General features: G+C 37.8%; 1 protein-coding gene and 1 pseudogene across 1 annotated transcript; both read right to left on the bottom strand.

The window, feature by feature from the left end:
* Window positions 1-41,749: 41,749 nt before the first annotated feature.
* Window positions 41,750-47,162, bottom strand: LOC112727575 (uncharacterized). Its single transcript, XM_025777372.3, has 3 exons — window positions 46,488-47,162; window positions 44,356-44,585; window positions 41,750-42,253 (listed from the first exon to the last, which is right to left on the bottom strand). Exons 1-3 carry the CDS (start codon window positions 46,825-46,827, stop codon window positions 41,975-41,977), a joined length of 849 nt encoding a protein of 282 aa, XP_025633157.1. The 5' UTR covers window positions 46,828-47,162; the 3' UTR covers window positions 41,750-41,974.
* Window positions 47,163-49,583: 2,421 nt separating this feature from the next.
* LOC112727573 (uncharacterized) lies at window positions 49,584-56,558 on the bottom strand (annotated as a pseudogene).
* Between the last annotated feature and the right edge of the window lie 15,531 nt (window positions 56,559-72,089).

Raw genomic sequence — 72,089 nt, 5'->3', positions numbered from 1 at the left:
CTAGGTCGCTGGGGAGGAGACACGGTTGATCGATCTGGGTACACGTCAAGGTAGAGGTTGCAACGTCGTCGGCGATTGCTGCGATGGTGGAGGAAGCCGTGATGGGAGCAGTTTGCGGAGGTGGCTGCGGTGCGGGAGGACGATGCCCGCGCTGTTGGACGGTGGTTGCCGGTGGCGTTCCTTCCAGAGTTATTTTTGATTTCCTTCACGACGGAGGAAAGGAAGCTATGGGGTGTTGCTAATAAACCACAATTTTGTGGTTTATCTTGTGTTGAATTTAGGGATTTTATCAACTTATTTCACATTTATTCAATGAAATAGCATGGTTTTGTGAATTTCTCCTAATTTGTGCTTAAGAGTGAAAACAAGCTTTTTAGGCCTTAAAATTGCTAAATTTAATTCACTTTAATTCCATTCGATGCCTTGATAGGTTTGTTAAGTGATTTTAGGTTTAGAAGGCAAAGATTAGGTTGAAGAAAAGAAGAAAAAGCATGCAAAAATAGAGAATTCATGATGAAATGAGAATTTGGTAATCTGCCAGTGACGCGTGTACGTGGCCTACGCGTGCGCGTGGAAAGGAAATATGCCAGCAATGCGTGTACGTGGCCCACGCGTGCACATGGAAAGAAAATCTGTCCGGCAATGCGTACGCGTGACCCATGCGTACGTGTGACAAGCAACACGTGACCAACTTAAAGGCAATATGCTGGGGGCGATTTCTGAGCTCAAGGAGGCCCAAATCCAACTCATTTCTGATGCTTTTAAACCCAAGAATTGCAAGGGAATGGGGGTAGTAGTCATAGTTTAGTTTTCATCATGTCTTAGGTTAGAATTCTAAAGAGAGAAGCTCTCCCTTCTCTCTAGAATTTAGGGTAGTTTAGGTCAAATTTTCTTAGATCCAACTTTTAATTCTTATTTTTAGATCAACTATCTTTATATTTTATTGTTCTATTGTCTCAATCTTCTTAGCTTTTGTAACAGCCCAGATCACCCGCTAGCATGATATTGTCCGCTTTGGCACACAAGGCCTCACGGTTTTGTCTTTGACGATAGGGATGATAGCCTAAGCCCCCCACACTCACTCGTCAAAACGCGTCATGTTAGGGAGAGGTATCCACACCCTTATAAGGCATGCTTCGTTCCCCTCTCCAACCGATGTGGGCCTTACAATCCACCCCCTAAGGGAGTCCAGCGCCCTCGCTGGCACATCGATCCGGGTTCTGGCTCTGATACCATCTGTAACAGCCCAGATCACCCGCTAGCATGATATTGTCCGCTTTGGCACACAAGGCCTCACGGTTTTGTCTTTGACGATAGGGATGATAGCCTAAGCCCCCCACACTCACTCGTCAAAACGCGTCATGTTAGGGAGAGGTATCCACACCCTTATAAGGCATGCTTCGTTCCCCTCTCCAACCGATGTGGGCCTTACAGCTTTTCTTGTTAATTTCCTTATTTTGCCATTTTTACTTTCATGAACCCTTGTTGGATTTTTATTTTCTTTTAATACAATTTTATATTTTCATGTCTTTTTATTTTTATCTTAATTGCTATTGTTGATTTCTTATTTGTGTTAGTTATGGGTTTCATCAATTCTTGCAATTTGTGATGTTTACTTTTATTGCACTCTAGGTATTTGATAAAATATTTTCACTAGTTACAGAGTAGTGTTCTTTACTCTTGGCCTAGGCTAAGGGAATTGAGTGACCTTGAGTCATTGGGTCTAATTGAATTGGTGATTTGAGAATCCTTAGTGGTCAATTTGATACCCATTAACACTAGCCTACTACTAAGTCAATTAGTAGCTAGGTTAGGACTTATGGGTTGATGTTGATCAAGCCTATTTGATATACTTCAAGCATAGGAGTATACTTGATGGGTTGGTCCCTCATAATTGTCAATATATGGTTTGTAGACAAGGATGGTGATCTCAATTTCCATGCCTTAGCCAAGAGTTATTTTTCTTTCCTTTATTAGTTAATTGTCATTTACTTTCTTGTTATTTACTTTTCTTGTCAATCACCAAATGAAACCCCCTTGTTCCTTCATAGCCAATAATTGAGCACTTTATTGCAATTCCTTGTGAGATGACCCGAGGTTTAAATACTTTGGTTTATTTTTATTGGATTTTGTACTTGTGACAAACAAAAATTAAACTTTGATGTAGAATTATTAGTTGGTTTGGAACTATGCTTACAACGAAGTTCTTTTTCTATTGAGAAAATTATAGACCAACGATAATTCTCACATCAAGTTTTTGGCGCCGTTGTCGGAGAGTTGCAATGGTGTTATATTATTGGATATTGTTAATATGTCCATATTGTGAATATTCCTCTTTTGGTTATTTCTTGGTTTTGCTAGTAGTTAAGAGTTTGTTTTCTTTATTTTTGATTAGTTTTATCTTTATTTTCTCTTGTCACCATGAATTCTCATAACTTTGGCTGAGTTTGGTTCTAACTATGTTGTAAGAGATGGAAATTATAATGACAATATGAATCAAGGATGGAACAATCAAAGATAGGAGGAGCCTCAAGAATTTGATCACCCTTCTTGGCAACAACCTTCCCAAATATATTATGAGCAAGAACCATACCATGATGCATACCAATCCAATAGCTATGGTGGACCTCCTTATGGTTATCAACCACAACCACCATGTGTCTATGAGCCCCCTCTACAATATAGCCCTCAACCATCATACTCACAAGTCTCATATCACCAAACACCTTCCTATGACCCACCTCCATCATATTGCCAACCTTGTACACCTCAACCATAAGAGCCATATATGGAGCCACCACAATTCCAACACAATTACTTCCAAGAACCAACTCCATATGCACCACCTCACTATTCTTACCAAGATGAACCACCCCCCATGTATGAGAACTTTCAACCACAAAATGAATTCCCTTTTCCACCACAACCCTCCATGGAAGAATATCCATATCTATCAATCCAAGAGCAATATTATCCTACCTATGTTAGTCAAGCGGAACAAGAGCTAATGGATCGTCTCAAGAAAGCAATGGATCGGCTTCAAGCAATCATACATCAAAAGGAGCAAGAAGAAGCCCAAAAGAGACATGAAGAGATCATGGCTAACCTTGCCAAAATTAAAGCCAACTTAGACTTATGGGACTCATGAAATAAACAAAGCAATTCCACGGATAAATGTGGAGAATCAACCAAAAAGCGGAGCATGAAGGAGATCTTAGAATCTCAACGTGATAGCAAGAAAATGGAGTGTGTTTTGCAACAAGTGGAAGGGATGGAGATTATTGAAGAAGAAGAAGTGGTTGAAGACCTAGGTGAAGTTGAACAAAAGGTGGATTTCAAGCTTGAGAACACTTCCACACCAAGTAATGTTGTTGATGATTTTGTGGAAGTTGTTGAACATTCTTCCATTGAGCATGAATTTGATGTTGAAGAGGATAATGTGCAGCCTCCTAGGCATATTGGGGGAGATGGAAGATTAGAAGAGTGGTGCACAGAAATTGTGATTCACACTTTTCACATCTCCGCACAACTAACCAGCAAGTGCACTGGGTCGTCCAAGTAATAAACCTTACGTGAGTAAGGGTCGATCCCACGGAGATTGTCGGCTTGAAGCAAGCTATGGTCATCTTGTAAATCTCAGTCAGGCGGATTCAAATGGTTATGGGGTTTTGATAATTAAAATATAAATAAAACATAAAATAAAATAAAGTTACTTATGTAATTCATTGGTGGGAATTTTAGATAAGCGTCTGGAGATGCTTTGTTGCTTCTGAATCTCTGCTTTCCTATTGCCTTCTTCCAACCATGCGTTACGTCCTTTCATGGCAAGCTGTAAGATCCTCTCAGTGAAAATGGTCCTCAACAGTTTCTGCACGGCTAATCAACTGTCGGACTTTCTCGTCTCAGATGAAAAATACCAGGTACAGCTACCGCATGGCTAATCATCTGTCGGTTCCCGCTAGCATCGGAATACAATCCATTGATCCCTTTATACAATGTCACTTGTGCCCAACATTTGCAGGTTTGAAGCTCGTCACAGTCATTCCTTCCCAGATCCTACTCGGAATACCACAGACAAGGTTTAGACTTTTCGGATCCCAGGAATGACTGCCACTAATTCTAGCCTATACCACGAAGACACTAATCTCACAGACTCGGTCCGTGTATTAGATGTCCAAGAGAATATACTCCAGCTGTCGTCCAATGACTACGTTGAACATCATGTAGACCGCTTTGTGGTTGTCAGGCACGCGGATCTTTGCTAAGCAAGTAACGAAGATTGGGTGATTGTCACGGGTCACCCCTTTATTCTGATTTAACTGAATTAAGAACGAGAGTATATCTTGGAGAAGAAGTAGGTGTGAGTTGAAAGAGAAACAATAGTACTTGCATTAATTCATGAAGAACAGCAGAGCTCCACACCTTAATCTATGGGGTGTAGAAACTCCACCGTAGAAAATACATAAGTGAAAAAGGTCTAGGCATGGCCGAATGGCCAGCCCCCAAACGTGAACAATGATCTCTAAGATCAAAAGTGATCAAAAGGTTTCAAAGATAAAAATTGTAAAATAAATCTCTAAAAATAGTTTTTATACTAAACTAGTAACCTAGAGTTACAGAAAATGAATAACTAAGTGCAGATAGTGCAGAAATCTACTTACGGGGCCCACTAGGTGTGTGCTTCGGCTGAGCATTGAAGTTTTTTCGTGAATAGGCTATTCCTGGAGTTAAACACCAGCTTTGGTGCCAGTTTGGGCGTTTAACTCCAATTCTGGTGCCAGTTTGGTCGTTTTACGCCAAGATGTTTTAGGCTGGATTTGGACACCAGTTTGGGCCATCAAATCTCGGGAAAAGTATAGACTATTATATATTGATAGAAAGCACAGGATGTCTACTTTCCAACGCAATTGAGAGCGCATCAATTGGGCTTTTGTAGCTCCAGAAAATCCATTTCGAGTGTAGCAGGGTCAGAATTCAACAGCATCTGCAGTCCTTTTTCAGCCTCTGAATAAGATTTTTGCTCAGGTCCCTCAATTTCAGCCAGAAAATACCTGAAATTATAGAAAAATATACAAACTCATAGTAAAGTCTAGAAATATGATTTTTGAATAAAAACTAATAAAAATATAATAAAAAGTAACTAAAACATACTAAAAACTACGTAAAAATAATGCCAAAAAGGGTATAAATTATCCGCTCATCAAAGAGGTTGAGCAAGCGACAAGCCATACCGTTGAAGATAATTCCACACCAACTAATATTCTATTTGAGATTGTTGAACCTTCCTCATTGTGTTGTGAAATTGATGCTGAGGAGGCTAGAGCACAACCTCTAACACATGGCTTGAGCAATGAAGGATGTATAGAAGAAGTTGGTGAACAAGGAATTGACATTGAAGATGCTTTCCAAGACGTGGAGGTATTCAAAGAAGAGCAAAAGGAAGTGGAACTTGCAAGATCATTGGGACCATCCCTTCCTAAGTCACCATCCAACACAACACTCAAGTGGGTAAAATTTTTTATCCCTAAATTTTACTTTCCCACTTGAATATGGGTTGCTTGAGATGGATGGGTGATAAACCACTATTTTATGGTTTATCTTGTGCTCAATTGAGTAGTTTTTATCAACTCTTTACCCACTTATTCATACTATTTGCATGGGTTTACATTTGCCTTCCTAATTATGTGCTTTGATTGAAAACATGCTCCTTTGATCTTATATTTGCTCATTATTAGTCCTCCCTTATTACCATTAGATGCCTTGATATGTGTGTTCAGTGATTTCAGAGATTACAGGGCAGGAATGGCTCAGAGGATGGAAAGGAAGCATGCAAAAGTGGAAGGAATACAAGAAGTTGGAGAAATTGCTAAGCTGTCCAGCCTGACCTCTCCGCACTCAAATGGCTATAACTTTAGCTACAGAGGTCCAAACGATGCGGTTCCAGTTGCGTTGAAAAGCTAACGTCCAGGGCTTCAATTTGATATATAATATGCCATAGTTTCCCTGACGCTAGGTGATGCGACTGCTTGCTCCATGCGGCCGCGTTGCAGTGACGAAAATCAGCGTGTTTGAATTCTTCTCCAGCGATTTCCGGGCCGTTTTCGACCCAGTTCGCGGCCCAGAAAACACAGATTAGAGGCTATAAAGTGGGAGATTGCATCCATTCATAAAAAGGCTTTCACATTCACAATTTTAGGAGTAGATGTAGTTTTTAGAGAGAGAGGTTCTCTCCTCTCTCTTAGGATTAGGATTTAGGACTTCTCTTAGTTTTAGGAGTGACTCTCAATCCCAGGTTCTTTATTTTTATTTATTTTCCCAATTTAGTTTATGAACTGTTCCAGATTACTTGAATTAATATTATTTGAGGTATTTCAGTTATTATTGCTCTCTTTTATTTACATGATTATTGCTTCCCATCTGAAGGCATTCTTATTCCAGTAGATTTACTTTTCCCCTTTTGGTCTTGGTTAAGAAATCAGTAACTCAGGAATTATCCAACTCAACAGCATAATTGATAACTGTTATCTTTGCTAATTTAATTGAGCTTCAATAATCCCAACCTTTTATTAGGAAATAAATAGGATTCGAAGATCAAACTAATTAGTCCCTTGACTTTCCTTTATTTTAGTAAAGGTTGACCAAGTGGAATTAAGATTCGACTTTCATTGTTATTGATAAGGATAACTAAGTTTGGACTTCCAATTTCTTATACCTTGCCAAGAGATTTTATTATTATTGTTTTATTTTACTTGTCATATAACATATTCCCACCTTACTTCCAAAACCCCCAATTTACAATCTTCATAACCAATAATAAGAACATACCTCCCTGCAATTCCTTGAGAAGACGACCCGAGGTTTAAATACTCGGTTATTAATTTTAAGGGGTTTGTTACTTGTGACAACCAAAACGTTTGTATGAAAGGACTTTTGAAGGTTTAGAAACTATACTTGCAACGAGGATTTATCCGCAAATTTCTAGACCACGCAAAAGTTCTCTCATCAATGGGTAACTTAGAGCTCTTTGTGGAGTTAAGAGCAAGAGAGAATTGATTAGTGGATAAAAATGCCAATCAAGGTTCCTTATGGTTGGAAACTCAAAGTCTAAGTGCAATGGTTGGTATAGTTCTCAATTAAATGGTTATAGGAAGATGCTTTGGTGTTTACTTGAGAATTCGGATCACTTGCCACCCAAATGGAATTGTCTTGATCAACTTGAAGATGGGTGTAGAAACAAGATTTGGGATCCTGGAATATATGAAGATCAATTTTGGGAGCCCTTAGCTTGTGTGGAACTTCATCAAAGCTTGTTGCTATTGATTTTGAATTTTGGAGCTTATTGGAAGTCCAAGCATTGGTGGAAGTTCAAGGAAGAATACAAGCACAAGCCACCTTAACAAGGAGCCTCCCAATTGTCCAACTTAAGGACAATAAATAAAAGTGCTAGGTAGGAGACACCCCACCATGGTAAACTCTTTCCATTCTCTTGTATATATAATCAATGAATGAATTGAGTTGCCATTGTTAGGTAGTTTTCTTCTTTGCCAATTCTTGTTTTAGTGTTTTGGTTGTTAGTTTGCTTGATTAAATCTATACATTAAGTTGTAGGTTAGTTGTTTGAATTGCATTCTTGTTGAATTGCAAGTTTATTCGAATAATCATTAGAAAAGCTTTTTCAAAAACTTAAAGATTTTTGGTTAAGTTTAGGTTTTGTTTGGTTTAGAATGTATACAATGGGTGGGAATGCCCTGTTTCTGTTTTATGCTTCTTTAAAAAAAAAGGGCGCTCCACGCGTGAGCGTGGACGACGCGAACATGTCGTATGATAATGTTGGAGCTCCTAGTACAAAAACTAGAGAGTTGTGCTGGAGTTGTGTGGCTTTTGTGCGAAGAGCATGATTTACATCCACGAATACGCGTGACTGACGCGTACGCGTCACCTTCTCTTTTCTGCATCTCACGCGTACGCGTGGTCGATGCTTACGCGTCGTTTGCCCTTCCTACTTTTCGCGCGCACGCGTGGCCCATGCGTGCGCGTCACCTTCGCGCCTTAGTTGCCCTTTATTTTTGTTCCCTTCTTCTTCTTTCTTCTCTCCTTTCTTCTTTCTTTCTTCTTCCTTTCTTATTTTCTTCCTCTCCCTCTCTTCAAAATTTCACTTCTCATTTTTCTTATCTTTCATTTTCTCTTATCCATTGCATTTGCATGCTTTTATTCGTTGCATTTTGATTTTATTTTTGTAGCTTGTTTTTATTTTCTTTTCTAAGTTTGCTATTTTTTATCATTGGTGTTAGATTTTTTCTACTCAACTATTGAATATTTCTTGGATCATTTAGGTACTTCTTGACTTATTTGATATTGATTGGGTGATGAAATTTTTAGATTAATGCTTAATCTTTGATGACTCTTGCATCCTTTGTGCATTGATATGAACTCATATTGTCTTTCATGACCCACTATTTTCTATTCGAACTTGATACTTCCAAGTGTTCTCTTCACGTCATTTACTTGTGCCTTGATTTTACTCTTGCATCAAGTGTTAGTTGATATGCTCTTTGCTTATATTTCTCTCTCGCTTACATATTGTAGCTACCATGTAGTTGAGAACCTTACTCTTGTTTGGCATTAACCCCCCGCCTATGTTCTATTTGCTTTGATATCTTTGTTGTGGGGTTAATTTTCTTTCTTTTTCTCCCCTTTTAGGCTGGCCACCGAGAGGGAAAAGGATAAGCTTCTAAATGGGGCAACAAACAAGTCTTCTGCACAATCGTTTGTAGAAGCTCATCAGTTGTGAAAACCCACCTTAGAGGAGTCTGACTTTTCGTACCCACCCTTTGCTCATCTTTGAATGCACCGAGGACGGTGCAATCTTTAAGTGTGGGGAGGTCGAGGACCGACCTCCGTGGGTAACTACTTCCTTTTTCAACACAAATTCTTAATCGTCTTTGTTAGTTAGTCCTTGCATTGCATGATAGATTACATGATAGTTAGAATTTGCACATATTCTACCCATTTTTATGTTAGGACTACTTGCTTGAAGTGATGATTTCTTTTTCAAGAAAATTATTTTAGGACACCCTACCAATTTGAATAAAAAAAATTTGTTGAACTTGCTTGAAGGAATTAATTTTGGAACATGGTTTTTGAGCTAAGAACACATAAGCATGTGAGTTTTGAATGTGGTTACATCATATAACCACTTATTTCCATTCTTGTGTGCATTATTCTCTTTCTATGATTGTAATCTTTGATTTGTTTGATTTTTTATGTCCATTATTTTGTGTATGAATGCATTTATATGATTGAGGCTATCGTTTCAAATAGCTCACTTACCCAAATAGCCTACCTTTTGTCTACCATTGTTAGCCAATTTTGAGCCTATTTTAATCCCTTTTGTTCTTTAATTTAGAACATTACTAGTCTTAAAGCGAAAAACAATAAATATCCTCTAATTTGGATATTTGATTAGCTTAGGCTAGTGAGAGTGTGTATCATTTAAGTGTGAGAAACCTGGAAACATTGGTTGAGGTAAAAGAGTGTTTTTGTATTTTCATTGAAAATATTGGGAATTAGGTACATACTCATACATTAAATATTTAAACCATATGTATTGATGCTCTTGTATATATTTTAGTTTGAAAAAAATATATAATTAAAAAAAGAAAAAAATAGAGAAAGAAAAATATATAGAAAAAAAGCAATAAAAAGGGGACAAAAATGCCCCAAAGCAAAGTAATAATAACAACGCATATGGAATATGAATTGAAGAGAATGCATGAGTATGTGAAAAAAGTGGGAATCATGGGTAGCTAGGTGGTGTATTAGAATTGTATAGGTTGTTATATGTGTTTGGTGAGAGTTTAGGCTAATCAAAGATGCAAATTTCAAGCTTACTTAGCCATATATATATCATTACCTTTACCCTAACCCTATTACAACCTATGAATAAGTCCTCATGATAAATGTATGCATACATTGAATAATTGTTGATTGTTAGATAAAAAACAAATCTTGAAAAGCATGATTAGAGGAGAATTGAGTGAATCAACCCTATACACTTGAGAGACTAGAGCGGATACACTTCCGGTGAGGGTTCGATGCTCAATTCCTTGTTCCCTGCTTTCACGAGCTTTCTTCTTGCAAGTTTGTTTATGCTTCATTTTGATATTTGAATTAGTGGAATTCATAAATCATCATATTATCTTAGCCCTACTTGTTCATATATGTTCTTGAAGATTGATTTACTTTTAACCAAGTAGGTAGAATCATTTTGCATTTAGTTGCATGTATGTAGATAGGTGCATATAGTTTATTTGCATTAAATAAATGTTCATACCCCCTTTCTTGTATTTCTTGGTTTAGCATGAGGACATGCTTAGTTTAAGTGTGGGGAGGTTTGATAAACCCCAATTTTGTGGTTTATCTTGTGTTGAATTTAGGGGATTTTAACTTATCTCACATTTATTCAATGAAATAGCATGATTTTGTGAATTTCTCCTAATTTGTGTTTAAGAGTGAAAATCTGCTTTTTAGGCCTTAAAATTGCTAAATTTAATTCACTTTAATTTCATTCGATGCCTTGATATGTTTGTTAAATGATTTCAGGTTTAGAAGGCAAAGATTGGGTTGAAGAAATGAAGAAAAAGCATGCAAAAATGGAGAACTCATGATGAAATGAGATTTTGGTAACCTGCCATCGACGCGTGTACGTGGCCCACGCGTACGCGTGGAAAGGAAATCTCCCAGCGATGTGTGCGCGTGACTCATACATACGCGTGATAAGTAGCACATGACCAACTTAAAGGTAATACGCTGGGGGCAATTTCTGAGCTCAAGGAGGCCCAAATCCAACTCATTTCTGATACTTTTGAACCCAAAAATTGCAAGGGAATGGGAGGGGGAGTAGTCATAGTTTAGTTTTCCTCATGTTTTAGGGTAGAATTCTAGAGAGAGAAGCTCTCTCTTCTCTCTAGAATTTAGGGTAGTTTAGGTCAAATTTTCTTAGATCCAACTTTTAATTCTTGTTTTTAGTTCAACTATATTTATATTTTATTGCTCTATTATCTCAATATTCTTAGCTTTCCTCGTTAATTTCCTTATTTTGCATTTTTACTTTCATGAACCCTTGTTGGATTTTTATTTTCTTTTACTGCAATTTTATGTTTTCATGTCTTTTTATGTTTATCTTAATTGCTATTGTTGATTTCTTGCTTGTTTTAGTTATGAGTTTCATTAATTCTTGCAATTTGTGATGTTTACTTTTATTGCACTCTAGGTGTTTGATAAAATTTTTCACTAGTTATAGAGTAGTTTTCTTTACTCTTGGCCTAGGCTAAGGGAATTTGGTGACCTTTAGTCATTGGGTCTAATTGAATTGGTGATTTGAGAACCCATAGTGGTCAATTTGATACCCATTAACACTAGCCTACTACTAAGTCAATTAGTAGCTAGGTTAGGACTTATGGGTTGATGTTGATCAAGCCTATTTGACATACTTCAAGCATAGGAGTAGACTTGATGGGTTGGTCCCTCATAATTGTCAATATATGGTTTGTAGACAAGGATGGTAATCTCAATTTCCATGCCTTAGCCAAGAGTTAGTTTCCTTTCCTTTATTAGTTAATTGTCATTTACTTTCTTGTTATTTACTTTTCTTGTCAATCACCAAATCAAACTCCCTTGTTCCTTCATAGCCAATAATTGAGCACTTCATTACAATTCCTTGTAAGATGACTCGAGGTTTAAATACTTCGGTTTATTTTTTTTGGAGTTTGTACTTGTGACAAATAAAAATTAAACTTTGATGGAGAATTATTAGTTAGTTTGTGTAAGACCCGGTTATTTAATAAATAATTAACTCATAAATTAAAATTTATTCTAGAAAATTTAAAATGTGATTTCCGTGGTTTATTATGATAGAAAAATTAAAATAAGAATTTTGACCCCAATTTTAAAGAAATCAGCCCAAAATTGGGTCGAACGGGTCAACTGGGCCCATATTGGGCCCTTGGCCCAACCCATACTCATTAAAACAAAGAACCCAGCTCCCATTTCTTCCCGAAAGTGAAACACACGCTGCAAAGGAAGCAAGAGGGAAGAAGAGAGTTCCAAAATTCCCAAACCCTCATTCAATCTTCAAATCCACCTAACTTTTGATCTGGAGTTCCGATTGACGCACCGTTTGCAGCCACGCGACCATAGCGTTGAGCTCTACAATCCCATAACTTTGTTTCAAAGGTAAGCCACGAATTGATTTCAGTTTTCCAGCCCTTAATTTCAAAATTATTGGGCAAAAGTGTTGAGATTTTGAACTCTTTGGTGTTATAGGATCTAATTAGCTTGAAGAGAAGGCTCAATCTCACCCTCTTTGATCCTTGGATATGGTAAGATCCTTAACCCTAAGTGAAACACTTAAGATTTTGTGATTAGTGATTGAGTTGGTATGTGTGGGTGTGTGTTTTATGTATTAGGATATGTATGTATAAATGTTGGAGCTTGATTGAGGTCTTGAAAAGTTTGGAAGTCGATTGGCAAGCTGAAAATCTGACCTTGGAGGTGTTGGAGCCTTGAAAATTAAGGAAAAGTTGAATTGGAAGTGTTCCGGGTTAAGCGGGAAATCGGCCAAGGTATGGTTTCGATTTCCTGTATCTAAAATATAATGTAATGTAAAAACTTAGGCTAGTGACCCTAGGATAGGGATTGAATTATTGATGTGTGTAATGGTTGAGATGGATTGCATTATTATGTATGTGGTTTGTGATTTTTGGAGGTTTTGATGAGATTTTGTACGCAAGATATGTATGCCTTGGTGTATGTTTGATGGTTAGTGAAATGGAGTTGTTGTTGGTACCATGTTGATGGTAAAATTGATGATAAAATTGTCATAAGAAATTGATGAAGTGTTTTGTATGTTGTGAAAATTCGAGATATTAAATGTTGTTGAAACTATAATGTTGAATGTGTGTTAAGATTGAATTATTGAGTTGTGATTGATGAAGGATGAGAATTGGTAAGTTTGGATTGGTTTAGAAAGGATTTGGAATTTGTGTATGTTTGAGAATTGGGGCTTTGGTTGGTTCAAAAAGGATTTGAAAGTTGTATGTTGCAAAAATTGAGGCTTGTTGGTTTTGGTTGAAAATTGTGGCAAGTTGAGAATTTAGTGAACTTTTGTGAAAATGAATTTTTGATGAACTTCAATGGATCACATCTTGAACTACTGTTTTCGAAATTTCAAGCATTTCATATCAAATCGAAGATAATTTAAAGACCTTTAAATCGGTATAAATTTTATAAAAATCTGAACTCTCTAGAGAGAGATATGACCTTTGGAATTTTGGGTCAGAAATTTGAATTTTGTAAATGCTGCAGAATTTGTGATTTCTGGTATGTGTGCGCACGCACAGTGATGCACCACTCTTTCGTGGTACATTTTATGCTGAATTGAGTGGATATTATCCATTATTCTCACACTTATTCATAGAATTCGCATGTTTTACATTTTTCTTCCTAATTTTGTGCTGTGATTGAAAACATGCTTCTTTGGCCTTAAATTACTAATTTTTAATCCTCTCTTATTACCATTCGATGCCGTGATACGTGTGTTAAGTGATTTCAGGTTTTCCAGGGTATGAATGGCTCAGAGGATGGAAAAGAGGCATGCAAAAGTGGAAGAAACACAAGAAATCATTTTTTCAGAATCTGGTAGCGATGCGCACGCATGGGTGACGCCTACGCGTGACCAGTGCAGCAGACAAGCGACGCGCACGCGTGGATGACACGTACGCGTGACAAGGAATTTGTTCAATCGACGCCTACGCGTAGCTGACGCATACGCGTGACGAGCGTCACGTGCTGCAGATATCAGAATTCGCTGGGGACGATTTCTGGGCATCTTTGGACCCAGTTTCAGGCCCGAAAATACTGATTAGAGGCTGCAGAGTGGAGCTGGATGAGGAAAAATCATTCATTCATACTTTTCACATACAATATTAGGTTTATATGTAGTTTTCTAGAGAGAGAGGCTCTCTCCTCTCTCTAAGTTTTAGGTTTTTTAGGTTTAACTTTTCTCAATTTCAGATTTCTATCTTGCTTTTATTTAGTTTTCTTCTACTTTCATTTGTTCTAGTACTTTAGTTTGTTTACTTCTATCATTGATTCCCTTATGTTGCCAATTTAGTTTATAAACTCTTATGTTTCCTTTGATCCAAATTAATGCAATTTATGTTTCCATATTTATGATTGCTTTCTTTAATTTGTATTATTGATGCTTGCAATTGGTTGTTTAAATTTAATATTCCTTGTTACTTTTCTATGTTTTTATGTTATGCCTTCCAAGTGTTTGATAAAATGCTTGGTTGGATTTTAAATTAGATTTTTACATTCTTAGCTTGGATTGATCAATTAGAGACTCTTGAGTTATCAAAATTCCTTTGTTGATTGGTGATTGAGACTTGCTAGTTGGCTTAGGCTTTACTAAATCTAGTCTTTGATTAGGACTTGTGAACTTAAGTTGATTTTACTCACTTGACTTTCCTTCATTGTTAGAGGTTGACTAAGTGAAAGCAAAAGGCAATTACCATCACAATTGATGATGATAATGAGGATAGGAATTCCAATTCTTAATCCTTGCTAGGACTTTTCTTAGTTTTTATTTTATTTCCTTGTTATTTACATTACTTGTTCCTTATTTCAAAATCCAAAAATATACTTTCCCATAACCAATAATAACTACACTTCCCTGCAATTCTTTGAGAGACAACCCGAGGTTTAAATACTTCGGTTAATTTTATTGGGTTTGCTTAAGAGACAAACAATTTAAATATTAATTGAGGTTTAATTGTCGGTTTAGACTATACTTGCAACGCGATATTTTTGTGAAAATCTTTACCGACATTTTTCCTCCGTCACACAGCCTTGTGCACACGCACACCCTGTGAATTTTTGAAACTGTTCGCATGCACAGCCTTGTGCATAAGCACACACAGGGATATGGCTACTGTTGGGAGCATTAGCACGCTCAGTGCGCGACACAACCAACGAAGTTTTGTGCGCTGTGCGTATGCACAGCCTTGTGCGCACGCACACGCTGGGAAGGGCATTCTGTTGGGGGCATTCGCATGATCTGTTCGTGCACTCAACAATGGTAATTTTTTCTTTCTATGCGTGCACACAATAAGATTGTGCACACGCACACTTTCTGAAAATCCTTCTGGCGTGCGCACGTAGACCCCTGTGCGTACGCACACTGCCCTGTTTTCTTACAAAAACCTTGTTTTTGAATGTTTCACCTTCTCGGCGAGCTTGTAATCTTCCGTGACCCAGTTTTCAGCAAATATGACTTTTGTGTTTATTAAAACCGAATTTCAAACTTCTAAGCCTCCATTTTCATCCGTTTAGTCCTAGATCCTTATAGTATGCCTAGTAATTTAAGAATAGGCTAGGAAGGGTGGTAGCTCGAGGGTGAAGTAAGGGGAGAGTTAATGATGAATTGTGACTAATGATGATTGTATGAGTTGCTGAGGGTGACGATAGAAGGGCGGTGTATGCCGTGAGCCTAAGGGCTGTATTTGGTAATAACTTATGGCTGGTTATTGATTATGCTATGAGCCAGATGGCTGTGATAAGTATTGATTATTGGCTGGAAATAAAAGTATGAATTTGAATGGTTGTTTTATCTTGTGTCCTCTTTCTCGAAAGTGCGACCCCAGAGAGATGGTGGAAGGTGAGGATCCCCTTCCTTGTTCCTCCTGGTATTGTAAAATCGCCCCCAATGAGATGGTGGGAGGTTAGGATCCCCTCCATAGTTCCTCCTGGGCATATGAGAACGTACCTCCTGGGTGGAAGCAAGGGTTGTGGCTTCGCCCCACTTGCTCCAGATTGGTTACTATAAAGGCTCCCCGGGCGGACGCAAGGGTTGTGGTTTCGTCCCAGTTGCCCCGGGTTATGATGAGTGATGATATGGTCATAAGGAATGATTATGGAATGTGTATGAATGGATGTAAAATGATTATCTGAGACACGAGTTTTCCTAGATGAAAGCAGTGACTAGCCACCACGTGCTCCAAGTTGAGACTCGATACTCTGCTGACCCTATGTCGTAAGTGTGGCCGGACACTGTGAAAGGTCTAGATGAGCTCGCCCCCGTGATAAACACCAGTGTGGGTGTTGTATGATTATGTTTATGATTGAGAATTACTCGAGTTGGGGATGCTGATAAACCACTATTTTATGGTTTATCTTGTGCTCAATTGAGTGGATTTTATCAACTCTTTACCCACTTATTCATACTATTTGCATGGTTTTACATTTACCTTCCTAGTTATGTGCTTTGATTGAAAACATGCTTCTTTGGCCTTAAGTTCCCTATGTTTAATCCTCTCTTATTACCATTAGATACCTTGATATGTGTGTCAAGTGATTTCAGAAATTACAGGGCAGGAATGGCTCAGAAGATGGAAAGGAAGCATGCAAAAGTGGAAGGAATACAAGAAGTTGGAGAAATTGCTAAGCTGTCTAGCCTGACCTCTTTGCACTCAAACGGCTATAACTTTAGCTACAGAGATCCAAACGACGCGGTTTTAGTTGCGTTGGAAAGCTAACGTCCGAGGCTTCGATTTGATATATAATATGCTATCGTTTCCCTAACGCTAGGTGACGCGAACGCGTGCTCCACGCGGCCGTGTCGCAGTGACGAAAAATCAGCGTGTTTGAATTCGCAACCAGCGAATTGTGGGCTGTTTCTGACCCAGTTTATGGCCCAGAAAACACAGATTAGAGGCTATAAAGTGGGGGAATGCATCCATTCATAAACAAGCTTTTACATTCACAATTTTAGGAGTAGATGTAGTTTTAGAGAGAGAGGTTCTCTCCTCTCTCTTAGGATTTAGTTTTAGGATTTAGGATTATTTCATCTTCTTCAATCAGGTTCAATGTTCCTTTATTTATTTTTTTAATTTAATTTATGAATTTTCATGTTAGATTTGATTTCTATTATTAATGCAATTGAGGTATTTTCAGATTTAATTCTGCTTTACTTTATTTATATGAATGCTTTTAATTTAATCTAGATATTTTCCTTTTTGGCTTTGGTTAAATAATTGGTGACTCTTGAGTTATCCAACTCGAGGTGTTGATTGAAAATTGGAATTCTTCAACAATTAATTCGAGATCTAATAACTCTAGCCTTTCCCAAGGAAAGACTAGGACTTGAGGATTCAAAATTAATTCATCCGCTCAACTTACCTTCATAGTTAGAGGTTAATAAGGTGGGGGAAGAATCCAATTCTCATTACAATTGATAAGGATAATTAGGATAGGACTTCCAGTTCTTCATACCTTGCCAAGAGATTTTATTATTGTTAATTTATTTTACTTGTCATTTAAATATACATGTGCCCATTGCCCAAACTCCAAAACCCCAATTTACAAACTCATAACCAATAATAAGAACACCTCCCTGCAATTCCTTGAGAAGACGACTCGAGGTTTAAATACTCGGTTATCAATTTTAAAAGGGGTTTGTTACTTGTGACAACCAAAACATTTGTACGAAGGGATTTCTGTTGGTTTAGAATCTATATCTAAAACGCAACTATTTTTATAAAATTCTTTACTGGCGAAAATCCTAACGTCAAAATGGCGCCGTTGCCGGGGAATTGCAAACGTGTGCCTTATTATTGGTTATTGTAAATATTTGCTTTTTGCTTGTTTATTTGTTTTTATTTTTGTTTTTAATTTTTGCTTTTTCATAAATTAAGAAGTTATTGGTTTTTATTTAGTTATTAAAAACTTTTCAAAAAATTTTTTCTTGGTGTTCATCTTGATCTTCAAGTTGTTCTTCGTGTTCGTCTTGACCTTCAAGTTGTTCTTAATTGGTTTCTTCGTTTTGATCTAAAAATTTTTAAGTTTGGTGTCATTTTGTTGTTTTTCTCTTTCCTCATTAAATTCAAAAATATTTTTTCTCTTTATCTTAATTGAATTTTCGAAATTTGCATAAAAAAAAATTTCAGATTTTTATTTTAAAATTTTTATCATATCTTATCTTATTTCAAAATCAAATTTCAAAATTCAAAATTTAATCCTTTTTCAAAAATTCAAATTTCAAAATTCAAATTTCAAATTTCAAAATTTCAAATTTTCAAATTCAAAATTTAATTTTTTTCAAATTCAAAAAAATTAAATTTCAAATAACCTTTTAATTTAAAATTGTTTTTATTTTTGTTTTTAATTTTTATTTGCTACTATGAACTCTCACCCCTTTGGCTATGAGTCTGGTTACAATTATGTTGCAGGAAGAAGAAATTACAATGAGAACAGGCATCAAGGTTGGAACAATCAAAGATGGGAGGAGCCACAAGGATTTGATAAACCCTCATGGCAACAACCACCTCCAATGGACTATCAACAACCACCACCATATGCCTATAAACCCTCTCCTCAACATGACTTTGGACCACCAAACTCACAAGTCCCTTTACACCATTTACCTCCATATGACCCTAACCCGTATCCACCATACCAACCACCTTATGAGCCAAATGAACCATACACAAAACCACCACCTTTCCAACACAACTACTCTCATGAACCACCACCTCAATATTCACCATCTCCATATCATTATCAAGATGAACCACCTTCCTATTATGAACCCTCTCTCCCAACCAATGAATCCTCATATCCACCCCAACCTCCAATGGATGACAGACTTCGTGTTATTCTTCAAAGGCAAGAAAGGATGAATAAGGGTGTGCTAAATTTCGCGGACGCCTTAGGAGAGTTAGTAAATATAATAGCTTCCCAATATCTGAGCACTCAAAGAACTCCCATGGCTACATGTGGAAAATCAAAAGAAGAGCAAAGCATGAAGGAAACACTAGAAACTTCGGTGGACAATGAGGAACATGGCTTTGTATTGGAACAAGTGGAGGAAGTCATAATAGTTGCAGAGGAAGAAGTGGTTGAAGACTTAGGAGATGCTGAACCTCCACGGGAAAGTCAGATTATAAAACCTCCTTCCAAGGCGATTGAAATTGATGTTGAGGAGGGTGTACAACCTCCAATGCATATCATGACTAAGGACTTGGAAGAGGTCGATCAAGAGATGAAGATTAAAGAAGAAGAAGCACAGCCTCCGATGCCCTCGGTAAGCAATAAAGAAGAGATTAAATTAGAGAAAAGCAACCAAGATGAAGAGGTTGAAATTAAAGAAGTTTGCAAAGAGGTGGAAGTTGTCAAAGAGCACAAGGGAGTGGAGCTTGAAATCACCTTGCCAAAGTTATTGGAGACCCCTCCCCCTAAGTTTCCATCATCCTTCACAACATTCAAGTGGGTAAAATTCATATCCCTTAGCTTTCTAATTCCACTTGATTATGGGCTACTGGAGACGGATGGTCAACTTAGAGCTCTTTGTGGCATTAAGAGTAAGAGGAAGATGGTCAGTGGTAAGAATTGTCCTGCAAGGTTCATTATGGTTGGAAGCCTTAAGTTTAAACGCAAAGATTGGTGTAGAGCTCAATTGAATGGGTCTAGGAAGCTGTTTGGTAGCTGCAGTGAGAATTCAAATTACTTATCACCCGGCTGGAAAAATACAAATCCCAACAAAAATGGGTGTAAAAGCAAGATTTGGGATCCTGGAATCTGCTCTGACATTTGTCACCCTGGGAGCCTAAGAATCTGTTTGAAGCTTCTTAAGGGCTTTACATGCCTAGTTTGGGACCCCGGAGGTCACTGGACGTACAAACACTGGTGGGGATTCCTGGATGAATACAAGCATAAGCCACCATAACAGGGAGCTCACCAAATGTCCAACTTAAGGACTCTAACTAAAAGTGCTAGGTGGGAGACAACCCACCATGGTATGATCGTTCCTTTTTCATTTTTATTTAGTTTTATTTGTTTTCGAGTTTTATTTTATTTTATTATATTGAACCTGGAGTTTTGCATCACATTCATATTAACACTGCATTCTGCATTTTTTTCAGATTTAAAAAAAAAAAAAGCACGCACGCGACGCGGCAGCATCGCTGACGCGTCCGCGTCACCAGTGCAATGGGAAGAAAAGAAAACGAACAGAAAGTCACGCGAGAGCGTGGCTGGAGGCGCGCCTTTAGCACAAATTGACCTACGCGACCGCGTCACTGACGCGTCCGCGTCATGTGGAAAAAATGGCTCCCACGCGACCGCGTCACTCACGCGGCCGCGTGACCTGGAAATCGACGTACGAAGGGTGCACGACCGAAAGTTGTGCGAGAGTGGTGCTGGACTGGTGCTGATCGCACATGCCTTACCACGCGGACGTATGGCTCACGCGTCCGCGTCATATCCTCATAATGGCCACTCACGCGATCACATACCCCACGCGATCGCGTCACCCTGGATTTTGGCAATACTCAGTTTCGAACAGAGAGTTGTGCGAGCGCGAGGCTGCACTCGCGCCAATCGCACAAATTAGGCCACGCGTCCGCATGCCCCACGCATCCGCGTCGCCTGACCTTATTGCGCACCACGCGACCGCGTCACCAGCGGCACACAGAATATCCAGATCAGCCAATTTTCTTATCTTTTCTTCTCTAATCCTAATTTCTTCTATCTTTTCTTCTTTCTTTCTTACTTTATTTCTTTCACTTCTCATTCTTCTTATCTTTCTTTTTATTTTTACTTAATTTATTCGCATATTTCATTCATTACATTTTAATTGTGTGCATATTTTTATTTTTTCTTTTCTAAAATTATTATTTTACCATTGGTGTTCAAATGTTCTTATTCAACTGTTATATCTTTTCTGGTATTATCTTAGTGCTTATGACTTGTTTTATTCTGATTGGGTAATATTATTTAAATCAATGCTAATCTTTTATGATACTTGCACTTCATTTGTATTGACATGAACTTATATTGATATTTCATTACCCACACTCCTTCCCTTGGTTGCATATTCTGCACCACTGGTATGCCATGGCTTCTATTGTTTTCTCACTTGCATGTTGTAGCTACCATGTAATTGAGACCCTCATTTTTGGCATTAACCAACCCATGTTTTATTTGTTTTCTATCTTTGCTTTGGGTTACTTTCCTTCCCTTTTTTCCTTTCAGGATGGCCACCAGGAAGAGAACCGGAAGACGTTTACATGGGAGGGACAAACAAGTTCCTACGCACATTCCTTGATGAGAAAAGCGTCAGTTGAAACAACCCGTCCACCTGCACATCTCAGCATGCACCGAGGACGGTGCAATATTTAAGTGTGGGGAGGTTGATATCGATCTCCATGGGTTAGCTATTTTCTTCTTTTCAACACTATTGTTTTATTTTCTTTGTTCATTATTGCATTTGCATGTTTAAATTGCATGTTTGTTTGATTTTATGCATTTAGTTACTGCTTGGTTGAGAAATAATAAGTTTCTTTTTAAAGACCCTATTTTTGAAAAATTTTCACTAATTTAAAACCAAAATTTTTGTGTTAAACTTGTTTGAAGTTGTATTTGGAACATGGTTTTTGAGCTAAAGAACACACAACCTGTGAGATTTGAGCTTATTTATATGGTTACATTATTTAACCATAAATATTTTATTCTTGTGTGTTTACTTCTCTATAATTGTGGTCTTTACTTTGTTTCAGTCTATATGTCCAATATTTAGTGTATTTACATGTTTGCATATGATTGAGGCCATTATTTGATTTTAGCTCACTTATCCCAAATAAGCCTACCCTTTAAATCATCCTTGTCAGCCACTTTGAGCCTTTTAATCTTATTTGTTCTGTATTTTACCACATCACTAGCCTTAAGCAGAAAAATAATTAAATATCCCAATTGAATCTTTGGTTAGCTTAAGATAAGGATTGTGCAACAATTAAGTGTGGGGAAACTGTGGAAACATGGGTTAATAAGGGAATGTATCATGTCTCTAATTTATTTGAATATTGGGAATTTGGGAACCTACTCATGAAAAATCAAAATAGAAAAATAATGGAGAATCCATGTGCATTGATAAGTTATGTTTGCTTTTATGATTCAAAAAAAATAAAAAAAATAAAAAAAAAGAAAAAAAAAAGAGAAAAAGAAAAAAAGAAAAAAAAAATATATATATAAAGGGACAAAATTACCCCAATGCTAAGTTAATGAAAATATCAATGCACATGTGACAAAAGTAAAGAAATATAAAAAATTTGGTACATGAGTATGGGAATCATACAAAAGTGGGAATTATGGGTAGTTAGGTATGATTTTAAAGTTTTATAGAGTGTATGTATGTTAGGTGAGAACTTAGGTTAGGCAAAGATTCAAATTATAGCTCACTTAGCCATACATGTACCCTTACCTTTACTTCAGCCCCATTACAACCCTGAAAAGACCTCATGATGTTTGCATTGGTATACTAAATTTTTGTTGATTGGTTAGATGAAGAACAAAGTTTAGAAAGCATAATTAGAGGCAAGTAGAGTGAATTACCCTATACACTTGAGAGTTAGAGTGATATACACTACTAGTAAGGGTTCAGTGCTTAATTCTATGTTCCCTGCTTTCATGAGCTATCTTCTTACAAGTTTACTTACTTTTTATTGTATGATTTGAATTAGTGAAATCTGATTTATGGTTGTCTTGGAAGATTTATTTACTTTTGACCAAGTAGGTAGAAACATCTTTGCAATTAGTTGCATTCATAGGTTGCATTTCATGCATTCTACCATTCCTCTTCATTCCTTTATAGCTTCTCTTGAGCTTAGCATGAGGACATGCTAATGTTTAAGTGTGGGGAGGTTGATAAACCACTATTTTATGGTTTATCTTGTACTCAATTGAGTGGATTTTATCAACTCTTTACCCACTTATTCATACTATTTGCATGGTTTTACATTTGCCTTCCTAGTTATGTGCTTTGATTGAAAACATGCTTCTTTGGCCTTAAGTTCCCTATGTTTAATCCTCTCTTATTACCATTAGATGCCTTGATATGTGTGTCAAGTGATTTCAGAAATTACAGGGCAGGAATGGCTCAGAGGATGGAAAGGAAGCATGCAAAAGTGGAAGGAATACAAGAAGTTGGAGAAATTGCTAAGTTGTCCAGCCTGACCTCTTCGCACTCAAACGGCTATAACTTTAGCTATAGAGGTCCAAACGACGCGGTTCCAGTTGCGTTAGAAAGCTAACGTCTGGGGCTTCGATTTGATATATAATGTGACATAGTTTTTCTGACGCTAGATGACGCGAACGCGTGCTCCACGTGGCCACATCGCAGTGACGAAAAATCAGCATGTTTGAATTCGCAACCAGCGAATTGTGAGCTGTTTCTGACCCAGTTTGCGGTCCAGAAAACACATATTAGAGGCTATAAAGTGGGAGAATGCATCCATTCATAAACAAGCTTTCACATTCACAATTTTAGGAGTAGATGTAGTTTTAGAGAGAGAGGTTCTCTCTTCTCTCTTAGGATTTAGTTTTAGGATTTAGGATTATTTCATCTTCTTCAATTAGGTTCAATGTTCCTTTATTTATTTTTTTAATTTAATATATGAATTTTCATGTTAGATTTGATTTCTATTATTAGTGCAATTGAGGTATTTTCAGATTTAATTTTGCTTTGCTTTATTTATATGAATGCTTTTAATTTAATCTAGATATTTTTCCTTTTGGCTTTGGTTAAATAATTGGTGACTCTTGAGTTATCCAACTCGAGGTGTTGATTGAAAATTAGAATTCTTCAAGAATTAATTCGAGATCTAATAACTCTAGCATTTCCCAAGGAAAGACTAGGACTTGAGGATTTGAAATTAATTCATCCGCTCAACTTACCTTCATAGTTAGAGGTTAATAAGGTGGGGGAAGAATCCAATTCTCATTACAATTGATAAGGATAACTAGGATAGGACTTCCAGTTCTTCATACCTTGCCAAGAGATTTTATTATTGTTAATTTATTTTACTTGTCATTTAAATATACCTGTGCCCATTGCCCAAACTCCAAATCCCCAATTTACAAACTCATAACCAATAATAAGAACACCTCCCTGCAATTCCTTGAGAAGACGACCCGAGGTTTAAATACTCGGTTATCAATTTTAAAAGGGGTTTGTTACTTGTGACAACCAAAACGTTTGTACGAAGGGATTTCTGTTGGTTTAGAATCTATATCTACAACGCAACTATTTTTATAAAATTCTTTACTGGCGAAAATCCTAACGTCAGATGCACGATAGAAGGACGGTCCAATGGTTAGCTACCAGGACTTGTCGGGTTGGTTTTATAACCGACAGATGAGACTCATCAGCCACTATGACAGGCATTCATCATATGCATCTATATGTCTTATTTGGATTGCCTAAGTGATTGCATAACTAAATGCTACTTGATTATCTGCTACATTTGAATCCTATTTGTGATTTCTCTGTTTGTAATAATTGTGGTTGTTGCATTTGGTTCCGTTGGTGGTGGGGAGGTTTGGAGGAGTTAGAAAGGGGAGTTTTAGATAGCTCTAAAGACCCTTAGCTAGTTGCCTATTTTAGTTTCATGGTTTAGTTATGTTTTAAGATTTAATTATCTGTTGGAAGTTCTAGGATTGCCTTCGACTTTTCCAGGACATTATATGTTAGATATGTGGGCACTGTTACCATGCTGAGAACCTCCAATTCTCATCCATGCGGGTTTTGTGGTTTTTAGATGCAGGACAGGCGGCTCCTCGCTGAGGCATGCTGAAAGCTTCTGATGTTGTGAAGATCTTTATCTTTTGGGTTTATTTTGGTTATTTGTATTTGCTTAGATACTTATTATCTTTACCTATTATATATATATGCTGTATTAAATTCCTCTTAGAGGTGATTTTGGAGACTCAGGCTTTGTAACTCTGGATTTTGGGTTTTCCTATATATCTATATATATGTATATACACTTACTCGCTCGAGCCGGTTTATCTTCGCGAGCCGAGTCTTGAGTTTTGTTATATGTATTTTGGAACTCTTGGTATATCAACTCCTTAGCTTATTCTATCTTGCGCTGTCTGCTTTATCGCTTCGTGAGCGTTACGCTTTTCAATTTAACGATTTTTGCTTTATCCCTTTCTTCAAAGGCTCCTAGTTATAAACCTTTTTCACTATATTATGTATATAATTTTTATTTTTAGAGGTCGTAGCGCCTCGCCACCTCTGTTTTACATCCTAGGTGTAAAGTTCTGTGTGGTAGGGTGTTACAGTTTGGAACTATGCTTACAACGAAGTTCTTTTTCCATTGAGAAATTATAGACCAACAATAATTCTCACATCAGTCACCTAATGGCGCAGTTCTGGGTGTCGCGGTGGCTGTGCCAATTGGAGAGGAGTGTGGACGACGCGACTGTAGGAGGTGGAGAGGGAAAGAAGGGAAAGGGTTTCTGTGCGCGGCTATGGAAATGAGAGAGAAAAGGAAGGGTTTCTACCGTTTTTAATTAGGATTTATTTAATCATCTTTTAATTATTCAAATTTAAATTTAAAAAGTTTAAAATTAATTATTAAATAGAGTTGTTTTAAAAATTGGCTGATTATTCTTGGTTTCATATACTTTTCTAAATATTATTGATGATTAATTGATGTTTATAAATCACAAAATTTGTTGGCCTCTAGCACTTCTCTGAAATAAATAAAGAGGAGTGCTAAGAGGCCAGCAAATTTTGTGATTTGTAGTCATCAAGGCATCAATTAACCATCATTGATATTTTTAATGGAGTGAAATTTCTTTTAATAGTATGAAATTACTTACTTTTTTATAGTTAAATACTAACCAAATTTTAATAAAAGTACTTATCCCTAAACTTTTTCATAAATATATTAAGTGATACAGATTTTAAACAATTAAATCTACCATTGTTTTGACATTATAGACAAAAAGGTTAATGAATGAGAATTTGCTTGAAGTATTAATTAATATATATCTCGCAACAGTATAAATTCAGCATACTAATTGAATCCGAATTTAAAACATATGGTGTGCAGTGTGCAGCACATACTAATACAAGTCTCTGTGTTACATCTTTGCTACTCATTCACATTAATTTAATATCCAACAAAATTACCCTATTTTTTAAATACTTACAATTTATGGTTACTATCGAAAGAACCATACAAATTGGATTTATACCACACATAAAATTTTATAGTGTTGAACAAACCCTGAATTTGGTTTATACGACCCATAACAAATTTATGTTATCGTAAGTTATTTCTTAGTTGAAGAATTTGTTTCATATTCAATAAGAAAGATGAGAATTTGCAAATAGAAAAGATCAATACAAAATTATAATAATACTTTATAAATATAAATTTCAAATGGTAGTTAACAAAAACTTACAATAACATGATTTTGTTTTTCTTTTCATTTAAGAAGTTCTTAACAAATGTTGCATAATTTATAAAGACAAAATATATTTAGTATGAACACACTTGGGGGTTACTTTGTATTGTAACTTTTGCAGAGTTAAGCCTACGGTCACTTCACAATTGATGGTGGTCAACTGGTCATATCATATTTTAATTCAAGGCAGAATTGGGAAGCAAAAAGCAGATGGTCATCAAGCATTGTACTGCATTCAAACCAAATGGTCAAATGTTCCACTCTTTAACACCATATTGGATAACCTAGAAAAAGTGCTGAATACTTATTGAACCATCTCGATACATTTCTTTCCCCAGTCCTGCTCAAAAACTTTGGAAGCCATTTACAATGTCCATGTCACCTGATGAAACAAAAAACCTACATGTTATTCCAAATGATATCATTTTCGATATCTTCACTAGACAAGATTCTAAAACGGTGGGGCAGAACCGAACTCTTTGCAAGTTTTGGAAGGAAAAGTTGATTCTCCGAGAGTTTGTACTTGTATTTATGCTGAGATTGGTGGAGATAATCTAGCTTTAGGTGCAAGCTAGGTTTTCAAGATCAATCCTGAAACTGGGAACAGAGAAGATTTGAGAATTTCTTTTCTGAGGAAGTGATCAGTTCTGATAATGGGATTATAGTAGTTGGGTACTCTTCCCTTATTGTTTGGAACGATTTTACTATTGATTATTCAAATATCCCTGCCTTCAATTATGCACTTACTTATATCCAAGGCTGTGATGAATATATGTTGGTCAATATATACAAGATTAAGTTTTTAATATGCAACCTATTCATCAGTTAATGGTCATTGGGATAGATATGTTCCGTGTCCACCATATCCTAAATATGTTGCCATGATAGCTTGAATTGGAATAATCATCTTGCTACCAAGAGATTAATGAGTTTGTCTACATTATAATTCCCCAAAAGGCCAGTAGTAGCACTCACAAAATCCTAAAATAAATGGACAACTCTGTTTTGTTTCCATTTATAGTCTTGGATATGGTACGTATCATGGCATCGTGCAATGAGGGGTCATGGAATTGGAGTTGTTTGTTGGTAAAGAACTAATTTTGCTTAAAGAGGTATCTTACATTAGACAGTGGCCTCCCAATGATAGTAGGAGGACAATAATCGGATTAGGTGGTGCTAATCCAAGAACTCGCATTACCAGAATCATTAATATCATGGATTATCCTTTTGATGTGTTCATCAAATCCATCTGTGTGAGCTATGACATGGTCCTTCATGTTTAGATGTGTATTATCCAAAATTATTTTTGTTTCATGTGTAATGTGTTAATAGATTTGGCTCATGTTGAATTTTCTTTCATTTTAATATCTAATGCAAGTAAAAATAGTTGTACAATTTTTTGACTCATATTTTTCTAATATATAACTCATTTTAAAAGACGTTTCTTAATTCTAAGAGATTTTTTAACATGTTAATTGGTATGCAATGGGAAAAATCAAAAGTTCAAAATATCAAATTTTGGATGGGTGATGTATGTTTGTTGAAATTAAAAAAAAAAAAAATTGTGGTCTTGAACATTAGAGCAAAAATGTGCTCTTGAGAGTGCTAGCAAAATTGTTTTTTATTGGGTAATTAGGATTGAACAAACAATTTTATATAAATAGGACACGATAATTTTATATAAATAGGACACGATAACAGTTTAATTTGAAGGACAAAGATGTAATATAATCAAAATTATGTTAAATAATTAAACCCTAAATCATAGACTTATAAATTTTAAACCTCGTTATTTTATATTTTATGAATAAAAACATTTATAAACCCTAAACCCTAATAGTAAACCCTAAATATTATTGTCCTATTTAAAATATACTTTGTGTATAATTTAATAAATGTTTTGTACTGCCATTCCAAGATTTTTAGTGGGCAATCATTCATGAAGAGAATAACCTTACATAGCCAGGTTACGACAACAGATTAATTTGAAGCACGAGGATGTAATATACTCCAATTCATCTTAAATGTTTATTTAATCTGTTTATCTATGTATTATTTAAATGTCATATCTACTTTTGTTAATCAAAATTTAACTAATATTTTAAAAACTTCTATAATAAAAAAGTCAGTTTCTGAATATCGAATTATTTACTGCTTTAAAAAGATATTATCTTCACAATAATTTGAATTGTATTAAATTTGTAAATATTGTACTTCACAATTAAAAAATAAATAATTTTACCCAATAAAAATCAATCAAGTTTAATGGAATAAAAATCCAGAAAATAAACTTTCCAATAAATCACTAGCTAATCCGATTTTTTTAGTTGCTCTGTTTTTAAATATAAAGGTCATATTAGATGACATAAAACAAGTAACAATGAGTTGAAATCATTTTGGCCCTGAAATTTTTGATCGGCTTCAATTTCGACTCCCAAATTTATAGTTATCCAATTAACATTCCTAAATATTAAATTGTGACCCACGTTTGTTCTTGTAGATATCTCCATTAACAGATGTTTACGGCCTGGCCCAAATTCACGCGGGTCAACCCGACCCGAGTTCTCTCCGGCCCAGCAACGCGCCCTCCATCCGACCCGGACACGCGTCCCGTACGGCTTGCACACAGCTGTGGGACAGCGTCCTTGAGGGAATGGGCCTGTCCACTTGAGGGGCCCACTACTGACATGTATATAAGGGGGAGACTGGCTCTCCCCCTGAGGTACGTCACATTCTTACACCACCCCCCTCCACCTGCACATATTCTGACAAGAGCGTCGGAGTGTCTTTGCAGGTGGCACCCCCCTCTCCATACGAAGTGCTCGGGACCTCGCACACCCTGGACCAGGAGATCACGACTAGACGAGCCTCCCCATCATCCCAAACGCTGACCTCAGGGTCCTGACCCGAACCGTCCGGTAGCCGCCCTACCGAACATTGGCGCCGTCTGTGGGGACCCACTCGTCCATGGATTTCGTGCTGGTCCAAACTGGGACAGGCTCCGAGACAGCGCCTCCCGTGCTCGGGGGAGGCGTCGTTGCGACGGAAACCCGGCAACAACAGAGGTCGCCCCCAAGGGATGCGACGCAAACTCACGAGAGACGCCCCTTCGGGGAGACAGGTGACAACCACGCCAGGATAATGCAAGAGCTACGCCACAGAATGCAGGACTTAGAGCGCAGGCTAGCAGAGAGAGAGCGCGACCAACGCTCCCCAAAGCAGAGTCCCACCCGTTCCCGTTCAAGGAGCCGCTCGAGGCGCACGCCCAGCCCCCAATACGAGTCGGAGAGCACTGGGGGACGGGTACGCCCCAGAAGAAGAAGTCGGGACCCCATCATCTACGCCCGACACGAAAGGCGACGAGCGTCGAACAGGGGCGACGAGGAGGTGCGCCGCGAGAACGACGAGTCGAGAAGAACTGCCCGAGGACCCGTCATAATAGGAGCGACTCCTTTCCACCGTTCCGTACTCGAGGTCCGGCTACCGAAACACTTCGACAAGCCGACGGACATGAAGTATGACGGAACGCAAGACCCCCTGGAACACTTGACGGCCTTTGAGGCCAGGATGAACCTAGAAGCAGTGGGAGACGAGGTCAGATGTCGCGCTTTCCCGGCCACCTTAGCGGGCCCGGCAATACGGTGGTTTAACAACCTCCCGCAAGGCTCGGTGACCCAATTCTCCGACATCAGCCACGCCTTCTTGGCTCAGTTCACGACCAGGATTGTCAAAGCCAAACACCCAATCAATTTGCTAGGGGTGACACAGAGACCCGGAGAGCCGACCAGGAAGTACCTGGACCGTTTTAATGACGAGTTCTTAGAAATTGACGGTCTGACGGACTCGGTGGCAAGTTTGTGCTTAACGAACGGGCTCTCGAATGAGGACTTCAGGAAACACCTCACCACAAAGCCCGTCTGGACAATGCAAGAGATCCAGTGCGTGGCCAAAGAATACATCAATGACGAGGAAGTCAGCCGGGTTGTGGCTGCCAATAAACGGCAGCCCGCCTACAACCAAGCCCGGCACTTTGAAGGTAGAGAAAGACCAAAGGAGCACGCCAGGGACGGCGGTCCGAGTAAACCACCCAAACCGTTCCCCCGAGTTGGGAAGTTCACCAACTATACCCCCCTCACGGCGTCAATCACTGAAGTTTACCAACAGATAGCAGAAAAGGGGATACTGTCGAAGCCCCGACCACTGAAGGACAGGACGGGAGGAAACAAGAACCTCTACTGCGAGTATCACAAGGGTTACGGGCACAAGACCCAAGACTGCTTTGACCTAAAGGACGCCCTTGAGCAATCTATCAGGGACGGCAAACTCGCCGACTTCTCCCACCTTATAAGGGAACCAAGGAGACGCAACCAGGACCACGACAGTGAAGACAGATCCCGACCAACGAGGCGACGACAAGAACCAGAGGGTGACGACCACGGTCTCACGGTGGTAAACGTGGTGACGGCCAGGAATACCGCCCCGAGGTCGAAATCGGCGCAGAAGAAGGATGCCAAGGTCCTAGCGGTCTCCACCTCACCCGTTAGAAGTCTTAAGGGTCTCCCACCTATCTCTTTCGGCCCGGAGGACCAATGGTTTGACGAGGTGCCGGAAAGTCCGCCCATGGTCATCACGGCTAGGGTCGGAACTGGCCTCGTCAAACGAATCCTGGTAGACACGGGGGCAGACTCAAATATCATGTTCCGAAACGTTTTCGATGCCCTGGGATTGAGAGATTCCGACCTGACGACCCACCAGCACGGTGTGGTAGGGTTAGGAGACCACTTCATCAAGCCGGACGGAATCATCACACTCCCGACCTCTGTGGGACAAGGGCAAAGACGGAGAACAGTCATGGCAGACTTTGTAATATTACGAGATTCGACGGCTTATAACATCATCCTGGGGAGAAAGACCATTAACGACCCGGGGGCAGCTATCAGTACGAAACTACTGGTGATGAAGTTCATCACCGATGACGGATCCGTGGGATCCCTCAGGGGCGACTTGGAAACGGCGGTCGCTTGCAACCACGCCAGCCTTTCTCTCAGGAAAAAATCCAAAGAAGCGTCAGGGGTCTTCCTGGCCGACCTGGATGCCAGGGTAGACGACAAACCCAGACCAGAGCCAGAAGGAGACTTGGAAAAGTTCAGAGTCGGCGAGGAGGACGATAAATTCACATTCATAAACAGAAACCTCCCCCACGAGATAAAGGATCCTTTGATGGAAATGATCAGGGCCAATGCCGACCTCTTTGCCTGGACACCTGCTGACATGCCCGGGATAGATCCCCAGCTCATGTCGCATCACCTGGCCGTAAAGGCAGGAGCCAAACCAGTGGCCCAGAGAAGGAGAAAAATGTCGCAGGAAAGGGCGGAAGAGGTGGCCAAGCAAACGGCCAGCCTCCTAGAAGCGGGATTCATCCGGGAACTGGACTACTCGACTTGGTTGTCGAATGTAGTTCTGGTTAAAAAACACAATGGGAGATGGAGAATGTGTGTGGACTACTCTGACCTCAACAAGGCCTGTCCCAAGGACTGCTACCCCCTGCCTAATATTGATGCACTCGTCGACGTAGCGGCGGGGTACAGGTATCTAAGCTTCATGGATGCCTACTCAGGGTACAATCAGATACCGATGCACCGACCCGACGAGGAAAAAACGGCGTTCATAACGCCAGGGGGCATCTATTGTTACAAGGTAATACCGTTTGGTCTAAAAAATGCTGGGGCCACATACCAAAGGTTGATGAATAAGATATTCAGCGAACTCATGGGCAAAACAGTAGAAGTCTATGTGGATGACATACTCGCAAAGACCGCACGACCCGACGATCTCCTGAGCGACCTTAACGGCGTTTTCTCGTCCCTCCGGCAACACGGCATGAGGCTTAATCCGCTCAAGTGCGCGTTTGCCATGGAGGCCGGAAAGTTCCTGGGCTTCATGATCACTCAAAGAGGAGTGGAAGCCAATCCCGAAAAGTGCCAAGCGGTCCTTCAGATGAAGAGTCCGGGTTGCATCAAAGACGTCCAGAGACTTGCCGGAAGATTGACAGCTTTATCCCGTTTCCTCGGTGGATCGGCAGCAAGAGCCCTACCCTTCTTCAATTTAATGAGAAAGGGAATGACGTTCGAATGGACCCCAGCGTACGAAGAGGCATTCAACCACTTCAAGGAAATCTTGGCGGCACCACCAGTTCTCGGGAAACCCAGGGCCGGAGAACCGCTCTACCTCTACCTGTCAGTAACCGAGGAAGCGCTTGCCGCGGTCCTCGTTACAGAAGAAGCAAAGACACAACAGCCCGTTTACTTCGTGAGCAGGGCACTCCAGGGACCAGAGCTGAGGTACAGCAAACTGGAAAGACTGGCGCTGGCGCTCCTAGTGTCCTCCTGAAGGTTAAGACAATACTTCCAGGGTCACCGTATAGTCGTGAGGACAGATCAGGCGATTCGACAAATACTGCAAAAACCTGACTTGGCTGGTAGGATGATGACCTGGGCCATCGAGCTCTCACAATATGACCTACAGTATGAGCCCCGACATGCAATCAAGGCCCAGGCAATGGCAGACTTTTTGGTGGAGGTAACAGGGGACCCTCCCGAAGAAACGGGCACACGGTGGAGGCTTCATGTGGACGGAGCCTCCAACCAAACGTCCGGAGGAGCAGGGGTCATCTTAGAAAGCCCAGCAGGGGTCATCTATGAGCAATCGACCAAGTTCGAGTTCCCAGTGTCGAACAACCAAGCAGAATATGAGGCTCTCCTGGGCGGACTAATGCTGGCTCGGAAAGTCGGGGCGACGAGGGTCGAAGTATGCAGCGACTCCCAAGTCGTCACCTCGCAGGTAAACGGAAGCTACCAAGCCCGGGACCCCCTCCTCAAAAAATACTTGGAAAAGGTTAAGGAAATGACAAGCCAGTTCCAGGAGGTCATCGTCCAGCACGTTCCAAGAGAAAGGAACACACGGGCAGACCTCCTGTCGAAGCTGGCAAGCACAAAGCCAGGATCGGGTAACCTGTCGCTCATCCAAGGCATGGTGAAGGAACCAACGGTCGTCCTCCACTTGACGAAGTCGAGTCCCTCATGGCTGGACCCCATCACCAACTTCCTGGAACTCGGCAAGTTACCCGAAGATGAGAAAGCAGCCAAAGCTTTAAGAAGGGAGGCGGCCAGATATGCAATCATACAGGGACAACTATTCAAAAAGGGACTTAGCCAGCCCCTATTGAAGTGTTTGCACCCCGACCAAACGGACTACGTGCTTAGAGAAGTCCATGAGGGGTGTTGCGGACACCACATCGGGGGCAAAGCCCTAGCAAGGAAGCTCATCCGAGCAGGATACTACTGGCCGACAATGATGAAGGACTCAAAGGAATTCGTCAGAAAATGCACACAGTGTCAACAAAACGCCAACTTCCACAAGGCGCCGGCCTCCGAGCTAAGCTCGCTAACGACTACACGACCTTTTGCACAATGGGGAATCGACCTCCTGGGACCTTTCCCGGTCGGCCCAGGACAAGTCAAATACCTCATTGTCGCCATTGACTACTATACCAAATGGGTGGAGGCTGAACCACTAGCCACGATATCGTCCTCCAACTGTCGGAAGTTCATGTGGAGGCAGGTGATAACCCGTTTCGGTATCCCGGAGGTCGTTATCTCAGACAACGGGACCCAGTTCACCGACAAGAAGTTCATGGAATTCCTCTCTGGCCTAGGGATAAAGCAAAAGTTCTCCTCAATAGAACATCCCCAAACAAACGGGCAGGTAGAGGCCGCAAACAAAGTCGTCCTTCTTGGTCTAAAGAAGCGCCTAGACAGTAAGAAAGGAAACTAGGCTGACGAACTCTCCTCCGTCTTATGGTCTTACCGGACAACCGAGCAAAGCGCTACGGGGGAAACTCCCTTTCGCCTAACATACGGGGTCGATGCGGTGATACCAGTCGAAATCGGCGAACCAAGCCCCCGACTACTACTCGCGGGCATGAGCGAAGCGGTCGAGAAAGACCTGATTGAAGAAACAAGGGAGATGGCTTACCTAACAGAAACGGCGCTGAAACAAAGAATAGCCCTGCGTTACAACGCAAAAGTCCTCAAACGAGATTTCGAGGAAAGGGACCTCGTCCTGCGACGCAACGACATCGGCGTCCCGACCCCAGGGGAAGGTAAGCTGGCGGTAAATTGGGAAGGTCCCTACAGGGTAAGGGAGGTACTCGGCAAAGGCGCTTACAAACTCGAAAGACTCGACGGCAAGGAAATACCCAGAACATGGAACGCAGGTAACCTAAAGAGGTTCTACTCTTGACCCACCAGCTCATCGACCAGGGAGCCTAGCCAGATAGTTGATATTTGCCCTATCCACGTTAATTCATCTTGTTTACTTACTTTGTCAAATACTTGCCCAGCTGACGATTAATTTTCACTTGTTCAAATTTTTTACTTGTTAAAATTTTCTTACTTCACATCTGTTTCACACGACTGATACCTAAAATGGCACCCCGGGATTGATCACCCCAGGAGCCAGACGGGTCATAAGCCTTAACCAATTCGACGACGACGCGACCAAATCGGTCCGAACCGTTGCCAAACGTGAAAACGGCGAGACGGGCACAAGAAATAAGCTCGCCCAGAATAAACGGTAAAACGATAACGGCAACACGACAAGACAACGAAACGAGCGTAAATCACAAAGCAACCAAATGAGGATAACTTATAAAGTGTCAAAATATGGAACGGACAAGCAAATTGTTCAAAACAAACAAAACGACAAATACACAAAATTACAAGGAATCACTTCCTCGGCATATCTACAACCTTGCCATCTTGAATCATTTTGAAGACCCCAATAGCAGAGGTGTCGAAGTCGGGAGCCACAATCTTCATTTGAGCCTTCAAGGCATCCTCAGTCATAGTAATTGCATTCTTTCCCTGATCCTTGGTCGCCTTCAGCTTCTTTTTGAGCCCCTCAACTTCCGACCTAGCGACCTCAGCCAACGAGACAGCTTCGTCACGCTCTTTCTCCAAGGTCGCCACACGGCCCTGGGCAGAGTTCAGCTGGCCCTCCAAGGTCATCTCCCTCTCGATTAGGCGGGCCACCGACTCGTCCGAAACTTTCAACTTCTTGGCAGTGGACGCCGCCTTCTCCTCCGAAACCTTGAGCTTCTCCGTCATTTCGGACAACTGACCTTGGAGCTGCTCAACTTGGACTTTGAAATCATTATTGGCTTTAACGGAGGACTCGAGCTTCCTCCGGAGAGCTTGCATCCCCGACAACTCGAACTCAGCCTTTCGGGCTATTACGGCTCCCCGGAGCAAAGTCCGATACATCCATCTAGCCTGCCCAGCCAGTTCAGTGCCAAGGAAATGTTCTTCCGTCCCGGGGATCAATTGGGAATCTATAAACCTGGTTGCATCAAAATTCCTCTCCATGATACTAAGGGCCCCCTCCGGGCTGGCTGACGACCTCCGCCTCTTGGGGGTGTGAATAAGCTCCACGTCATCATCTTCTTGGTGAGAAGCGGTTGAGTGCCCGCCAGTTGCCTCCTCGGGAACAGGGGAACCCTGATCCCCGATAGGCCTTTTCCCCGCCTTAACGGCCTCCCGAGAAGAAGCCTCACCCTGACCTTCAACCCCCACGGCCGGACCCTCTGACTTCCCGGTCTGATCCTCCCCCTCCCCAGCATCTTTCTCCGTTTTCTCGTCGTCACTTTCCTCAAAAAAGGTCTTCATCAAGTTTTCAAGACCGACCACAGTGGCAGACATTTCCACTACAACAAACAACAAACGCGTTAGTCGTCAAAACGGATAAACGAAACAACAGTAAACGCAAAGACAAGCAAACAAGACAACTCACGGATATAGCTCCTGCCGGCCTCCCGTTCACCCATAAGAAGATGAGGGTTCACGGGGTTCTTTTCAAAAATAGCAAAAAGAACGTCAGCTATTTGTTTATCTACAGGCGACAACCTTTTGTACGTCACCTTGATGAAGGAGTTCGACCCCGCCCCGAAACTCCAGTACGTCGGGATAAGGCGCTCCCCCTCTAACGACAACCAAAAGGGGTGACGACCTTTGACGGGGTGAACTTTGAAATACTTGTCTTTGAAGCCGTGGTAGGAGTCCTCAAAGAGGCCAAATATCTTCCTACCCTGGGCAGAACGGAAAGAGAGAAACCCCTTCCTCGCCTTCCCCTGCTTGGAAGGGTTGGTAAGGGTAAAGAAAAAGAGAAAGACGTCTACTGATACCGGCAACTCCAGGTACTCGCAAACCATCTCGAAACAGCGGATCGAAGCCCAACTGTTCGGATGGAGCTGAGAAGGGGAAACGGATATCCGGTTGAGGAGCGCCATTTGGAAATCCGAGAACGGTATCCGTACGCCGACTTGTGTGAACATGGATTTGTAAAACCAAATCCAATCGGGGACCCGAGGAGAATAGAAGTTGAGCTCATAAATACGCTCGCGGGGGGCAGGAACGGAGACCTCATAGTTGGCTTCCTCGTCCGTCCCACCGCACAAGTGGCCGGCTTGCCGGAACTCGGTCAACTCTTCCAAACTCATTTGGTTGGGCGACTCCTTTATATCGTCAGTCACCCAAGCATACGGGTCGTAAGCCGCACCAATTCCAGAAGACCGGGAGACAACGCGAGGCATACCTACAGCGGGGTACCACTCCGTTAGTCTATGAGGTCGGGAGCCCGAAAAAAACTCAGAAACTACGCCTTTTCAACTCAATCGTGACCAAACACGGCTAAAAACTACGCCTACCACATAAACCACCCAAAAACCTATCCTAGAATGGTACCCCTCCCCTAACTCACCTACCCCAACATTGAAAAACCTTTCGGCAAAAATAAACTAGCCATGCAACAAACGCAAGCAGCAATCGCACAGCAGCAGGACATAGCACAGATACCAAAGGATAGAGACCAAAAAATTACCTGGAATGATGTAAGAAACTTGGACTGAAAGTTGAAGCAGGAGGGAGTTCGCACTGGAAGCTTTGGATGTTAGGGAGAGAAGGAGTTGGAAATAGCAAGAGTGGGAGGTGGATAGGGAGAAAACTGTTTAAAAACCACCGCCAGAAGCGCGAAAGAAAGCAGGGGCAAGATAGTCTTTGCGCGCGGGTTTTTTCGAATCATTATGAGCATTAAATGCCCAGTGCGAAGAACGAAACGGCAAACGGGTGCCACAGCAGACCAAGAGACACGCGCACAAGAGACGCGTCTCTCCCATGGTCAGCCAACCCGACGACAACGCACGAACGAAGACATCACGCGCCACCAATGGCCCTCACGGCCATCGCTGACGCGTCGGGGGCACTGTTACGGCCTGGCCCAAATTCACGCGGGTCAACCCGACCCGAGTTCCCTCCGGCCCAGCAACGCGCCCTCCACCCGACCCGGACACGCGTCCCGTACGGCTTGCACACAGCTGTGGGACAGCGTCCTTGAGGGAATGGGCCTGTCTACTTGAGGGGCCCACTACTGACATGTATATAAGGGGGAGACTGGCTCTCTCCCCGAGGTACGTCACATTCTTACACCACCCCCCTCCGCCTGCACATATTCTGACAAGAGCGTCGGAGTGTCTTTGCAGGTGGCACCCCCCTCTCCATACGAAGTGCTCGGGACCTCGCACACCCTGGACCAGGAGATCACGACTAGACGAGCCTCCCCATCATCCCAAACGCTGACCTCAGGGTCCTGACCCGAACCGTCCGGTAGCCGCCCTACCGAACAACAGAGATCTGATATGGCACGTTAAGTTGACATAATGTGTATCCACGTGACACCCAATTTGCTAGAATGGATGTGTGATGAGTGAATGATGTGGCAAAAGTTGAATGAACTCAATTTCTCCAGTAAAGTCTCAAACATATTGGGAAAAGAGGATCGCAAATTGAGTTCATTCAACTTTTGCCACGTCATTCACTCATTACACATCCATTCTAGTAAGTTGGGTTCCATGTGGATACACACTCTATCAACTTAACGTGCCACATCAAATCTTCGTTAACGGAGATAACTACAGGGACAAGCGTGGAGCACAATCCAATATTTGGAGGTGTTAATTGGGTAACTATAAATTTTGAGATCGAAATTAAAGCCGGTCGAAAATTTCAGAGCCAAAATGGTTTCAACTCTACATTTGATATGTAAATGTGATCTCCAACTTTATTAAAGATGCCAATGACTATTATAACAATATATTCGCACATTGGAGTATTTATGCATGAGATTCTATTAGTTGTACCTGGATTATATATTTGTAATCAAATTAACATGCATGATACGCCTCATGTGTTCAACTCTTTCTATGAAGATATGCTACCTGGTCATTAACAATATTGAATTAGTTATGGACAGTAACACTTGGATTTCAATTATGTGGTTAGAACTACAAGATAAGCGCTAAATACCGTCGAATTTAGTATTGTACATTAGCGGTAAATTTATTGTCGGATTTATCAGCGTTCATTGTAACAAATTCGTCAGTTGAAATCATTATTGGTGGATTTGTATTTCTGATGGTAAATTCACTTATAATTATTAGAGAAAAAAAAATAAAAGAATAGGGGCGAAAACTTGGAGCGAATTTACCGTCAGACGGTAAATTCATTTAGTGTGACGCTACATTTTGGCTACTTGAATTAGTTACTATCGAATTTATTCACCGGTAAATCGGATAGTAAAAGTGAAATAAATTTAAAATGCCCAACCCTCCCTCTTTACTCTTGGAAACACTCTTCTCTTTGCACTACTTTCCTCTCTCTTCTCTCTTCACTGCAACTACCATTGACAGTCTCTCCCGTAATCATTTATCAATGCTGACCATCTACATTCTCCTCCAAAAATTGCGTGAAGTCGCCTGGATCCTGTTTTGTCGCTTCAAATGGAGTTCCTCTCTTTATCTCTGTCACCATCAAAAGAGCTGTTGCTGCTGATGGCACCTCATCTTAAGCAAATTTTAGGGTTCTTTTTCATTCATTTTCTTAGGTTTTAATCGAATTCCTTATGTTTTCTAAAGAAATTTTATAAAAAAAAAAAATTAAATATTTAGAGTTGAGATAGTATTTTTATGTTTTCAAGAGTTTTTGGCTCAAAAATAGTAAGAATCAAAGCCTTTTCATAAGAAAAACACAAATACAACAAAAGCATAGCCTAAAGAACAAAAGCGTTCCCTAAAGAAAAAAGAAATGAAGCAACCAAGCAAGCACGCAAGGCACATGCCCGTCGGACAAGGGACCACGCCCGACGGACCCCTCTTCTCCTACGCACCCCCGACGGCTAGCTCCTGCGCCTAGCAAATCCCCTTCCTGGAAGGTGAATTTCGAGCTTTTGCTCATTTTCTCTAATACAAGCTCGATTTAAACATAATTACAACTCTCAAGAAGCAACAATTAAGACCTAAGCTTAATTATCTCCTTCATTTGAAGTCTTAATCACATCCAAAATATTAAAGACTCTAAAAAATTAGTTATTAATTCTTTCTAGAAATATAAAGAATTTGGTTCGTTAGGATTTGATTTGAATTATTGCTTTGAATTTGAAATTGAAGTTAGTAAGTAGTTATCTTATTTTTCTCTTCGAGAGATAAGATTAAGAGAGTTTGAATTCTAGAATTTAGGATATAAATAAGTGAACCTTGTTCACAGAGAAGGACATTCAGTTCCTCCGCTTAATTTCTTTTCATTGTTTTCTTTCATTTTCCATGGGTAACTAATCCTCTGTCAAATGGTTAGGAGCTTTGTTTATGTTTTCTATGGATTATTAATCTATGTTTATTTTATTTTGAAATCTTTCATTGATCTATTTTATGATTGAGTTATTCGTTCTTCATTCGAATTAGTGGTATCGAAAAGTATGCTAATCTCTTTTGAATTCTTTTATTATAATTGAAAATTTTGATATTTAAATTAAAGATTGAAAACTCTTTCACATGACTCTTTGAATTCAGCTAGGAATAGTGGTTCAATTAGTGTGCGATATATACATGATTTTCAATCACTCTAATTTTGAATAAGTGACATATAACGGATTAGAATAACTTTTGAAAATTATATTTTCTTCTAAGACTTAATTGGATGAGACTAGCTTAAATACGTGACATATAATTCGATCTAAGGACTACTTTTAAATCTTATTTGAATCTAAATAAGTTTTTGTACTTAACATCTTTAATTATTTAACTGACAACTATTTAATTAAAGAGAAACTGTGGAACTAAAGAATTGGAAATCAGTTACTAAAGATTTGTTATGAAAGATCTTTGCATACTTTAAAATAAGTAAACAAGTTTTGATCTTTTTAAGAGCATAAGCATCTCCGAAATCCTTAACTCTCACCATTATTGTCTTCTCTCAAATCAACATTCAAGTTCTCTGTTCGTAAACATTCAAGTATTTAAGTTCTAAGTTCTCAACAAGACTCAATCTTGCCCTCTTCATCTAGGTTCTTTTAATCTAATTAGGTATTTAATCTGATATTTGCTTGCTCACCGTGATATTACTTGAGCGATCTAGTTCATTTACCGGTATCTGTGAGCTTCAATTTTCTCTCATCAAATTTTTAGCATCATTGTCAGAGATTAATTGAGATTGACAACATAACGTTCAGTTAAATCCTAATTTAAATCTTGTTTAATTTCTTTTCTCTTCTTTTCTTTTGTTCACATTTAGTTTCTTTATTTTATTTTCTTCCATTCTACGTTCTTTTTTCTTTTATCAGTTTTTTTTTTAATTTCTTTGAGTTTACACTTCTTTCCTTACGTTATTTTTCTTTTTTACTTTTGTTAGTTTCTTTATCTTTCTCATTCCTTTAATTCTCGTCTACCGAAAAGTGTGTTTGATCTTTTCTTATTTATGTATAAAAGGAATGATGGAGCAAAAAGTTGTGGATAAAATACTAACAAATAATGAACGAATGATGCAACGACTTTTCTTTCTCACAAAACAAATGAAACAAAGGCAGGACAAGCCATTGAGAATTTGAGTTATTCTCCCAAACCATGAAATTACTCTTTTCCTGAATGGAGGAGCTACCCAACTCCTAACTGAAAAAATCAAAGACAAGGATATTTCAACTGTCCATGCCAACAGCAAAACAATTTCAATGTGGAATATCAAGTCCCTCAAGAGTTAGCATCTCTTGAACTTGTTGTGGAAAAATTATCACACTCAACTACCATTTTATTCAACAAACCCAAAAATTCATGCAAAAAGCAAAAACAAACCTAAAAAACCGAGATATGTTTTTAACCAAACTTATCTATACACTACCTGTTCCAAGATATACCTTAGAATATTATGTTCTATATGTTTGTCTACACAATTTAAAATTCCTGAATTTACACAATTTAAAATTCCTGAATTTGTCACTCTATTAAGCAATTATTATATAAGTTTTCTATGATGAAAAATTTATGAAATTTGTTTGCAGGTGACACTTGAAAAGCTGCTATATATTATACCCTTCCCTGCATTTACATTTGTTGTAACACCAGAATTTGCTGGGATTTTAAGTTGACAGATTTATTACACCAAATGACAAAAATGGCATAATTTTACAGCTTTTTTAAGTATTATTTTATTCTCCTCCTCAAAAAATAAAAAACTTCATAAACAATCTCATAGGAAACTTCATCCCAAACTTTCCCATACAATAATCATAAAGATGAATAAATAGGTACACCCGGTAAGGTTGTTCCGGCATCAACAATAAAATTGTTGCCGGTGACATAATCAGAAGAATCATGAACTAAGTAACGAACAAGTGTTGTTAATGCTGGATCCGAAGTGCCGTATGTCCTCAAAGGTACGGTTTTCATGGCCACTTGATTCAGCCAATCTTTCTCCATTAATTTTTCAGTAATCTCAGATTTGAAAAGTCCAGGTGATATAGAATTCACTCTGATTTTATGTACTCCTAATTCCAATGCCATAACCTATCAATATAAGAGAAAAAAAAATATACCGTTGTTTTAGAATTGCATAAAGTTAGTATAATTAAACAAAAGAAGTTGCTTTTTATATATGTGAATATAAAAGATAGTAGATAACAATTAGGATAATTCTGTAATGAAAAAGTATTTGAGTGAAGAAAATAAAAAATAGTGTGTACAGTCTATTTTTAAGAATTAATAAAAATAAATGACATATTTTTTTTAAAATTATCTAACTAGTTATAAAGGTAAATTTTTATCTTTTTATTAGTGTTTAAATCTAAGGTTGCGAGAACCAAATCGATCAATAAACTGATATAGTTACTGATTCAACAGTTTAATGGTTCAAGTAGAATTGAATCATTGTTAAATTGATTTAATTAAATATAAAATAAAATTTTCAAAAATTTAATATATAATTTTTAATATTTAAATTCAAAAATTTTTGGATTAATAAAAATCAAAATTTTACAGTTTTACATATATCTTGTTTATAATTATAATTAAAAATTTACAAATAAGTTTAAACTTCAAACATCAAAATTTATAACTAAAAATAATAATAATAATAATAACAACTCACACAAATTTGAAGGTTATTGGATTAATTAAACCTTAAAAGAGAGAAAAACTATATTTTTATAAAAAAAAACCTCAAACCGCGTCATTTTAAAAAGTTTAAACTAAAAATTCTCAAAATATCATATACGACTTAGTTTGGTAAAGTTTTTATTTTTTAAAAGTAGCTTATAAAAGCTAATTTTTAAAAGATGACTTTTAAAAATCGTAACATTTATGTTTGGTAAATCAAATTAAAATTAGCTTTTAATAAACATAAGCAACAACAATTGCATTTGATAAAATAGGTTTTAAAATTTAAAAATATTATAATAGACATAAATGTAAGCATTAAATTTAAAAATTAGTTAACATATGAGATTATATTAGACTCTTAAATTTTGAAAAGCACAAATTAATTTTAAAAAATTTTATTTTATGTGCTTTTAAAAGTACCTCAAATTTTTAAAAACGGAAAGCATAAACACATAATCTTTTTTATTTACCAAACACAAAATAAAGAGTTTGAACTTTTAAAAAATACAAATACCCAAAAACTTTACTAAACCAAGCCCTAATCACAGAGAACTGCTGATCCGACCAAATTTTTCTCCTGATTTTTACCGAACGGTTTTTCATGTCAACCGTTAAAGCTTTCCAACATGTCTATCAGGGTGGCAGCAAGCCAGCAATTGGGTAATGTCACAAAGACAATTATTTAATTTTGATGTCTTTATCTCTGAGGAAACTGAAAATTAACTTCTCCATATCATACATTTCTTAACTATTACATATTTACATATTTAACGTGTGACTAGACATAGAAAAGTTAGCTTAAATAATCATTTGAACATTAGTCACGATTAGGAACCACCATAATTAGCAATTTAGCATAGATACTTGTAAAAATAATCTTGATTTTCTGTGGTAGCCTTTGACCGTGTATCAAAATTCAAGAAAAAGCTTCTCTTCCCTTTATTTGGTGCCTCTCTTTGACAGCCAGTGTTAATTTTAGGGGAAAAAATATTTAATATGGGTTAAAATATAATATTTTCAAGTATATTGTCTTTTTTTATTTTTTATTTATCAAATTTCAATTTAAAAATATTTTAAATTTTTTAATTTTCCAAAAATAAAAATCAAAAGATCTAATTTCAATTTAAAAATATTTAAAAATATTTTATTTTTGAAAAACAAAAATTAGAAGGCTCAATTTCTCTTTTTTTTTTTCTTTTCAAATTGATGGGTGCGATTTCTTCACACCACTGCCAAAAGCTCAAAGAAATTGAAGGCACAAATTTCTACCTCCAAATTATTGTGATACACACATTTGATGATTGATGAAAACGTTTCTATCATACATAGTTGCACAATATCAAAATTATTTTGCATTAATTTTAAGATGAACATGTAATGCAGTAATTATTTTTAATAAAGTGATAACACATAATTAAACATTTGAATAAATCATATTAACATTAGTAATATAAGTGTATAAAAATTAAATTCTTCAAAATAAATTGCACGTCAAATAATATTTTATTTACCTTGGTGAGCATATTGACGCCTGCCTTTGAAGAAGCATAGGCAACACCCCCCGGCAACTGGCCTCTGTTGTCACCAGCAATTGATGAGATATTGATAATGGATCCTTTTATCTTAGCAGCACGCATGCGTACGCATACATATTTTGACACTAACCAAGTCCCAGTTACGTTAGTTTTGAACACTTGATTCCATTCCTCCTCAGGTAATTCCCAAGCCGGTTTCACATTTCCTACGCACAACAAAAGTAAGAAAACAGAGCAAATTATTATTATGGCTAGAAATCAATCATTTCACTTACTCTTTAATATCAATTATTTGTTCATTTATTTATGTTTAGAATATTATGATCTCTCAACAAACCATAAATAAAAGCCAAAAATATTTAGAAGGCAGTAAAAGTTAGTCTAAAGTAGTCTAATTTTTTATTTTATATTTATTAATTATTTTTTAAATAAATAAATAATTTTAAATATAATAAACATATAATTATAATAAGATGTTAAGTTAAATAAAATGATTTTATTTTATTCTCTTCCTAACTGTGTTATTGTCTCGAATCTCGATACCGATACTTTTCATGGGCTTATATAGCAACTTGTTGCATTACTTGCATATGCATTATTCGCGGCTATAATAATTCATTAATTCGGGTGCAGCACATGAGTCCAAAAACACCTAAATCTAATCTTAATCATTGAAGCAGAAGCAAGACTTACTAATTGTTTGAAAAAGAAAATTGTGTTCTTATTTTTAACATTTTATTTGGTCTTAAATAGGGGTGTTCATAAATTGGATCTGATATATTTATCTGTAAATTCACAAAAATAAATAAATAAATATTTTTTTATATATTTTAAGAATAAACATATTTTAAAGAGTAGAAAAAAAATTTATTGATATTTTTTTAATAAAAATAAGTTTTAAAAAATATTTATATTTTACAGCTATATCCGATATCCAATCCGATAGTAAATGTACGGATCGGATTGGATCGAAATTTTGGCCATATCCAATTCGATCCGATTCTCGTTCATCCCTAATTTTTAAATAAATGTTTATTCAAAATATAGATTATATTAATTTTTTATTAGTAACTTCGTTAAATAAATGTGCAATTAAGTAGAAATTCAACTAGAATTCAACTAGGAAGAAGAATAAGTGTTTGAAAAAAAGATCAAACTAATATTGTATAAATAATTTAATTTATTTGAAATTAAAATTATTTCAATCATTTCTTTAATATATATACTTAAATAAAATATAGTAATAGAATTTCATCGATATGTATGACCAATTTCATTTTCATTCTTCTTGGGGGGGGGGGATATATTTAATTAGTTAATTTTTTTAAAATATGAAATTGAAGACACAAAAAATAGTATGTTTTATGCATTTAATATTTTAAAAATTTAATAAAAGTAAAAAAAAACTTAAGTTTTTTTATTAAATTTTGTGTAAAGTATTATTTCTATCCAAAAAAGATTTAGAATATTAATAAATATATGGCTATGAATAAATGAAATTAATTTTTATATCTATAAAAAATAAAAAATATTATTTTTATCTATGAAAATTTAAAAAATTGACAAATTTATACATAATAAAATCTTTTAAAGAATGCTAGAAGGCAATCAAAGTTTATTGTTCTTGGCCATCAATTAGCGGTTATCATTGTTTAGAAGTATAGGATAAAATATTTTGTTGAATTACTAGATTAAAAAAATTAAACTAAAATAATTGAATCCAAGACCAAATAATGACTAAAAATAATAATTTTTGATGGCTCTAAGATTTTTTAAAATTTCTATGTAAAAAGAATAGTAAAAATTTTTTTATTGAAATCCTTGATATTTTTCGAGGTAATTGTGAGGCTTTTAGGATTTTTTTGAGAGGTTGAATTCCAACCTCAAAATCGGGACTCCCTCCACCATTGTTAAGGGCTCAAAGTTTAGCTCAACACGAGGACAAGCCTTAAGCCTCTGATACTTGTCGAGGTTAAAAAAGATGCATATATAGTAAAAAATCATATTTTTATTTTTATTTATTTACTTTTTTAAAAAAAAGCATCTCTGATTCTTCAATCTTCATAGAACAAGGTTTTGACCTCAAAATTCAGTGATGTTCCAATTACCTCTAAGACCAGCGTTGTTGATCAACGCATCAATATGGCCAAATGCATTCCACGCCTTCTCCACGTACTTCTCGATGGTGGCGCCGTCGGCGGTCACGTCAAGCTCCGCTGCAGCTGCTCGGAGGGCCCCGTCATCACTGCCTCTACCCAGGGGCGTCGTCATTCTGTTGATCTCGTCACAAAGGGACTTCAGCCGATCAACGCGGCGAGCTGCCGCGACAATCCGGCAGCCCGCACGAGCAAGATCGAGGCAGAAGTCACGGCCAAGGCCTGATGAGGCGCCAGTGACCATAACAACTTTTCCCGCAAGGTAGTTCCATGGCTCTAGTCGTGACGCCATTAATAAGCTCGGGGCTTCAATTGAATCTGTGGTGAAGAAAGAAAAGGGTGAGCAGACTCAGCAAGGCAGCAAGGCAAGGGCAGAGGAGCAGCTTTGAGGCAGAGGCAGGGAGGCCGAGGTGGCCGTTGCAGCGAGGCCGGGGCTGTGGCGTAGCTGTCGTGACAGAAGAGAAGGTGACTTTGTGGCTTGTGGGTGGAAGCTCTGACTTCTGAGAAGAGAGGAGAGTGAGTTATATTTAAAAAGAAGTGCAGGAGCTCGCTGATTTTGTGATTTTTTTTTGGTGACTTTTTTTTTTTTTTCGCTGATTTTGTGATTTGTGTTAATTAATTATCATTGATATTTTTAATAGTTTAAAATTATATTTAATAAAAATGCTGATTTTGTTATTTGTAATTAGTCATTATTAATATTTTTAATAGTTTAAAATTATATTTAATAAAAACGCTGATTTTGTTATTTGTAATTATTAAGTACTCATTTTTTTTGCTATTAAATACAAGCCAAATTTTAATAAAAACATTGATTCCCTAAACGTTTTTTTACAGTTAAAAAATATATCTGTAATTTATATTTATATTTATCAAAAATTTTATATATAAGTCATTATAATTAATATTTATATTTATCAAAATTTTAACAAATAAATTAATTTATACTGAATAAATATTGACCAAAATTTTAAAAAATTGTTAGGCTAATTTTTTGTATATAAAAAAAATATTAATATTTTTGTTAAAAATAAAATTATTTAGTGTAATTACATATAGGTGGAGACTTGGAGAGTCAACAAGAAAAATGCATATTAGACACGTGTCATCATCCTAACAATGCGTATACTTTAAATATTAATATTCAACTAAAACACTATCTTCATCTCTATATTAAAAATAATTTTTGAAATTGCTACCTCCAAAATTGTTTGAAATATAATATTAGTAGCGTATTCAAAAAGCAAAATAATAATCATAAGTCAACAAGCCAGCGGTTTGGTTGGTAGCAACTACCAGTACCACATGGAATTTAAATGGAAGTTGTCAGAGAAACAACGCAGTAATGGCTGCTTGGAGAAGTCCGTCTTTCAAATTGGAGGTTTCTCGGTTCTCACTTGACTTGCCCAGAAACCTCTAAGCTAAGTAATGGCATTGAAACGGACCTATGATTAAGAAAGGAATGCTAAATGTAAAATATTATTAGTGCTAATAAAACAAGACGACTTTTTTTCTGTTATTTTTTTTCTTTTATAAGCTCTTTTTTTAACAATTTATATACACTAGATATTTAAGAGTATCTATTCTAGTCCATTTACAAAATACTTTTTTTGGGTTTATTTTCCTTTTTTCATTTTACCCATTAGAGGTATTAGATTGACCAAAACATTTTCAATTACATGTGTTACATCAACTCATGGGCTTGATAAAAATTATTTTATCGGGCTTCAAATACTTTATCAAATTCGAAATTTATTGGCTAAACCTTTAATTGCACTACAAATTTTTGCCCAATTAAATTTAATAGGACGATTTAAAAATTTTTAGATCTAATTTAAATTAAAAAAGTAATTAATAAACCCTTTTTATTTTTATATTTATTAGAAGAATTTAAACGAAAATTGATTTATCTAACGAAAATTATATAATAAACAGGATTAACCACTCAACCTGCACCTATGCGCGAGACATACACTAGCATGCTAAGTAACTAACTGTATCAGGATTATAAGAGAGAAAATGTTTAATATCTCACATACTCCGATCTAATAATAACCCTAAGAAATAACAGGTTAATCAACTATAGTAGTTACCACAATGTTTCTGCAGTGTCCACTATATGGGCATCATAGAACCAATTATGGCTGTTACACATTTTCCTCACAATTCCTTCATCGTAGTGAAACCACAACCACGACCGCCACTGCGTTTACAATTTAAACCATGCGATGTGCTCAACATTAGTAAGGGTATAAATTCTTTGCTTCCATGTAATTAAGGGAACAAAAGAATGAAGCAATCCGGAGATTTTTTCTTTTTCATCCTAGACAGATCAGAATATCTTGGTTAATTAGATGTGAACTCCATATAACATGAGCAGACTTCAAATTTAGAGTATATAATCATATATGAAGCACCACAAAAAAATTAGCCAAGTTAAGCAGAACAAACTTATTATTTGGTAATGAAAAAAGAATAAATACAATTTCATGCTTACCCGCTAGTAGTTCGGAAGGAGAGAATCCGAAGAAAGCCCCAATTTACAAATCGCCATCAGTTAATAGCAAGTGTTGTAACTATTATCTACCACTCGATACGATATCCTGAATCCTGATACAGTTTTGTGAATATGTCTAATTGCTATTGACACTTCAGGCTGGCTGGATAACCTCAAATATGGTCATATCATCAATAGCCGTCAAGAATAGATGAATTTTAATTAATGTTCCTTTTATTGTATTTGAACCAAATTTTGCATCTTCTTTGATTATACTTTTGGTTCAATTGTACCAAGACCTTGTTTCTCGACAGCATCCTGTAGGTCAACAAACAACATCCATGGATATTGAAGAAATGTTATAGCTCAGCTTCTTTTCTGCAAGAAATTATTCCAGGAACATCATTGAACCCATTCTAATGGGTTTCAGTGTTTTTCGGAGTTGCTGTTTCCGACGAGACATCTAAGACTGGGGGATCCACATCCATTGCATATTCTTTGCAGCCTTATCTAAATTGCGTTCTTTATCCTTATCATCGCACAAAGCACCATTTTCAGAAGCTGAAACCTCATTCAATTTAGTAGCGAAAGCTTTCTCTCGGAACTCGTTACTTGAAAAATTCTCATCGATAAAACACAATCTAGGAGGGGAAATATAAATTGACGATGGATCAACATCCATGTCAGCAAGTAGACTGTCTTCTCTAACCCTCTCAGATGGGATTTCATTTTCATTGCTGCCACAATCTACAACTTGATCAGCAATTTTGAGTCCATCATCAGATTCATCACCATCACGAGATATATCATCATTGATTATAAGCTGTTTATTATCTACCGTCGGATCTTGAGACTACTTTTGATGTCTCTAAGCAGATATCAACAACTACTCTTTTCTCATTAGGATCCATAACAGTTGCAATACTTTCTTTATCAAGCAGGGTGTTTAACTGTTGCTGAACAGAAACTGCCAAGGAGACTGCATGATCGCGAATTAGAGAGTCATAGGGTGGGCAATGCAGCATGTTCTTTAGAGCCTTCTGATACCAAAAAAAAGCCAACAGAAGGCGGAATGGACCCTCTCTTTCGATAGATGCTAATAACTTTCAGGACATGCTCACAGAGGTTCCCAACTTGCACCCAACTACATTACATACGCTAAACATTGAACCGGGATTGTGGACAACATAAGCTTTTTCTGGATTATCCTGATCAGTAACCTTGGCACACCCATCTTCCAATAGGACATCAGTATCTGGAATTTTCAGTGCCTTGCACCATGATGTCAAACCACTTATCCATTCATTTTTCCAATAGCGAGCAAAATCATCTTTTCCAGAGTACTCATCAAGCCAGAAATAAGAATGGACTTTCGTACCCAACTTGTCAACCAACCAATCAGCTCGCTGAAAAACACTGTTGTCCTTCTCATTGAACAGTCTGATCTTCAGTTGATTGTGATAAAATTCCACTGCTGCACAACTTTCCTGGCTAGCAAGCGGCAAAGTTTTAAGCGCATTGATCCAAGCTCCTACATCAACGGGACAAAATTTCAACGGCATCAACTTCATATATATAAATACCCATAAAAAGATAAATGCAAATAGGTATCAAGTCCATCATAATCAGATGTTTTTCCCATTCGATAAAACAACATAGCCTTTCAAGACTATTATATTTGGTGATTGTAAGTCATCATGACAATATAATGGCTCATTATGTTGGTATACGTTGGCAAATCTTCACCAGAATAATAATGAATGTTATTATTTAGGAGGGGGAAGAACTTAACATCTTGATTGAAAATACACTCCCAACAATCTATGCACCGTTCTAAAAAAACATTTGTAACCAAGACACACAACATAACTAATTATGTATTCAATAAACTATTATATATGTATTGAGAAAAAAGTATCAAGAGTTAATACTTTCCTTTCCTTTTCTTTTTATAGAAAGAAAATTAGTATAATACTAAATTACAAACAGAACAACTTTAAAATGATCATCAACTTTTATTTACAATTACAAATTAAAAGAGAAAAAGGGAAAATTACAAATAGATAGGAGAAACAGATATTCCTTTTATAAGAAAAGGAACATGAGAAAAGAGTATCAAAACCACATGTGCTAAAAACTAAAATGTAGCAGAAACACACTGCCACAAAGTCTGGCTTCTTTTCTTTTGATCTTTTCTCAAAACCCACAAAGTTGTCAATGGGAACTGACCTAATGTTGTTGAACACACCGTACACTTAGCAAAAATACCAAACAATGTCTTCAAAAAATTCATGCAAAATTTTGGACAAGTGTCAAGCATTTGCCTATAAAACTATACTTGAAATAGATGCTGATCTTTACTAGTCTGTGGGCATAAGGGTAATGAAAATGAAGGACAATGATAACTGGTTGTGAGCATAATATTATTTCTCAATTTCATTATAAAACAAAAAAGCATTCCATGATATAGGTAGATACTACTAACCCATTCTAGGATACCATGTAGCCTTGAAATAGTCCATAAAATTGGATTCATCAATAAAGTCTTCAATGAAATCTTCGAAGAGTGACATGGTCCCTTGAAGGCGGCAAATATTCTCCACAATCCACTCGAGTTGTTTGGATATCTTTACTTGCATATCAATTTCCAAACTCCTCACTATGTTTTTATGCCATAGATGACGAACCCTCCAGAAACTTATCAATACGGAGCACTGAAAAACATCTCTGGCAAATACATAGAATATAGTAATTGTTATTTGAGAATATAGTTTCGTAGTTTGGATTCACAATGCAAAATAGATTTCTATATCAAATATTTGAACCACTCATCATGCTCAAATATTAAAACCATGTAAGGACCAGTCCATATCTTATGACATGGATAAAGGACTCCTAATATACAAATCAAATTCAATTTTTTTAAAAAATAATCATCCTCAAGTAAAATAATAGTTTTACTCTTGGATTCTTGGGTTTGAAAGAAAAGAGCACAAGAAGATGTCACTAGAAATCCTAAACCAAGAAGCATCAGTATAAAAAATATTCAGTACATTCTGTAAAAACATTTCAAACATTATTGACTTCAAATGATTCATATCTACATAAAGGAAATTATAAATGAAGCCATCCTACTTTTGACATTAGAAATTTAGAATCTTGAAATTGTAGTAGAAATCGACAATATTCTTTATAAATCTTACATATTTTACAATATTAGCTTCATTGATAAATTGCACTAACCTGATTGCCAGGATATCATAAAGCGGATCATCTACTATAAAGCCCGCCAATCTCCAGTTAGGATCTTTTGTGTGAACTCGAGTGTAAAGAGCCCTCATCCATCGATGTGCATCTAAACTCGAAAACCTTGGAGCTATTATCCAAGCCACTGGTATGGCCTTCTTGTCACAGTTAAACACAAGAAGACTGTGAATGGGGTACTGGACAAAATAATCAATGTGTTTGCTATTAGCTTTTTGTTGAAACAACAGGAAACAAATATGTTCCACGGTTACTTAAAATCTATGATGCACGAAACACAAACTGACTTTTTTAAATGTTTTTTATACCAATTTTAAATATATAAATCATTTTAGATAACTTTTTGCATTAATAATTAATAATAACTAGTATTTCTAAACTCATTTCAAGCATAGTCAAGAATAAAGTTAGACACGCTAACACGTAATCATATTTGAGTGTGGCCAAATGTGTTCAAAGAAAAAAACTTTTAATTCTATTAAGACACGGTTGGACATGCGTGCCCAACGAGTGTTAAACAAGTATCGTGTCTAAAATATATCCGATGTGCGTAAATACTGCAATTCAACAAAGTGTTAGTGCTTCATAATTTGAAATCAAGGAAAAGGAAAGAAAAAGACCTTTAATTTGTTTGTACCAAATCTTGAATCTGAGGCAAGCAAAGCTCGATTCCCAAATTCAATCATTTGCTGCAACTGCCACTCAGTTTGAATCCCCAAAGTAAATGGATCTGAATCAGAAATATCTTCATAGAAGAAAACATGACTTTGGTGGCTTTCAACCCACATCTTGATGCTAACAGCATCATCATCATCCAGTTCATATGTAGATCAACGGATTGCCCTCTCCTGTCGCCGAACATATCGGTGGGTCAAAAGGTCATCACAGTTACTAGGACCTCCCTGTCTCTCACCCGATTCATTGTGCCTCTGCATAATAGTCTCCACAGAGACTCCAACATATAGGAGAGATAAAACACGAAGTCGAAGATCTACCGAGATATATGGGGCATACATTGCACGTGTTCCAGCAGCCTTTTTGTCTTGTGGACCATGGCATGGCAAACCCTTTTTATCTACGTTTATCATCATTATATATGATCAAGGCAACTGAAGGTTCAGCTATGAGGCGTTTCACAATAAAGTGACAGGTGCAACCTCTCTTAGTATTTGGCCGACCAGCATTTTTCTTCTTTGTAGCATATGTAGTACGACTTGGCCGTACAACACCACCTTTTCTGTGGTCATCAGGACCAAAGGAACACCAATACCTGCATTGATATAGTATAAAAATTCACATTGCAGTGGAATACAGGAAGCAATAGAAACAAATAGTGGACATGAAGTGTTTACAACTTACAGGATATACTCTAGTATACCATCAACCTTTGGCTTGAGAGGCATTGATGGATGACGTCGACGCCTTGCTTCAACATGAAATCTTGTTGGACATTCTTTATTATTTGATTCACCTCTCACAAAATCATCAGCTCTGGCAAATGGAATTAGAGCAACTCTATCTAGTTTATCATGCCAACCTTCCACTTTCGACCATACTAGGTCAGCAGAAGAGAACTCCAATGTGGGAGGATTTTGGACGGGAAGCGACAAAATTGCATCCCATCTGGCCATTAATGTAGATGAGACTGGAAAGACACAACCAAGTGACTTCACATTTTTGTCCAATCTGCAAAGAATTAGAAGCACAATTAAAGGCATTACCATAATGTAAGTGTATATCAGCAACAATCACCGGTGGGGTACAACCTACAAGCATGCGTGTGTTTCTATAAAAATTTGACAAACTTTATATAATAAAATAGAAAACACATCAATTTCAGCATTAAACAAGTCTAAATAGTTTATTGATGATGATGGCAGTCAGCAGCCACATGCTCGTTCAAATAATAATGCTTGATCTTTCTCCAAAATTTCAGCAGAGCATAACAATCAGCCAGCATGAGAGAAATAACAGGCCACAACAATTGCAAAAAGAAATGCAGAAAATGCAATAACATTAAAGCAGAAAATCAGAATTTCAATTCTCAGTTTCTCAAATACTATCTCTTAGCTGGGCAATGGACAGCAGAAGGAATATCGATAAAATATTCAAAATTTAATTTAAAATCATTATTACAAATTTATAAATATATTTTTTAAAAATTCCCTGTCTACAAACACATCATAAACCATGCTTCAATAGGCCATCCCTGATCCCTCCAACTATGTGGTTGGTTGTTCTTGATGATGCCTTGACAATCTAGTTATTGTGCCTTTCTATTGTTTTCTCTTTGTTTGGTTATTTATTTTTCTCTCCTCTTTTTAAAAAAGAAAAAAGAAAAAAACATTTCACATTTTATAAAATAACCAAAAATTATACAGGTTAAAATTATACAGGGCACATGATGTTATCCTAAGGAACCAAATGATTTGATATAATACACCAGAAATGCCTCATGCTTAAGAAAAGTTTGAGGTTAATCTACACTAATGCAAGTCATATCATTGTTGTAGCCATTGCTGAAGTTGGTGTCATGATGGTTAGCACCACCTTGGTGACCCTTGTGAATTGTGACGCTCTATTTATATAGAGGGGAAATAACTAAAGTACCTCTGGCACTTGCACACTTAAGCCAGCCCCAACAAGAACAATTAGTAAACCAGACTTCATAGGTAGCAAACAGCAAATTGCACATCTTACACTACACCACCACCATCACCAAAAAGTCTCGCTAAAAAAAAAATTACAAAAAAAAACATACTGACAAGCACATTAGCCATCACAATTTCTCCTTTTTTTGGTGTCTTTTTTTTGGTATAAAAGTATGGAATTTTGTGGGGTCGAAAATAGAAATAATGCATATATGAATACCTAGCCCATGAACAAGAAACACAACTTATCAAAGCAACAACACAACACACCATCAATACCCCTTCCATTAGGGAAATTCTAAAGCCAAAGTTCTATCTTTTCAGAAAATGACACAAAACACCATACAAAGTACCATCGTTTGAAATAAATACATTCAATTTACACAGGAAGAGAAAAAAAAAATAACAAATATTTGGATAAAATAAAACAAGAGACTTAAGTTCCAGAAAGAGAAAAGGACAACTAATAGGACATGAAGAGCGAGAACGCATACCTAAGTTTCTAAAGGAGGCGGTGTTCGTTGCGGTACCGGCAGCAGAGTTTGCAGGCGGCGGCGGAGTCTGGTAGTGGATAGAACAGCGGCAGTGTGCGGAGACGAAGCAAATGGTTGGAGAGAGAGTACAGAGGTAGCGAGAGAGAGTGGGTGAGTAGAGAGCAGGAGAACAGACGGCGACGAGTTGAAAGGTTGCAGGGTTGCAGCTCCAATAGAGAGAGACTATATAGCAACATCGACGCGGAGATAGAATACATAGCAGAAGCCGCAGTGAAGAGAAAGAAGTGGCCGCCGTTCGAATGTTTGATGAAGAAGAAGAAGGGGAATTCGGCAGTTAGGGATGTAGCTGCCCTGTTTACTGTTTACTGTTCACCTTGTTTTTTGTTCAATAACAAACGAAAAATAATGACACAGAGGCCTGAACTAATACACTTGGCAGTCAGTTATCCATATGTGCAAACAAGATGGATAAATTAGTCTCTGGGAATAGGGTTTCAAAACTGACTCACCTTTCTCTCTATGTTCAACTTTAGAAGTAGGTGTTACAGTCCCAGCCCCAGGTTGTTCATCCCAAATCTTCTTTCCCCCACTTCCCTTCGCATATCCAATAAGTGCTTCCAACACCTTCGCAATTCCGGCAGCCACGATAGCCATCCTTTTTCAGGAAGAATCCGCCACTGTCAGCCAGAATTAGAAAAGAAAAAGAAAGGGGCAGCACAGTAGGGTTACACTAAAGACCCAACCTCAAATCCAAAGAGCAATGGTGGTGTTGTTGATCAAGAGAAGCAGTCAAATAGATGTCAACGGAGAAGGATACAGTGTCATCGGGGTCGGCTTTCTCCCAGTGACACCCTGCTGAGGTCCCCCTCTCCTTCCCCTTCCCACTCGCCAGTAACAGCAGACATGTCGCAATCTCGTGGTCCTCCTTCCCCTTCTTGCGGTGGTGGTCTGATGATCCCTTGCCAATGGCGCTCTGGGTGGCAGTGCATGTGACCGAAGAGATCCTTCCAGATCATAACCTCTTGCTGCACTCTGTGTAAGGACGGGTGATCTTTGGGGCCTCACAGAGAAGGGTGCGTCAGTTTGAAACCGTAAGCCCAATGATTAATGTTTCTTCACTTTCTTGTTTGTACACGTAATGACGTAAATAATTGACGGTCACGTGTATTAGACTAAGTCTCCATGTGAGTATTTTTTTTATTTGTTATTGGCAGAAAAATAAGACTAAAGGTTAATTTGTCTGTCAAAATTAAAGTTAAGAAACTAAAATGTTCCATCTTAAAATTTCCAGCAATTAAATTTGGTAATTACTCTAATAATAATAATAATAATAATAATAATAATAATAATAATGATGATGGTTTATCTATTTTGTGCCAAAAGACATATTTTAAGTTTATAAATTAAAAAAAAATTATTAAAAATATAAAAAATTTAAAAAATTGATTGGTTTGTGAAAATATTTTCTATTTAGCAAATACTTCCATAAAGACGCGTAAAATATCTTTTTTTTAAAGGCGCTTACGTGTCACATTATTATTGAACGTATTAATGAATCTGTTATTTTTGAATTTCTTAATAAACCAAAATAAAACCAATTTTCTATAACAATAACAATAAACTCAATTGTTATCAGACTCCATCAAACGGACTAATTTACATGACCTATTGGATCAATTTTTTTGGAAAAGTATAGGTAACAAACAAGATTTTTGAACAATGTGTAAACAATGTGAATTAATAGGTTAAAAGAGTAAATTTAATTAGTAACATTAAATTATGGTGTAGTGTATTTTCATTTGATCGGTGGTTATTCATGTTGTTCAAAATTTTCATTGTTCCCCTAGCACTCCCCATTTTTTTTTGTTTTTTCACTTTTTGTTCCACAAACGACGTCGTTTGGCATCCCTAAACTCTCACATTCCTCCCTCAACGTTACTATATTGAACTTGGAGCTCTCTCATCCTTGTCACTACTGTCGCACCCAAACTCCCTCCCTCTCTCGGCTCCGGTCTCTCTCACATCAAGCTCGTTGTCATTCTCTCAAATCGGGTATCTCTTACGGTCTCGCGCGCCTTTCCTGCCGTTGTCGTTGCCGGCGGCAGAAGTAGCAGGTCCCGGCGCTTCCTCCTCCCCGTCAGCAACTCTCATCGTCAGCAATACTCACCATCAGCTTCTTTCACGCAACCAGAAGCTGGTCCCAATTTGGTGAGTTTCAACAAATTCTCCTGTTCTTTCCTTTTCTGTTTCGTTGCTGCCTTTGATTTTATTGCTGCAAATATCAATGAATTAGTCTCTTTGTTGTTGAAAATAATCACTGACATGAATTTGTTGCTGATCATGAGCCTTGAATAATTTGTTGATGAAAATTCACTGAGCATGTTTCTTTTTTGTTGCTAAAGAATCAATGAGATAAATTTGTTATTGATAACATTCACTGAATTTTGAATTTGTTGCTGTTCTACTCAAATAATTACTTAGCTAAATCTTTTCATTGCTGAAAATCATCACTAAATTCAATTTGTTAGTGATTGTACCTTGAATTTGTTATTTAAATTTTTGGATTTTAATTAGTAGCGTATTGATAATCATAGAAATATTTTCAAGGAATCAATTAAATCTATTTATTTTACTTAGACAAGATATTTTATATTGCTCAATGTGTTGTTTATCCAGTTCGTAATTATTAATTTATAGTTTTCTAAAATGACAATCTACATTTTAGAGTTTGTTACTGCACAAGCATGATTTAGGATAATAAACTTGCTTATTTGTTTGGTTAAAATAAGCCTATTTTGTGTTCATCTAATTAGAATATTATTGTTGATCTTGGGTATATGACAATTATGCGTAAATTCTTTCTGAAGATGTCTAGCTCTCAGCATTATGGCATTCTGTCATGCTTCCCTTTTGTGATTTTGTAATTATATCAATAATATATCAACATGTAATAAATGTTGGCACCGAAGTAAGTTTTCCCTTATATTTGATGTGTCCATATATGTAGTTAGAGAGCCTTTGATATCTTAGTTTTGTCCTTTCGTTGAATGACTGTTGATATTTAAGTATTGTCAATTTGAATTCACAAGGGTCTTTTTTGGTTTTTAATGATATGCTTTTTCATTGAAGAACAAATGCACAATGGTGCTTATAGGGTATTGTAAGGTTAATTTGTAAGCTGAACTATTGCTGCTGTTAAGATTTCGAATGTATTGAAATTTAAAGGATTTATAGTTTACAAACATCCTATTTGAATTGCTATTGCTATTGCTTAGTCAAAATTGTGCTTGACATAAAGATGCTACAAATAGGAGTATTGCTTTGATGTGTTGATTTTTCATAAATCATGCATGCAAACTGTATCAACCAGTAAAAGGAAATATATCCTAATTATATGGCATCTCTTTTTAACATATGCAATTTAAGTGTATTAAAGGCAAATTGCAAAAACTATAACAAAACTATTACGGAAGACTTAAATTTAGTCACTTCTCTATACTCTGTGCACAGTTATGATGGACTGATAATTCTTGATGACATCTTTTGATCCACATAATTGGAAAAGATTTGATCGTTGTTATTCTATTTTATAGTCTAGTGGTTCAATACATACAAAAGTAAAACTGAATGCAACATATTATAAGTTCGTTTACTTCACATAATTTCTTTTTTATTATTTGTTTTATGTCACTTGATAGTTGTGTGCAAGAATATATATTCTTGCATAATATAAATTAAATGATATTTTATCAAACAATGGTATGGTCCCTTATTTTTTTAATCTTTTTTAAATAATTTGTAATTTAATGAGACAATAACTATAACTTAAAATTCTGGTTGATTATCAATGAAATTTACAATGACTTTTGTTATTTATTGGGATTGCCTTTTGTTATTTATTGCCTTTTGTTTATTTCATCTCATTAGCATGCAATGGATGTTGATTCGGAACCACTCAGTTCACAAGACAACGTTAAAGATTGCATGATGACTGGTGTGGAAGAGAATGTGAATTGCATTTGTGATTGTGGTGTCAACAGTAGGAAGTGCGTTTTTGTATATATGCAGCTTATAACTTGTACGTAAGTTATGCGAGGTGTGTCGGGTTTCGAGTTCGCAAGGGTGATACACTGTGTGGAAAAGATGGAACACAGCGTAGAAGGCAATTTTTTTGCAACAAGGAAGGAAAGTGAGTCGAGAAATACATCTCTAATTCGAATAGGAAGAGGGAGCATAGACCGCTGACTCGTACTGGTTGTGAAGCCATGCTTGCGGTGTACTTTGACACAAAAACTTCGACTTGGAGGGTTAAAAAATTAGTTGAGAAGCACAACCACGATCTTGTCCCACAATGCTTGGTACACCTAATTCCAAACCACCGAGAGTTGACTGAATCACACAAAGCTCAGGCGAACACCATGCATGATAATGGTCTTCCAACCTTTAAAATAATGGGACTCATGGTAGGCCAAGCTGGTGGGTATGCTAATGTTGGATTCACAAAGAAGGACTTGGATAACCACATTTAAAGAACTCATCGCGCAAAGCTCATTGGTGGGGATTCCAATGCGACAATAAGCTATCTACTTGGAAAAGCCGATGTTGACCCATGGCCATGGCAAGGTATAGTGCTACTGATGAAAATCGACTGGCGAATTTATTTTAGGCAGATGGCATTTGTAGGGCTGATTATCAGTGCTTTAGAGAGGTGTTTGCATTTGATACAACCTATTGGAAGAATAAGTACAGAAGGCCATTCGTAATCTTCTCAGGTTGTAACCATCACCGCCAAACATGCATATTTGGCTTTGCCTTAATAGAGGGTGAACAAACGACAACATATACATGATTGTTGCAAAACTTTCTAGAAGTCATCCTAAACAAGTCTCCCATGGTCACAGATGGTGACAAGGCAATGAAGGCATCAATTTAAGAAATCTTTCCAAATGTAACTCACCGATTATGTGGTTGGCACATTCAGAAAAATATAACGACAAACATAAAAACCAAAGGTTTTTCTGACAACTTCAGAAAATATTTGTATGCTCCATGGCATCTTGATGAATTTGATGAATATTGGAAGAATAAGCTAAAAAAGTATGAGTTGGAAGAAAATTGTTGGGTTCTAAATGAATATGAAAAGAAGAAAAGGTGGGCAAGTGCTTACTTGAGGGATAAATTTTGTGCTAGATTTAGAACAACATCAAGGTGTGAGGCAATAAACAACTTCATCAAGAGGTTTATTGGCATTCGCCAAAGTCTTCTAGAGTTGGTATAAATTCTTGGACATGCTCTTAGGGACTACAGACACAATGAATTGGTTTCTCAATTTAAGATGGTGTATGGAGATCCCATTCTAACTATTGGGGTAGAAGCATTGGAGCTTTGTGCTGCAAATTTTTACACAAAGGAGATTCTTGGAAAAATAAAAATGGAGATTCAAGGAGTGGTCGCATTAGATATAATTAATGAGAAAAACATATCAACTATTATTGTGTTAAAAGTTAAGGAGTGTAAAAAAGAGGCAACATATATACAACGTACTTTATGATCGTAATACTGAGAATATGGAGTGTGAATGTAATCCGTGGAGTAGTGAAGGCATTCTTGCAGCCACATGTTTTGTGCCATGAAAAGGGTAGGTTTACAGAAGTTGCCAAAAAGTCTTCTTTTGAAAAGATGGTCCAAGGATGCTAATAAGTATTTGGACGAAAATTCTGCTGGAGGCACTGCGCAAGACAGAGAAAGAGAATTTTCAATGCGCTATGGCGCATTGTCAGCGGCAACTACATGGATGGTATTCTTAGGAGCATAAGATGGTCCTTCTTTCCATGACGCTATGAATGAAGTTTGTCAGTTGACCAAAACGCTAGAGCAAAAATCTTGCTTGAAAAGATAAACAAGAGATTCTCCCATGTCGAACTTTGTTGGTGACCTTTCAGTGGTCAAGACAAAAGGTGCACCGAAGAGAAGAAAAGAGAAAAGTAAACGAAAATGCACTAAATGCAGCAGTGCTAGTCATGTAAAGAAGAAATGTCCTGTGAGGAATGACGGTGGTGATTCGGGTGATAAGACTGGTAGTGGCACACAAGCTAGCTTGGGTAAAGAAGAGGTTAGTAAGATACAATATTACAGTAGGGGTTACTTGAATAAAAATAAACTGATAAATTCTATGTTGTAGTTATACTTGATAGCAATTTTGACTGCATGTCTTCTTTTTTCATAAGAACTTTCCAGAGACCCTGTGGCTTCCCAAGGGACATAAGAAGTGCCAAATACAGAAGTAGATACTTCTGTGCAGCTAGGGTTTGGGCTAGGTGATTCAGGATTGAATAATAGTCATGGGGCTCCCATCCCACCATATGAAAGTCATCAGTGGTTATTACAGGTATAACTAATAACGATGAATTATTGCATTGTTAAAATTTAGTCATTAGTAATTTTTTAAATTATTTGAGATCACATTATGATGTGCTGAAGTCCTTTCTTTTTCTCTTAAATTTGTTTGTACCGTGGAGAACAGGTTGTACAACAAGGACAATATCCAAAGTCCAACGACATGCAGTAGCATTACCTAGTATAGTGTGATGAGAGTATAGTTTGAGATGTTATCTAAATTTTCAAATTTTAATTAGTAGTGCACTGAGGTTGATAGAAAAATTTCTATTATGAAAAACATGCATTGTTAGAATGCTTGTTCCATTGATGATTATTTATTTACATCTTTGTTTCATGTTATATTTCACCAGTCGTGTGATGTGTCTGACAGGTAGATTTTGATCTATGTTCCGACTGCTTTAGTAATAGAAATTTTGTTACAATCCTATCTGTTGGTTGTCTTTTTAGAATTCTAAATTTAGTTTTTAATTCAAATCTATAAAATGAGTAAATAACCCAGTCTTATGTAAATTGATAAAAGTATATTGTCTAATAAGCACTCTGTAAATTATTTGGCTCGAGCAAATAACTTCTGTAACTTCTTATTTTACCAAAGGCACTCTTGAAAAGGTAACCATGTGCTGAACTAAGACTGGTTGTATGTAAATATAGTGACACAAATAGGTAGGAAATGGGTTTGAAGAGGAACAAGATGAAGAGTTTTTTGTTTCAGGAAAAACCTTGATTTGGAGGGCAGTCAAGTTGCCAATTTACGCTGTTGCTTTGGTTCCTCTAACTGTGAGTATTTCAATTACAAAATTCATGTATCCTTCAATCCTTTAATTCAGAGAGTTTCTCTAATTTTGCTGTTGCCACAAATAGGTAGCCAGTGCAGTAGCTTATTTGCAGACGGGTATGTTCTCTGCTCGGACCTATTTTGTGCTCTTGGCTTCTTCGGTTCTTGTTATTACCTAGATTAATTTGAGATGATTTTCTATGCTGTTTCAAGGATTAGTGACTGAATATTATAAAAACATATTTAAAATTGTTAATGACTTAAGACAGCAATGATGTTTATGATTTTGATACTGGTGCTGACAAAGAACTAGTCAACCTAAAAACTTATTGCATAAATTAAATCCTTGGTCAAAATGCTGGCATTTGCTCATTTTATTGGGTAACCCAATCTTTATTTTTTTAGATCAATACTGAAAATGATTTAACTATACTGAAATAGCTTGTAATAGCTTCTTTTTAACTAGATTTTCCTTTTCTATTCTCATGATAGAATTATATTCGGGATCTTTTCATCTTCTTGTACATTCTTCTGATTCTAGTTTTAGCCATGACCTCTTTAAAGAAACAAAATGACTCATCAGCATTTTCTGGAAGAACCATACTTTATCTTAATCGACATCAAACAGAGGAACGAAAAGGATGGATGCAGGTAGGTTTCAATTTGGATGCCTTACATATTTTATATATTGATTATAGTACATATCATAACGTGGAGTGTGGGCATTGAATAAGCTCACCTTAACTTGTACTGAACTTTATATAGAACTGGGTATCTAGAATGAAATTTTACGTCACTCTGTCATAGATGCTTTGAGGCATGTCATGAATTATAATTTTTTTAAAAGGTTAACAACAGGAGAATGGAAATTAAAGCTATTAGTTATTCTCATGATGAAACTGAAATCTGATCAGCACAAAAATGTAGTCTAGATGTATAAGACTTTAAGAGATAAAACTCAAATTGGATTTAGCTCAACATAATGCATATTTGTATTTCTTCAATTATTCCATAATTCAATGAATATCTTCCTGCACAGGCTAAATTTTAGCTGTGGCTGTGAACATATTCCATTTGTTTAGATCTTTAATAAACCACAATTTTATAGTTTATCTTATATTGAATTTGGTGGATTTTATCAACTTTTCTTACATTTATTTAATAAAATAGCATAGTTTTATGAATTCTTCCGTGCCAAAATTTTTAAAATTAGTGTCAAAATTATGTCTGTGCTTACACGTTTAGTTATCATGTGTGAACGCTTCGCGTTTCGTAATTCTGCTTTATGCGACTTTGAGCTTTATTTCTTCATTGGGCTTCTAGTTATATAAATTTGTGGATATATATTATCTATTATAAGCTTTAGAACCGTCGTGGCACTTTGTTATCTTTTGCTTTACGGCTAGAGGTAAGGCTTAAGGTAATGGGGTGTTACCTTTAGTGGTATCAGAACGGTTCGTCCTCGTGAGCCTGAGGGTTGGACCGATTGTGCTTCATTGCACACTCTGGGTCGTTTTTCTTTCATGCTATTTAGGTTATCTGCTTGATATGCATAGCATGCTTGTTTGTGAGTGCCTTTGGGGATAATTGAAGCACTAGGCTTGAGATATTGAGACTGATCACCTCGATATTGAGTGTTTGGTGTAGACAAGACCCCAAATAGCAACTCGCGGATGAGGTCAATCACGTTAACAGAGAGATAGTGAGAATGATTAACCTAGCCAATACGTTTGAGCTCAGCATGTTCTGGAAAAATCAGTTCGTGGAGTTTGTGGCATATCAGTTGATGGGTGAGGTTCAGCACTAGTGGCAGGGGAAGTGCCAACTATGCAGCTATAGAATGAGGATGAATGCTTTTGTGATTTTAATTAAGATTTTTTATTTCTAACCAGTATGGCTTTGAATCATGTTGAAAAAAGTTTCATAGCTTAGAATGATTTTCAAATTTGGTTTGGAACTTTTGGTTTAAATGTTTGGTTTTGAAATTGGGTCGGAACTCTTGGTTTGAATAATATGGTTTACAAAAAAAGTGAGTTCTACGATTTTGTTAATTTGTGAATTTGGTTTGAAATTTAAGCTATGATTTAAGGATTTTAATGAATTTAAGAAAATCATGATTTAAAGTGATTGATTTACGAATAAATAATTTTTTACTCTTTTGAAAAAGCTTTAACAATGATCTGGTTTAGATTGAACTTTTTTTACAGTTTTGAAAAATGTTATAAATGCAGTATTTGGTTTAAAGGAAAATTTCTGTTTGATGTAGTGGAGTAATTCGAGTTATTAGTGACGAATAATCAGAGTGACGCAGCGGAAGGTGCGAGAGAACATCGACACGGTAGAACTATGATGGACGGGACGCTTTGACGACTTGTTTGGGTTGCAACATTGGTAGTAAAATGCTTCGTGGAGGATATATCACACGATTCGAATTTTGGGGACAAAATTCCTAACTAGGAGGGGAGGATGTAAGAACCAGAGTTTTTACGTAAAATCACTTTAATAAAACAATAATTTAATTGTCTGGAATATGTTCAAAAATATAGAAGTGTTCTTTTTAAAATATAAAGGTAAAATTTGAATTCAATAGATTTTTTTGAGTGGGAAAATGTATCTTTTATGAAAAATTTTTGTAAAAACACGTACCGGCACTTAAGCCAACAGTACCGGCTCTAGTCTGACTGGTACCACGTATTGATAAAAATAAGATTTTGGAAATTAAATTTATTGTGTTGAAAGGACAAAAATAATTTAGAATAAAAAACCGGACGCTAATCTTAAAGGTTTTGTCCCAAAGTGGGCCAAACGGACCTAAAATGCTAACAGGTTGGACCGGGTCCAAGTTGGGCCCGAGCCCAACATATATAAACACAACTAATGAGCATTTCAACTCATTTCTAGCCCTAAAGCAAGAGAGGGGCGCTGTTGGTTTTGAAGAAAGAAGAGAAGAGAAGTTACTATTCATCACCATCTTCTGGGAGCCATAACTTGAGTTACGGAGCTCCGATTGACGAGCCGTCGCTGAGCCCGTCATTTCTAACTAAGCTTTGCTGGTAAGAACTCGTGTCTTCTACTCCAATTTTCCACCCTAAGTGATTTCACATTTTTACGTTTGGTTTTTGAGTAGATTTTGTGGTTTTGTTTGTTTAGGGGTGATCTAGCATTGGAATATTGTTGGATTTTGCTCCTAATATTGTTGGGTAAGGTAAGGTCTCACTAAACCCTTGTGTTTAATTATTTTTGTGAATCCTAGATTTGATGTTGGTATGTTGTATGATGTTAGATTGAGTTTTGGTGTTTGTTGGAGTTGGTTTGAGGCTTTTGGATCGAGTTTGGTGGCTTTGTTTTGGTGTTTGGTGCATTTTGAAAATCAGCTAAGGTATGGTTTCAGTTTTCTCTATGTAATATGTAATGTTTCTGGACACTTAGGCTAGTGGACCATAGGATATGATTGAAATGGTTGTTGATAACTGTTAGATTGATGATGTATGATGATTTTGATGAATATGATGATTTTGATGAATTATGATGGGAATTGTTGATGTTGGGTAATGAATGTAGTTGATAAAATGAGTATTGATTGTCTAGATGATAATTGTGATATAATGATTGTGATGTGATGATGTTGTAAATTGATGAAGGGTGTATACAAGGAATTAGATTGTGTAAATTGTTGATATGGAAATATTGAATTGGAATTATAGATTTGTGTTGATTTATGGTGGAAGGGTTGAGTGAATTAGGTGTGGAAGTGATGAAAATACTATGAAAGGGTAAATTGATGTAGGAGGTAGTGCTTTATGATGATTAGGTATGTTTTGCTTTGGTTTGGTTTTGGAATTTGGAAACTAGAGAACTTTGATGTTTTTGGTGTCAAACTTGATTTTTGGTAAATTTTGGCATATCATAACTTGAGCCTCAGACAGTAAAATTGAATGATCTTTATTTTAAATTAAAGATGATTTCAAGAGCTTTAAAATGATATAACATTTGTTGAAAATGAATTTTTGTAGCGAAAGTTATGAACGTTTAAAGTTTAAAATTGAAATTTCTGCAACTTGATTTTTTCTGAATTCTGCAGCACATGCGTACACGGCACCATGGTGCATACGCGGGCATTTCTCGTTGCCTGGCCCTCCCACGTACGCGGAGCATGGATGCGTACGCAGAATGGTCCAAATTTTGGCGTGTGCGTACGCACAGACTCTGTTTTACATGGCGTCCGTATGCATAGACCTTGTTTTGTTGAAAATGGTTTCTCTTCTATTTTCAAGGGTTCTCTAGCCTTCCAAACTTTTTTATCTATTGTTTAAGATTGCTAACTGGTAATTAGGCCTTAAGACTAATAGAGATGAGTTAGTAAACTAAATTGGTAATTTATGCATGAGTTTAGAAGACGGTGACTTAGTCTTGGTATGTTAGTTGGGTGGATTTATCTTGTGAACTAATGGAGAGCCGGATTGATGATGAACTTGAGATATTAATGATGGATGATGGGGTTGGAACTTGAAAATGAATGATTATGGTTAATGGAATGAGTATGCACGATAGTGTGCTATGAGCAGTGGTCTCTGAGATGGGTTATGTGATTGTGATATGCTTTGTTCTCCGTCGTAGGGGATGTGGCAGTCTCCCGTCTACGTTCGGATGTAAGGGTTGAAGCTAGGCTTCCCACTCACATTTTTCTCTCATGGAGAAGGTGGTAGGGCATTCATCGCTCGGAATTATTCCTCCGAAGTATGCGTTTTCTCTCTGGTTGCAAGGTGGTAGGGCATTATCCCACGGAATCATGCAGCATCCAGAGGAAGGTGGTAGGGCACTCTCCCTCGGAACGTTTCTCTCTTAATGGAGAAGGTGGTAGGGCACTCATCCCTCAGAATTATTCGTCCTGAGTATGTGCAACAGAGAGACTAATCCGGGAGTTACCGACCGGATTTGTGTCGGGTTTGGCACTATAACCGACATGTGATATCACAGCCAATAGGACAGGCATTCATCATATGCATCTCTTATGTTCTTGTTTGCTTTGATCACTTGCAGTTTGCCTAATTGTATAATATGCCTACCTGCTTCTTGAATTACTTGCTATACATGAATATTACCTATGTATTACTTGTTTGCATATACTTGTGATTGTTTGGTGTTGAGGAGGTTAGGTAGGCAGCGGTGACGGGATCACGTGGAGGGTAGGTTGGCGAAGGCTATGGGATAAAGTGGTGTGATTGGTATTAGTTAAAAATCTCCTAAGTTTAGATAACCCTATTTATGGTTTATGGTAAAGTTATTTTTTTTCGTTAAGCTTGAATATCTGTTTGGTGTGAAGTTCTAGGTTTGCCTTTGGTATCCCGGAACCTTACATCTTAGATATTAGGCACTGTTACCATATTGAAAATTATGGTTTGGAACATGTACATAGTCTAAAGAGTCTTGTGTGTGCCATGACAATTATGGTTTGGAACACGCACTTCTCTTAAATCATAAAATTAGAGTATTATACTGTGTGTTGCGAGGGTTACATGAAACTGGGAGGTCGATCTCGGACGAGATCTTCTGGCCTGGTCGAGACTGCCGTGTCCAATGTGTTGGAGTGGGAGGCGCTCGCTCGATTCAGGGATGTGGGGTGTTTCTTAGATATGGAGTGGCTGAAGGGTCCTTCTCGTAGACCGTTGATAAGTCCCATGATGGCTGCTTCTGTGGGGAGATTCTGAATGTCTAGGCACGCTTTATTGAACCTTTCCATGTAGCTGCAGAGGCTTTCCCGATCTCCCTGTTTGATTCCTAGCAAGCTTGGAGCATGTTTGGCTGTCCTTTTGTATGGAGAACCTGGCTAAGAATTTTTTGGCGAGGTCGTCGAAGCTTGTGATTGATCTCGGGGGCAAGCTGTCGAGCCACTTTATTGCCATTTTAATCAGGGTAGTCAGGAAGGCTTTGCAACGAGTTGCATCCGAGGCGCCCGTGAGATACATTCGACTCCTAAAATTGCTGAGGTGGTGGCTTGGGTCGGACATGCCATCATATGGGGTCATGTCGGGGGCTTTGAAGTCTTTTGGGACCTTAGCTTCATGATTTCTTTCGTGAACGGGTCTTGGTCCTTGTGGGGGCTAGTTTCGCGGTCAGATCGAGTGGTTTTAGTTTTTAGGTCGGCTTCGAGTTTTAGGAGCTTGTCTTCCAGCTCCCGTCGCCGTCTTGTTTCTCTCCAGAGTTTTCGCTCGGCTTCTCGTTGTCGTTCAGCTTCTTGTTCGAGCTATTTGAGGTGATCCTGCTGTTCACGAATGGCTTCTATGATTTATGTGCTCTGGGGTTGCTTTTCTCCCTTGGAGTGGTGTGCATCCTTTTGGGAGGTTGGTGTAGCTTATGTGTTTTGCAATGGCGTTCCTTCTTCTAATCCATAGGTGTGGTCGTTGTTAAGAGGGTTGTTTGCCATGACGATGGGGTAACTTCCGAGTTCTCCGGGAACGGCGCCAATGTTCCGAGGGTTACCTGAAGCTGGGAGGTCGATCTCGGACGAGATCTTCTGGTCTGGTCAGGACTGCCGTGTCCAAAGTGTTGGAGTGGGAGACGCTCGCTCGATTCTTGATCACCGGTGGGTGGTGGTACCTGCAAGAGACTCCGATGCTTAAGTCAGTACGGGCTTTAGGCAGGTTTTTTGTAGAATTGGAATATATGTTATACCTGGATGCTCCAGTGTATTTATAGTAATGTTTGACGATCTTCCTTTGAGATAAGTTTGTTCTCTTATCTTATCTTTTGTGAGTGAGATCATAGCTTTGGCCAACCGCTTTTCTAGTAGTCGGTGGTCCTTTCATTCTGGGCTTTCTTGGGCCCCTGCGGCGTTTATCCGAGCTCTTTATGAAGAGGTCGGTGGCGAGCTAACCTCTAAAGAGGTCGGTCGATTTGTTTTAGTCCGACCCGGACCTTCTAGCTCGGTCTAGGGTATGAAGAGTGCCCCTACTTTGAGCTTTGACCTTTCCATGAGATCGTGCTTTGTGGGCCTCGACCTCTTTGTGGAAGTCGTGCTCAAGCATCATTCTTTGGTTGTTCCTCGCTAGCTCTTTCTCGCGCGAGTCTTGCGTTCTTTTAGTAATGCGAAGCGCTTTTCCCTTCGCTCCTTAATTGCGGCATTACTTTCGAGGGGTTTAATTCCTTGGGAGTGTGCGAACGTCTTTAAGGCCTTATTGATTGGGCTTTTATTTGTTTTTGCCGTTTCTTTTTCCCTCTTTAAACTTTGATTGAAATCAAAGAAGGGGTTTTTGCCCCTTTCAATTTCCTTTGTTCCCTTTTGCTTCATTTTGCTTCTCGCTTCTCTGCGAAAAAAGTCTTTTCCTCTGGTTCCTTCGACTTTGCCCCAGGCTTTCTTCTTTTCTAAAGCTTTTTGGTGTGGATTGTTTGCATCTCACTTCATCTGCTGCTGTCACTTTTTGTTCATCGCAGGTTGGTGTTTGTTTCATGCTTTTCGTACTTTTGTATTTGTTGATAGTTTCGATCCTGCCTTGCATTGCCTCCTGGTGATGTTGCATGTTTATTTTCTGAAAAGTTTTGATCTTTTGTTTTGGTGTACCTTTGAAGAAATGTTGTCGCCTGGGCTTTTGATTTTTTCTTTGAGTTTCTTTATTAAGAGAGTTAGGGTTTTAACTCGCAGCATTTCTTCCTTCCTGTATTCTGCATTGTTGCCTCCAAAGGGTGCCCCTGGGTTTTGATTACTTTCTTGTGAACCTTGTAGCGTCCTTTTGTTTAGCATTTACTTTTTTGCTTTTTCCCGAGTTACTTTGGTGGTGATGCGTCTTTCGTTTTCTTGCTGTAGGTGTAGTTTCTTATGTCTTCTCGTAAGAATATTGTTGAGATGTCTACAAAGGTCCCTCCTGGTATGGATGACTAGTTAGATTCCATAGTGTTAATGTATGTTACTGTAGCTGACCCGAAGTATTATGAGAAGCTTAGGAGGTTTCATAGGATTTGTGGGAGTAGGGAGGATGAAAAAAACTACGAGTTGGTGTCGCCCGATCCCGAGGAAAGGGTTAGTTTCCCTCCCTTAAGTCGAACAGAGCGTCCATTCTTTTATGCTTATGACTATTTCTTTACCCAGTTAGATATTACCTTTCCTTTTACCGCGTTTGAGACCGACATTCTGTGGAACTGTAACGTGACCCCTTCTCTGCTTCACCCAAACTCTTGGGCTTTTATGAAGATTTTTCAGTTGTTTTGTGATGAGCGGATAATTTATACGCTTTTTAGCATTGTTTTTAGTATGTTTTTAGTAGGATCTAGTTACTTTTAGGGATGTTTTCATTAGTTTTTATGTTAAATTCACATTTCTGGACTTTACTATGAGTTTGTGTGTTTTTCTGTGATTTCAGGTATTTTCTGGCTGAAATTGAGGGACTTGAGCAAAAATCAGATTCAGAGGTTGAAGAAGGTCTGCTGATGCTGTTGGATTCTGACCTCCCTACACTCAAAGTGGATTTTCTGGAGCTACAAAACTCGAAATGGCGCGCTTCCAATTGCGTTGGAAAGTAGACATCCAGGGCTTTCCAGCAATGTATAATAGTCCATACTTTGGTCAAGTTTAGACAATGCAAACTGGCGTTCAACGCCAGCTCTCTGCCCAAATCTGGCGTCCAGCGCCAGAAAAGGATCCAAAACCAGAGTTGAACGCCCAAACTGGCACAAAAACTGGCGTTCAACTCCAAGAAGGACCTCTACACGTGCAACACTCAAGCTCAGCCCAAGCACACACCAAGTGGGCCCCGGAAGTGGATTTATGCATCAATTACTTACTTCTATAAACCCTAGTAGCTAGTTTATTATAAATAGGACCTTTTACTATTGTATTAGAAGTCTTTTGGACCATCTTTGATCAGTTGTATGCTATCTTAGATCACGTTTGAGGGCTGGCCTCTCGGCCATGCCTGGACTTTCACTTATGTATTTTTAACGGTAGAGTTTCTACACTCCATAGATTAAGGTGTGGAGCTCTGCTGTTCCTCAAAGATTAATGCAAAGTACTACTATTTTCTATTCAATTCATCTTGTTTCGCTTCTAAGATATTCATTCGTACTTCAATCTGAATGTGATGAACGTGACAATCATCATCATTCCCTATGAACGCGTGCCTGACAACCACTTCTGTTCTACCTTAGACTGAATGAGTATCTCTTAGATCTCTTAACCAGAATCTTCGTGGTATAAGCTAGAATGATGGCGGCATTCAAGAGAATTCGGAAGGTCTAAACCTTGTCTGTGGTATTCCGAGTAGGATTCAATGAATGAATGACTGTGACGAGCTCCAAACTCGCGATTGCGGGGCGTTAGTGACAGACGCAAAAGGATAGTAAATCCTATTCCAGCATGATCGAGAACCAACAGATGAATAGCCGTGCCGTGACAGGGTGCGTTGACCATTTTCACTGAGAGGATAAGATGAAGCTATTGACAAAGGTGATGCCTCCAGACGATTAGCCGTGCCGTGACAAGGC

Source organism: Arachis hypogaea, chromosome 12 (genome assembly GCF_003086295.3).
Source record: "Arachis hypogaea cultivar Tifrunner chromosome 12, arahy.Tifrunner.gnm2.J5K5, whole genome shotgun sequence".
NCBI lineage: Eukaryota > Viridiplantae > Streptophyta > Magnoliopsida > Fabales > Fabaceae > Arachis > Arachis hypogaea.
Note: the sequence above shows the minus strand (reverse complement) of the source record. Positions and strands in the feature narration are given on the sequence as shown.

Bases quoted from the DNA above. Each gene is read 5' to 3' on its own strand.
- LOC112727575 (XM_025777372.3), bottom strand. From the start codon at position 46,827: ATGGCGTCACGACTAGAGCCATGGAACTACCTTGCGGGAAAAGTTGTT. The intron at 44,586-46,487 runs GTAATTGGAACA...TGTTGTGCGTAG, and splicing joins CAACAACGCTGGTCTTAGAG to GAAATGTGAAACCGGCTTGG. The intron at 42,254-44,355 runs GTAAATAAAATA...TTATATTGATAG, and splicing joins GCGTCAATATGCTCACCAAG to GTTATGGCATTGGAATTAGG.